At 39.2% G+C, this 61492-nt stretch overlaps 2 protein-coding genes and 2 non-coding genes across 7 annotated transcripts; 2 read left to right on the top strand and 2 right to left on the bottom strand.

The window, feature by feature from the left end:
• The first annotated feature begins 1710 nt into the window (after positions 1-1710).
• TRNAP-UGG (transfer RNA proline (anticodon UGG)) lies at positions 1711-1782 on the top strand. The gene has a single exon. It is a non-coding gene; the product is annotated as a tRNA-Pro (tRNA).
• Positions 1783-2023: 241 nt separating this feature from the next.
• On the bottom strand, positions 2024-2095 carry TRNAP-AGG (transfer RNA proline (anticodon AGG)). The gene has a single exon. It is a non-coding gene; the product is annotated as a tRNA-Pro (tRNA).
• A 93-nt stretch (positions 2096-2188) lies between these two features.
• LOC104588427 (uncharacterized) lies at positions 2189-11876 on the top strand. Its single transcript, XM_010246355.3, has 8 exons — positions 2189-2581; positions 2765-3160; positions 4546-7094; positions 7189-7458; positions 7620-7700; positions 10201-10312; positions 10390-10456; positions 11624-11876. The coding sequence occupies exons 1-8, from the start codon at positions 2467-2469 to the stop codon at positions 11718-11720; spliced, it is 3687 nt and encodes a 1228-aa protein (XP_010244657.1). The 5' UTR covers positions 2189-2466; the 3' UTR covers positions 11721-11876.
• A 3081-nt stretch (positions 11877-14957) lies between these two features.
• LOC104588426 (uncharacterized) lies at positions 14958-57725 on the bottom strand. Of its 4 annotated transcripts, none has more exons than XM_010246353.3 (8): positions 57514-57725; positions 53865-54275; positions 47472-47580; positions 44578-44893; positions 42195-42267; positions 27623-27713; positions 27179-27258; positions 14958-15342 (listed from the first exon to the last, which is right to left on the bottom strand). In XM_010246353.3, the coding sequence occupies exons 1-8, from the start codon at positions 57601-57603 to the stop codon at positions 15199-15201; spliced, it is 1314 nt and encodes a 437-aa protein (XP_010244655.1). In that variant the 5' UTR covers positions 57604-57725; the 3' UTR covers positions 14958-15198. The 4 variants fall into 4 exon arrangements, with proteins under 4 accessions (XP_010244655.1, XP_010244656.1, XP_088756694.1 ...); XM_010246354.3 differs by having other exon boundaries at positions 14958-15244; XM_088900568.1 differs by having other exon boundaries at positions 57388-57539.
• Between the last annotated feature and the right edge of the window lie 3767 nt (positions 57726-61492).

Genomic DNA, 61492 nt, shown 5'->3' with positions numbered 1-61492 from the left:
ACCTCGCGCGCGTTTCTCCTCGTTAGACCAATTTAATACCGGTTTGGTTTCGGTTCATTATAAATCCGCCGCGCTAGGTCTTAAAATGAATATAGGCGATTTTGACCTTTTTTTTTTCTTGTAGTGCCCGTTCGTTTATCTCGTGGAGGGATAAGAAGCACAATACTAATTAAACCTTTTTTTTTTCTGATACCACGGACCTATCTGAGAGGGTTGAGCTGAAGGTTCAGCTAAGCTGGTTTCGGCTACTTTGAAGTGTTCCCAATAAGTTATTGGGATTTGAGAAAAGCACTCTGCACCTCACTGCAAAATTCTGAATTAGAGCCCCCGTTATTACTGAATTCTGAGTTAGACTGATCATTCATTCTCCCTTAGTTATTTTGTGGGCAGTTCTTAAAATGATTGGCAAGCAGTCTTTAAGCCATGTTTGGTGAATAATGGAGAGTCCAAATTGACTGCCAATCAGTCATTTTTTGGGTTGTTCACTTCAACTTCTTTAAATAACTTGTCCTAAATCAACTGAGTGGTGGCTCAGTTGGCATGTTAGTTAGGTAGGCCCAACAGAGATGTGGATTTGAATCGTGCTATTACCACCTATTCTTGATAAATTAGTGGGTATCGTGTTAAGTACCCAAAAAATTAAAAGATAGCGTGTCTTATTTAAATAAGCTAAAGTGGGTAGCCCTTAAAATGATTGATGATCAACCTTTAAGCCATGTCTGGTAGACCTAGCAAAAAGTTGGCCCAACCCGAAAAATTCAGGGTCAGGGTCTCATATTTCAGCTGCCCGAACTTGAGAATGACCCGACCCGATCCAACCTGAAAAAAAAAAGAAAACTGGGTTGGGTTGGGTCATGGGTTAATTCGTTAACTCAATTGTCATGTCTAATTGGGACTATTTATGCATTATTAGAAGTTTCCACTCTTTAATCTTTACTATTTAGTCTTTACTCTTTGAATTGTTAAATGTTCAAGTTTTTTTATTTTATTTTTGGAATTTTAAGGTTAATTCCTTTAATTTTGACATTTTCATGTATTTTTCTTTATGTTTTAAAAATTCAGTTATTTTTTGAGATGACAAAAATTGACTCATGGATCAATCCTAAACCAAACATTTAACGTTAGGGTCTAACACTTGACAACCCAACCTGAAGTTCAACCTGAACCGAATCAGCCCAAAGTGTCCCGATCCACCCAACCCAATTGCCAGTTCTAAATTGCCTAGTGAAAATTTGGCGAACCCAAATTGGCTATCTATTCAATCTATTTTTAGGCTGTTCACTTCAACTTCTTTATATAAATTTATCTAGAGTGCCTCAATACAGCTAAACCAACTTAACTGAATATTTAGCTCATCCTTCCCAAAACAAGCTATACATCAGAAGGGATAGACAGGTGGCGATAGAAAAGGGTGCAGCTAGGTTTCCTGTGACTAGAGCCTATATTTACATGAGTTTGATCCTGCACTTCCATATACTCACAAGAGAGATGCCAAGCGACCATCTCAACCAGTTGGTAAACGGTCGGGCTAAACCATCTCTTGAGGTTGGATTCACTGATTTGTGAACTCCATATTCAATTATACCATGGGTTGGTATGATGTAAAAATACAGGAAAAAAAGGGCAAAAGGTCAGGCTCAAAACCGAGATAGTTCGGGGCAAATGAAAATTAACAACAAAATAGATTTTAATTCCCCTATCAAATGTCCTGGGCATTTGGTCTAGTGGTATGATTCTCGCTTTGGGTGCGAGAGGTCCCGAGTTCGATTCTCGGAATGCCCCAAAAGCCTAATAACATTTTATTACTTTTCAGTACCATATCAACGGGAGTCGGAATCTGCTCCTCATAGAGTGCATCTCACATGAACCTCACAACCCCATTCCCCACGGACTCAATCAACGGTATGATAAAAGTGAAGATGTGCGGTGTCGACGTTGGAAGGGTGTTACCGTGTTAAAACGTATATTGTTGATAGATTTAAAAAATCGCAACATAAATAAAAACTAAAAGGTTACATTTTTGGGGGCATTCCGAGAATTGAACTCGGGACCTCTCGCACCCTAAGCGAGAATCATACCACTAGACCAAATGCACTCTTGTGAAGTTGCTTGCTCTAGTTTCTATAAATTAACTCTCAAACATCAATTTTCCCTCCAAAAATGTAAAAAACTAACCTCGTCTTGCTCTTCTTTTTTCAAATCCCGCGAACCCTAAATCCGCATTTAACCGATTCAAGGATTTACGTTGAATCGCTCCCGTTCTCGTCCTCCTTCTACTGCATCTGCCTTCCCTTGACTGGGTAGGATAAGATCCTCATTGTTTATTGGAGTTATTTCCCTAACTCTGAACTTCTTTCCTTGTCAATACTGAGATCATAATTGAAGATTTCAATTCTTGTTTGTATCTGATCTTCCACGATGTGTTGAGTCTTCAGCTGGATTCGGTTTAGTTTCAGATGATTTGAAATGGGTTCCGATAGTGATAATGAAGTGAGTTCCAGGGGAGGGACTTCAGTTGCTGACGGTAGCGATACCGAAATTCAGGCCCTCGACACTCAGTCTCCTTCTTCGGTGTCCTCCGGTAGGCCGTGATATTCTTTTTTGTTTTGTTGGTTTCTGGTTTTCGCTTTCCTTTGCTTCCTTAACTTCAATGGATTTAATAAGAAAATTCTGAAGTTCAAGATTTCCTTCACACCTCTCAATCCATCAATGAAATGAGTGGAGTAATGTTGTGAAAAAGGTTTGTCGTTTGGTTGATATTCAGGTGAGAAACTCGAAGAGGACAATGCTGATGATTTGCACGCGTTTCAGAACACTGTGCCGTTAGATGATACCATTCCACTTGAAATCTTCGCTGAAACCCAGTTGGTGGATCTTGAAGGTGAAACCCAAGAAATAGAAGATTTAGATTTGATCGAAGATGTGAAAACCCAGTTGTTGGATGACTATGATAAAGAGCTATCATTTGACAGCGACGGTGAAGGGACAGATAGAACTGAAATACTGACTGATGTTGACGCGGTTTCTGATGATGACTCTAAAAGAGGAAGTGGTGATGATTCTGTTGGCTCAGAAAAGAGGCAGCACAGTCCTTGTAAACAGGGTGCGAAGGACATTATACTGGACTCTGATGCCTCGCATGACGAGGAAGAAAGATCAGGTTGGTTCTTTTTTCAGAATGGAATACGTATGTATTGCATTTTTCCATCTTTAATTCACTTGTGCTTTCTTACATGGTTTGTGTTGATGTACCCTGTCATCCTCTGTAATAAAAATTTACATTTGGTTTTAAAACTTAAAAGAAGGAAAACTGTTCTTGGTTTACTTGGCGATTGTGATTATTGAAGCCTGCTTGAGGGTTAGTTCTACATTGAGTGCCTATTGGAAAGCTTTTGTTTATTCTTTAACATTCTTTTGTTGTTTGAGAATTTGAATTTTGCTTTCTTTTGTTGGTTGTTATGAAACTGCACTTGCTTCCTAATTTAAATCTTATGATATTTTTATTTTGTTGAAGAATGTTTTGTGGCTTGTAACTGCTGCATTTAATAGCTACTTCAGTTTGATGTGCTTGAGAGCCAAAAGAGAAGTGCAGATGCAACTTCTAAAAAAGTAATTAAAAATGGTAGTATTTGTTTAGTTCCAATGAACTTTTTCCTTTCATGTCTCACTGAAATGTACTTTTTGTAACAGAGACAACGTGCCTTCCTTTCTGCCCGCTAAGTGCTCTATACTTTTATAGGAAATGGAAAAGAAATCGTTACAGAGTTAATTATCAAGAAAAGAAAAATATTTTTCAATGTTTGTATTAAGAAAGGAAAGGATTACTATTTGCAGTAATAAGTTCCTGCTAGTTTCTTGATCGAGATGAAACAACTAAGAGCTCTATTACATCTGGATACTGGGTATTGCCACAGATGAAGTTTATTTCTTCTCAAAGAAGAAACTACCAGGAAAAGAAATTAAAAAATGACCCTAGTCCAAGTGTCCAACATGTAATTTCCTTCTTAGTAGGTGTCATGTTATGGTTGGCAGTAAGGTATGATTTGTTCATACCTTGGGTATTTTTCCTTCCAATCAATGCACTTAAATTTGTTGAAAAAAGTCCTTAAGAAATTTTGAATACCACTTTTACTTATTACACCAAATAACTTTCCACCTTTATTTTGTTGGTCATTTTCCTGTTTCCAACCAAATAAAATCTTTATACATTTTTCTGTACATTTTGTCCATAAAAGGTATGAGGAGGTACCATCTCTACCTGGAAAAAGGTTGATGAATTTTGTGAAAACTGTGTGAAATATGAAGTTGACCTCTCTGATATCATTTTGATGAAACTAAATCTAAGAAATATTGGTTTCTGATTACACGCACATGCTTGCCTTATGGTATTTAAGCAACATAAACTCTCCCCTTTAAAAGAAATCCAACCTGAACTTTAGCTTTTGATAATTGCTTCATACACCAGTTAGTAAAATATCTTCTTTATTATGCAATGGTCTAATGGACATTAATCTCATTGTAAGGAGCTTTATGTTGATTTTTCAGTACCTGTACAAAGGATAGCATCGTCTTGGGCTTCAGGCATAGCTTCTCAAAGCAATAATCCTAAGAGAGTCTACACTGTGCCTTGTTCTAACCCCAGTAATAGTAAACCACAAAAAGGGCATGCTCACAGGAAAAATAATATGTCTAATACAATAGATGCAAACTTGCCTCTGGACAATGTAAGGAAGGTTGATCAGAACTGTGATACCAGGAGATGCAACGAGAATATGCCAGTTAGAAATGATACCAAGATCAGGGTGGGCAATTCAACAGCAAGAAAGCTCTTTTATGAGGATAAAGTTGCTGGGAATGAAAGATCTACGAGTAAAATTCATAGTATGGATGGAGAAACAGATATTCCTCGTTCTGTTGCTTGTGATCATGAGTTTGCCGGGTTGAGTTACATGGAGTCACAGGAACCTGGTGAGTTGTCACAAGCCAATGCACTGGATGTTGTGGATAAGTTTCTCTCAGTTAACAATGTAGAGTCATCTCAAGAAGTTTATCCTTATAGAACAACGAAAGGAAAGTCACCTCCTGTATCTAATGCAAAGGGACCTCAAAGCTTGGTCAAGAGACAAAATCTTAAAAGTCCAGTTAGAGAGACGGGAGTCTTTGACTGGGTTGACAGCCGTGAAGATGAAGGAGGGGGAGATTTCTTCTTGAAGAGGAAGGATGCATTCTTTGGAAGCACCGGACAGTGGAGATCTCTTACCCAACCTCGAGACCCCATGCGTCAGAACTTCAAAAGAGGCAGAGATGTAGTTAGGACTAGAGAGAAAGAAGGCTTGAATAACCTTCAGAAAATAATGGGTCTAAGTAATTCAGATTCCAGGCTAATGTTGCATACTTCTGAAGAGGTACAGAAACAATCTGATGAAAAAAAGGGCATAGAGATACATGAAACAAAGATCAAAAAGAATCTTACCAAGGAGTTGGATGAACAGCTAAATGCAGAATTTATAGGAGAAAAGCTGGGAACACCTGATACTAGTAGGATTTCCCCAGACACATATGATGTTGGCTTTGATACTCAAATGGCTGCTGAAGCTATGGAAGCCTTATTCTGTGGAACCCCTGCCAATCATGTTGCCAACGGTGCTTATCAAGCTGAACCAAAAACATTAGAAGGTCCTCCCATAGGTGTAAAAAGAAAGAAATCTTGTTCAGAAAACATTTCCCTTCAGAAGAGGACTTATCCTTCTGGTCACGAGCGAATTACAGGACAGTCCAAACAATCAAATCTGGCTAATACCAAATTAAATAAAAAAACATCCACTTCATGTCCAAAACCCTCTAGGAAATCAAGAGTGCGGGAATTGGATCAAGACTCAGCAGTAAAAACAAAGGTGAGAAGGGGCAATACAAAGGGTAAGCAGCATATAAATACTAGGAGTGCTGCCAATTGCATTGAAACGTCAGGAACATCATCTAAATTTGTCAAGCCAAGCAAGGCGGTGGAATCTATGGATAAGACCTGCGTTAAAGAGGTTAACAAATGTCATAGTTCATCCATTTCAAATGGGCATTTCTCATCTAGCAAAGCACAATTGAAAGAGGGTTATGGGACTTCCACACCCATTGCTCGTCGAACTAGGCAGTGCATGGCACTGAATCCATTGAAAAAGGCTGAAAAGTTATCTGATAATGTCCATCTAAATAAACTAGAAGGTAATGATATAGGTGTTAATGCAGTGAAGTCATTGACTTTAAAAGGAAAAGCATCTAAATTTGGTCCCAATCAAATTGATGAGGTTAACAAAAGCAAGCCAAGTGAACATAAGGTACCAGAACCAGACCTTGATAAACATCATGAAGAAATGACTGCTCCCACCAGCCATGTGAAGGAATGCATATTGAGCTGTCCCAGAAGGATGAGAACACGTCGGAGCATTTCATCTCACTTCAATGAAGTTGGTCTTCTAGATGGCCCATCCATAGTTGTTAAAGGGAAAGAACCTAAAGAACAATCCACAATATGGCGAAAAAGGTCAAACAGTGATACTGGCATTAATTTCAACTTAGATATGAGGAAGAGAACACGATCAGGTGTTTATCCCCATCCATTTTTGCCTTTTCCAGAAAAGAGTTCTAAGAGATTGATGGGGCACAAACCAGGTTCGGACAGTGCTGGCAGCCATTCTTTGGATGTTGTGAATCGAAAAGTAATTCCTGGAGTTGTTGATGCTAAAGTATCCCCAGACTCAGGGAGTAAGAATGAGTCTGTTGAAGGTGCAAAAGGAAATGCCAAGTTTGTAGAATCCCCAAATGAGAAAGCAAAGAGACCTTGTTCAGAATGTAGCACACCTGTTAATGCCACTACACCAATAAATGCTGCATCACCTGTTTGTATGGGTGATGAATATCACAAACAATCATGCAAAAACTTATCAAAATCATTCCTCATGAAAGAGCTTGTCAGATTAGATGCCAGCGAAGCAGTTCCTACTCCTGTATGGAAAGATATGAGAAGAAGGAGAGACTTAAGTAGTATTCGGGTGTTGTTTAGCCATCATTTGGATGAGGATATCATTAAGCAGCAGAAGAAGGTACTTATTTTCTCTGGTTCTGATAGCACAGTCTGCAGTTCTGCACCACAATGAGTTTATTTGCTAGATTTTGATATTTGGTTCTTTGTCACAGATATTGACCCGTCTAGGTATATCCATTGCATCCTGTTCTTCAGATGCAACACATTTTGTGGCAGATAAATTTGTCCGTACAAGGAATATGTTAGAAGCAATAGCTCTTGGTAAACCAGTAGTAACACATCTGTGGCTTGAGAGCTGTGGACAAGCTAGCTGTTTTATTGATGAGAAAAATTACATACTTAGAGATTCCAAAAAGGAAAAGGAGATTGGCTTTAGCATGCCAGTTTCTTTGGCCCGTGCATGCCAACATCCAATTTTGCAGGTACTTGTGAAGTCTTGTATTGGTTTTATGCAAGCAGACATGTTGTTGCATCCTGGTTGGAATTGTATGCATACCATGGTGGAAAACTTCTAGTGACCGATGGTTAAGTGCATTTCTATCTCTGTATTTGTTGTCACTGCTTCACAATGATCTCCATGCAGGGCAAACGAGTCTTCGTCACCCCAAATATAAAACCTAGTAAAGAAGTCGTTGCAAGCTTGGTTAGGGCAGTTCAAGGCCAGGTATGTTCTCTTACATATTCTCTTCTGCAGCTAAAAGTATGTATTGCCGTATTGGTGGCAATATGCACATTTTTGCTTAACATGATCTTTGTCTTGCTGCACAGGTAACTCAAACCATTCTAGATACACTAAAACCAAGCAAATAGATAAATTTTCACCTATGAAAAATAGTTATACGAAAATATTTCCAACTTAGGTTCGAGAAAATTTTGGTTCGGTGCTATCTTTACACCTGTATTGTTGCTTGTAAGATGCTCTTTTTTTAATGAAAATTTCTTTTTCTTATAAAAAAAGGTCCAAGAAAATTTTGTAGACCCCACATGCCACATCATCAATTCAAACTAAATCTTATAAACATCCTAAAATCATTTTTTTTTGTCCAGTAACTGAAATAGTTTCATTAAGAACACCAAATGTTGAAGCAGTGTTGACAAAGTGTGTTCAGACTCTTGCAAAAAATTATATTTTTGATTTTTTATAATTCTAAACATTGGGTGCTTAGAAGATGAAATATAATTCTTTGACCCCATGTTAGAAATTCCTAACTTATCCTAGGACTCCTGCAAAATTCATTCAGATCTGAAGAGATCCTCTTCCATGCCTGCTAAGAATTAAGATGAAAGATGGAATATATCTAGCTGGCTTGTATGGATCCTAAACAGATATTTACACAATAAGAAATTAGAAGCCAAAGATAATAAAAATAGAAAATTAGTTGTAACAACAAACTTGTAGAGAAGGAATAGAAGAAAAAGATGGAGGCTTCATTTTTTTTTTTCTCCTGGATAGGTAACCCTCAATTTTATTGATTGAGATGGGGAATTATCATATAGGAAAATTGAAAAGAAAAGGTTGGAATAAGTTCCTACAATACAATTTACTAAAGCATAGCTTTATTCTTCGGACCATTTATAAAATTTCCAATAACAAGGCGAGGCACATGCCTTTTTGAAGCAAGGCACAAAATGTAAAAATGCCAAAAAAATAAAAATTAAGCATAATATTAATTAAAAATGTAAACTTAAAATTTAAAATAAATATTTAAAAATACCATTATGTCAAATTAAAATACATAAACAAAACATGTAAAACACATTTAAAAATAAAATCAAACATAGCATATAGAACATATTCAAGCATGCACAACTCTCAATCTCTTTATTATTTTTCCAATCTCATTGCTTCAAATAGCTAATGTGATGTTAAACATTGTGCATTCTTGATTCTACAAGCTGCCTTTGCACCAAGCCCCTTGGGGCAAGCCCAAACAAGTTCATATTAGGGTCTTAAATTCTTAACAACTAAAAAAAAAGATTTTATTTTTTTAATTATCTTTTAAAAATATCTTTTATTAGGATGAATGAATGAGCAACATTAGCAAATAGGGGCTTCTTGGAGCTCTGGTGGTTTGGAGGCGAAGTCCCCAGCCCAGCCATAAGTAGAGGTGTAAACTTGGCCGTGTTGTGCTAGCCCACGGGCCGTCACGGGCCGTGCCGCCCTCGGTGAAAATTTTGGGGGTCAGCTCGGCACGACCCACAACCCAGGCCCGCGTGGGCCCATGCCATGCCATGCCACGGGTGGTCCAAGTCAGGCCATGGACCGGGCCAAAGCTATTTTTGCCTATTTATTTAAAAAATTTGAAAAAAGAAACTTAAAATTTTAATTTTATATGAATTTTGATGTATACAATAATTGCTTATATATACAATAATTAAATAAATTAGTATAATAAAATTGGAAATTTTGTTTATTTTATTAATATATTATATACTATATATTGTTATATAATTATAATTTATATAATAAATTATATATAAATATATAATATATATAAATAGTATATATGGGCCGGGCCGTGGGTGGCACGGCCTGTTTGATCGTGCCAGGCCGCGGGCAGCCCAACCCGATTTACACCTCTAGCCATAAGTAAAAAAAAAAAAAAAGAAAGAAAAATAGGCACAGATTTTCAAAAGGCGCACTGGCATGTGCCTTTTGAAAGTGCTGCATCTGGTAGGGGGTTGTACTTCTCTTTGAAATGTAAAATTCAAATCTAACCAAAGTATTCACTAAAAAGAACTAATTACCTTCAAAGCAAGGCAATTCATAGATTGTTAATCTGCTGGGAAGAAAATAGTAAACTAGAAAAAATTAAATTCAGAGTGGTACCCTACATCCATGGGAGAGCTGCAAAATTCCATTATGTTATTAAATAAAAGATACAATGAAACCTCTAATTTCTCTCTCTCTCTCTCTCTCTCTCTCCAAAAAAAACCTAGGAAACCATAAATTTTTTTTTTTGATGAATACCTAGGAAACCATAATTGTGAAACTACTGGAACAGTAAGAATTGGATGAAATTTGTTTTCTTTCTCAGAAGGTTTCTTTCCTTCTCTCCATGTGGGCTTCACTATAGGCTCTAGAAGTGCTTACAGAATGACAAGTGGTTGTTGTACTGCTCTCCTTATTTACATACCGAATTCTTTGGTTGGGTGCCTCTCAGGCAGTGGAGAGAATTGGGAGATCCGTAGTTAAGGATGATAAAATACCTGATGATTTGCTGGTTCTTTCTTGTGAAGAAGATTATGCAGTCTGTGTGCCTATCCTAGAAAAAGGTTAAGATCTCCCACCTATTGTTCAGTTAATGCACCAGAACTTTGTGACAGTTTCATAATGTGAATTGAATTTGCAGGAGCGGCAATTTATAGTTCAGAGCTTGTACTCAATGGGATAGTTATTCAAAAACTGGAATACGAGAGGTCAGTATACTATAGAAATAAAACCATATCAACAAATAGAAACACTTGCATCAGAGTATGATGTGATTTTCCATCCTCGCATCATTCATATTTGTAACTCACATATGGGATCTGTTTGGGGAGGGCTGAAGCTTTGGTTGAACTGCTTTGAAGAAGCTTCAACAGAAAGCCCCTTGTTTTGGCTGATGGACAGCAAATTTTGACTTAATGGTTTTTTCACCAAACATTGCTTATTTACTGTCCTGGAAGGGCCCACCTTGAAAATTGCAAACCCAAAGGCTGCCACGGGACAGCCCTCCCGAAGGACCTGAACAGGCACATAATGTGAAGTCTAGATCCTCCATCATAATGGTTATATGGCTTTGATAATGCTTCATAAAAAATTAGTGAGCATTAGAATCAAATCTGAGTTAACAAAAAATAAAAAAATAAAAAAAAATCGGGATTGAAATCATGGTGACCTGGCAAAAAATTGACCCAACCCAACCTGAAAAAACAGGGTTAGGGTCTCGTATTTGCTACCCGAATGTGAAAATAATCTTACCCGACCCAACCCGGAAAAAAAACTGGGTTGGGTTGGGTTGGGTTGGGTCATGGGTCAACCCCCTGACCCGATTGTCAAGTCTAATTGGAATTATTTATGTATTGTTAGAAGTTTCCACTTTTTAATTTTTTCTATTTACTCTTTATTTTTTATTGTTTACTCTTTAAATTGTTAAATGTTCAAGTTTTTTATTTTATATTTGGAATTTTATGGTTAATTATTTTAATTTTGACATTATTTATTTATTTATTTTTATTTCAATTATTTTTTGGGATGACCCAATTTGACCCATGGGTCAATCCTAATCTGAATATTTAGGGTTAGGGTCTAGCATTTGACAACTCAACCCGAAATCCAATTCGACCTGAAATCAACCCGAAGTACTTTGACCCAACCTGAACCCGACCCACCCAACCCAATTGCCAGATCTAGGGACTATGAAGGGCTTTGGCGGTGAGTCTTTTTCCCCTCAATATCCAAAAAGAGCCCTATGGATTATGGGTTGGATCTTTAAGCTAAAAAAATTGAATCAGTTACTGGTACAAATTATATTTCCTTGCAAATTTCAAGCTTGAAGTGCTGCTTTTTCTGATACTAAGTAATAAGTATTCTCACTTTGACAGGCATCGTCTCTTCGTTGACCATGTTAAGAGGACTCGCTCCACAATATGGTTGAGAAAAGACGGTAATCAATTTCTTCCTGTAACTAAACGTAAATAGTAACCCCCCCCCCCCCCCCAAGCCTGTCTCTGTATAAATTGCAATGTATAAAGTTGGTTTCTCAGGATAACATAGATTATCAAGCTTTATTACAAAACATCTCTTGTAATATTTAATATTTATTTCTACATTTCTTTCTTTTGTGTTGGTGAAGTTTGTCTATCTTGTGTGCATGCAATATCCACTTGTTTAAGTTTCTCTATCTTGTGTACTTGCAATATCCACATGTCTATCATATGAACTGGATGGTTCACAGAAAACCATTCCTGTTCTTACAACAATATAAAAATGAACAAAAATGAACAAAAAAAAGAAAAAGAAAACAAATGCAATTTGACACCTTCAATGACAGAAATCTTCAATTTGGGTTCACTGCTCAGTTTAGTTACCCTTAAAATGAAAGAAATCTTGGAGGTTTAATGTTTATCAATATAAATTAGGTAAATGTTATGGAGCACAGCAGAAGATAAAACCATGAAGTAAAAATGTAAACCAATGAAAAGGTGAGGTGTCGCATTTGACATCTTCAATGTCTTCTGCGTTTTTAATGTAAATCAATGAAAAGTAGTGTTTTAATGTGATGGTTTCGTATTTTTCTTTCACACCTCTACTGAAGGATAACCATTTTTCTCGGATGGTTTTATGCTCTAATATTCTTATTTGCCCTTGCCCAAAAGTTGAAAAGTACTAGTTTATATCCCATGACACTGATTGAATTTGGAAGAATTCAACCACCAATATAGACGGGCAAGGATCACTTTTGTAGCGAGCATCATTGTTTAGTTGTATGAGAGTTAAAACTGGGGCTGTGTCAGTGGCCTGAGCTTTGGGGTTTGTTGATGCCCAACTTGCTAACCCCTTATCATAAATCTCGTCAAGCCAAATTAAGCCTAAGTACAGTTTGTTTTCGTACGAAAGAGCCCGTGTATGCACACATGACAAAACCAATATCCACTGGCCACGATAAGCCTGCAGTTACACACGGGTTTGATTTGATCGCTGGAAAAACTTTTGCAGTTGGGGGTCAATAGCCTTTCCTGTTGATAGAGTTTCTGGGTTGGGCACCCAAATTAGTAATTATTTTCTGATTTATTTTGAATAAAAATAAAAGTATGCCCATGAATTGGTGAACTGCCGTGAATGTACTTAATCCAGAAACTTGGCCCCCAGCAGCTAAAGTCAACCCTTAATCCCTTGCCTCCCCAATTAGAGTAATGTCTTTGTGCTCAACGCAATTTGTTTACAACCCAAATGAAAACTGCTGACATGTTAATTGTGATAGAAAACTTAATTCAACACTTCAACTACAGTAAATTTATTAATATTAGTTGCACGTTAAATTCAAAATTCAATCAATTACCTAAAATTTTACTTTTCACAAAATATAACACACTAAACATACAAGTACTTAAAGCCATATTTAACTGGATTCACGATGGGTTTTGCCTAAAAACTTTTGGCATGTACAAAAGTACAAGGACTTTCGCAGTTTACCAAAAAAAGGAAAAAATGACACCAAGATGTAAGTTAATACTGTTAAGGGGACGGGGACAGCGTTAAGTCAGGCTCCAATTCAAGAATTGACAAGCAAATGGCACCTTTAATGCATGGATTGAAGGACAGCCTAATCGGTCCTTTTGGATGACATAAATTGCGGTAGAGAGATGCCAAATCTCAGTTCTCAAATAGCTGGTGGGAAAATGTCTCCTATTTAGTTGACGATGACAATTAATTGCAATTAGACCTGTTTATGGGCCGGGCTGGGCTTTTATTCTTCATAAACATGATTTTGTTAGGCTTGAGCCCGAGCCCGACCCTAATAAAAAGCCCGAAGTCTGACCTAACAAAAGAAAGAACTCACCGCCAGTGTTGATTTCGCGTTTGTGTGTGTGTGAGAGAGAAAGAGAGGACTCACCGTCAATCTACCGGAGTTGTTGCACCGGTGAATGTTCGCCGGTTCTACGGCTGTTTGAGAGTGTGAGAAAGATGTGAAGAGAACAGAAGTTCGGCACTAAACAATTTGACTAACAAGAAATGTGGAAAGAGATAAATGAGAAAGGTTAGGATATTAGGGTTTTTGGGTTTAGTCTATAGGTTAGGCCGGGCTATTTTGACAAATCCTGAGCCCGACTCATATTTATTGCTGGCCGGGCATTTTGGCCAGAAGTCAAGCCCGCAGGCTCATTTGCGTGTTCAAGCCCATCCGGGGGCCGGGCCAGGCCGGCCTGTGGCCCATGAACAGGTCTAATGGCAATCATCACTATAAAATTATCTAAAATTTGCTTTCCTCCAGCTCACTCAATGCATATTGCATGCAGGCATGTTCCCTCCCAAAGGTTTAGCCATAATAAGACATTTGGGAGGCGGTGGAGGGGCAGCTGAGGTTGTCCAAAGATGAACCTGGAAGATTGGGCGACTCATTCGATATTGTTGGATTTCAATAGAAGAATCCTTTATATCTATCAAAATAAATAAACAACAGATTCCTAAGCTCCTAGCCCATTTCTTTCACTAAGACTGCATTTGAAAATGATGCAAATAGAGTATAAATCCCGGTTCAGGGTAAATTTGCACTCTCATTCACTTTTGACTGTGTTCGGCAACATTACATGTATGCATTGATAAATGACAGAAAACACATTTTGCAATGCATATTTAGATTGATAATAAGATGTAAACGTACATCAATAAAAAAAAAAAAGTAAATTTGCATTCAAGTAGTCTTTTGATTAAAAAACAGGCATATACTTTGTTGGAATTTGTGTTTGCATCTATTACAACTAATCTATTTGATAAGAACTAAAAAGTTAAATTTGCCAGTGCAAAACTAACCCAACTTTGCAATTTATATGAACTGTTTTACACTCTACATATTTGCACCATTTCCAAACGCAGCCTAAAGAATTCTAACCCAATTTTAAAAAGTGATGTTAGAGTAATTTAACACCAGCAAAGCAACAAGCATATTTGCATCGTTTCCAAACGTAGCGTAAAGAATTGTAGCCCAACTTTAAAAAGTGATGTTGGAGTAAGTTAACACCAGCAAAGCAACAAGTCCACCCCCCCCCCCCCAACAAAACGCATAAAAGACACTAAAAAAAATCTTAGATTTTCAAAACAGCAAGGCATAAACAAGAGCACAGATGCAAGAAAATATAGCAGAAGAGCTTGTGAGGGATAAGTTAGTGGATGATGAAGATCTAGTCCTAATCAGGACTTAACTGCCACAGTACCACTGCTATATACAATATATGATCTATGTATAACAAACATAAGATGCTAAAATCCAATTCTATTATCAGAAGGCATAAACAAGAGCACAGATGCAAGAAAATATAGCAAAAGAGCTTGTGAGGGATAAGTTGGTGGATGATGAAGATCAAGTCCTAATCAGGACTTAACTGCCACAGTACCACTGCTATATACAATATATGATCTATGTATAACAAACATAAGATGCTACAATCCAATTCTATTATCAGACTGGATTAGAGTTGACTTCAGTCTGTGTAACCTGAACTTGCCTAGCAAATAAATGAAGATACAATGTGTTAAGGCTCATGGCAATCCCAAAACCACAAAATGATGAAAGCATTAGTGCATAAACCGCTTTGAAGTGAAGCTGCAAAGAAAGATTCTTTAGTAAGGAGGGAAATAGAAGCTGAAAGCCAATAAACCAGGATAGAACATCCTCAATTCAATAGTAAGACAAGTAAAATATTTATTAATGGGAAACCATGTTGACGCTGGTAAAGTACATTGCCTAATTTAGGAGGGGGTTTAGAATTTCTCTTCCGTAACTTGGCATCAGTTCTACTAAACCGTCCTCCACTTCCAAGTCTAGTATATAATGATTTTAACTATTTCTAATTGGTTGGAAGTGGGTGATCAGCTCACAACCTCAAAATCGTAACATGAACACCTTCTAAGTAGGCTATGAGTTCAATCCAATTTGATGGACTTCTTTGTTTGATAGAAAAAAGAATAGAAGAAAGGGAAAAAATGACAGAACAAGTTTTGTTCAACCTTTTGCACCTGTTAAAGCAGATAACAAAATGTTGACAGCAAGGCTAGAACCTATATGTTCTAGAATAAATGCATGATTATTAAGGCTAGATATCCTATTGCTAGCATCAATGGCCATTTTGATTTGATCAAAGTCAATAAGAGACATAAATGGTGACTCAGTCATCTATACATAAACAATTTCTCATGAATAATGAAATCATGCAAGAAAATTTGGATGGTTCCTTTTCCTTACCCAAACCTTTTCCTTGCTTATATCAGCTTTCTTTCCTTTTCTTTTTCCCCTGATGCTTGAACAAGGTATTGGAGCCTTGAATTTCCAAACCATTTTATCCTTCTATGACAATATGATATTGTAATATCAAGGTTCAAAGTATTGATACACCCCGATACTCCGGAAGGGGTGTATCGACACTTTGAACCTTGTGCTTGTCCTTTTTTTAGTTTTTTTTCAAAAAATTGCCCTTGGGGTTGGTTTTAATGATGTTTAAAGTTTAAAAACATTCATTATGTGAAAAGCCTTAAAAAAGGCGTTTCAAGGACCTGCTGATACTATACAATACACCCAATGTGGGGCATTTTGTATCATTACTTTGAACCTTGTGTACTATGCTACAGAGGTCCAGTGCAGTTGTTGGGAGCAGATTTGTGCCCAGTTGTTGGATCCATCTGTCCCAAAATAGAAAAATGTATAATTCCCAGGTAAGCAATAAAGCTATATAAAATACTTACAGAAAAAACTAAGCTATGTATAATAATTCATGTCTTCCATTACTGATAATGAAGGATAAGAAAAGATAGGGATGCTAGGCGTGTTGTAGTTAACAATATTTTATTGATATAAGTGAAGTTCCACAGTTAACAATCAATGAATCAAATACTTACAAAAAACCGATGAATCAAAAAAAATAAAAGATAGGCTGACATGTGTGGTGGTACAATGGAGGGTTCAAGTACATTTAATTTAAACAAAGGTGCATGAGAATGGTGAATTTATACAAGGTATACAGAGAGAAATTCATGTGTGTGGTGGATAAGTGATCGAGTCACATATTAACAAGCAAAAGTGAACTTGTCTGACCTACGCCTCTTTATAGGTTCTGTTCTTTGAAAAAAAAATTAAAAATGAAGAATCTAAAAAAGGTACAACTAAACTACAAACCCAAGAATTTGTTCAAAGAATTTCATAGTCTATTATCTATAAGACAATATCATCTACACACGTAGGAACTTACCATTTCTCATGATGAACAAAGTATGATCTGCATACATCTGGCCAAACACAATTCTATGAATCACACTCCTAATCCTATCAAATCAACCCTAGGTTGTTAGACAGCGTAATGCCCTTAGCTCCAATCAGATTGATGTATGTTATGTCATTTATTGTAAATGAATAAAGAACATAATTGATTCATGTGATTTGGTGTGTTTCTGTGTAATACCCTTAAACTGAACACTTATGAGACTCGTGTTAGTGTAGAATATTCACAGCCATTGGATAGATCTAAGGAGATTTATCCTGCCAAGGCTGACACTAATGTGCTGCAAAGTTGGTTGGGGTGGTTTGTCTCAACTACCAAGGTGAGACCTGAGGTACATGCAGTGTGGGTTTTCTTGAAACCCTGAACCAGACCAAATTCTAGTATTGCCCTGAACCTTGGAGATAGATGGGCAAAACTGGAATGTTACACCTAACCCCTAGACTCGATTATGGTACTGCACTAGGTGTCGGATTGAGCCATCTTTGATGTGCCAATCAGTGAGATCCTTAGAGGGGGTCAAAACCTGGGTATGTTGGGACAGTCCGAGAATTCACCTAAGTGAGTGATCATAGTGACAGGATCAACCCCTTTGTTAGACAAAGTGAATGATCGGGGAATGCACTCTCTCTGATGGAAACTTAAACTACCAGCAGTGGATTTCAAATGTGTTTGAAATTTGGTTTTGCAAAATATATTTATATAGAGATATACTTATATATTATGGTTTCAAATTGTTTGCAAAAAGGTTTTAATTCCCGGGATCCATGTGAGTAGAGAGTCCAACACTGTACCTTGCAGTCGAGGGAGAGGTCATCTCTTGTCGGGCAGTGTTTGATCATTATGGGCTGAGAGGTTAAGTGTAAGACCATTGAGGGTAATACCTGATGGGCTAATTTTGCATCTGCCCACAGTCCTTGGGTTTTCATAAGGTGGTTAGACCCAATGACCATTTAGTGTAAATGTTGGGCCCATTAAGAGCCCATGGTGATGGACTCAGGGGTTCACTGTGTCCTACAGTGAATTCGGCCAGGACTTGTAACAGAGGCTGGGCTGAACCCATGTGGCTGATGTGTAGATCAATGTTAGGGTCCCACGCCATACAAAGAGAGCCAAGTTAGCCGGCAGATTAAAGGGTAAGTGAGCTATGTGACTTAATGGGCCTAAAGCCCATTTCAAACTGGGCTTAAGTCAGTTGATTAAAAGGGGGAAAATCTGATTTATAACCTAATTAGGATTAGCTAAAGGATAAGATAAGTCTTATCCATTTAAGAGTCCAGATCCAAATATCAGATTTGGATCAAGAAACTCTCTCCTAATTGGATTAGGAGGCTGATTCAAAGAAGGCTATAAATAGGGGGCGAATTCTTCAGTTCACATACACTCAGCAACCTGCAAAATTCTCCCCAGTTCTTGCCGCCCCTACCCAGTTCGATTTCCGCCTGTGGAACTGATCAAGAAAGGTTCTTGATATTGTTTCTTGCTAGAAGAAACAATCTGAAGTCGTGCTCACCAGCCCTTGTTCAATTCTTACTGAAGAATTCAGGTTCTTGTTGAAGAACCATCCTATCGATCCTGCTTCACCGCACACTGTGTCATCTTCAGTGGAGGCTGGTTTTGGTTTTCTCCTTGGGCGTGAACACCTATGTTGGAAGTTATTGTTACTTCGTATCAGGTATATCCCTCACTTCTCTTTTGGTTTCAAATCTGGTCCAGTTTTAGTTCAAGAATGAACCTTGAAAGTGCAGTTTTCTAAATTAGGGAATATGATTCCCAGATGGGAGAAAAGTTGTGGGATGTTGGAATTCTGGCAAGAACTACAAGAGCTTCACCATGGAAGGCCATCCAAGCTATTTTTCCTATTTTCCTGCCTTGGATCAGGTATAATTTGCATTCCATTGACCTTATTAGATTATGGGAACAAGTCTGGGTTGGGGAATTCTCTTTGAAAGACTAGTTTCTTCTTTGTTTTCCTTGTCTAAATTGAAGAGTGAGCCTATCTCCCCCTTTCTGGTTCCCTCAAACTCGGATTCAGGCTTTGGCTGGAATCTAGGGCTGAGAAGGGCTATTAGGGACACATAGTTAAATAGTATATTGTCATTTTTGGGTATTCTTGATGGGGTTTACTTGGATCCTACAAAACCGATAGTAGGGTTTGGACTCTATTAGCCTCTGGGTTGTTCACTTGTGCCTCTTTTTTCAAAGCCTTAACTCAACCAATTAATCATCTTGGGTTGTCTTTCCTTGTTGAGGAAGTTTTGTGTAATCCTATTCCACCTAGGGTTGGGGGGTTTTGTTGGGAAGAATTCCTGGAAAGAATTAACACTTGTGCCTTACTTTAGAGAGAAAAAAAATCCTAAGTTTATCCCCTCATCAGTGTGTTTTGTGAAAAGCTGATGGTGAGAATGGTTATCACTTACTAATCTCCTACCATTTTGTTAAATGTATTTGGGAATGATTCTTTTCTTGGTTTGGGTGTAGGTGGACTCCCTTGCCAGATGTGCAAAATTTGTTTACCCCTACTTTTTTCAGATGGCCAATGAAAAGAGGGAAAATCATGTGGAGAAATGTAAGGGCTGTGTTAGTAGTGTTAGTGAAGGGGTATTTCAGTCTTTGTACTTGTTGAGAATGCTGATGTTTACTGTTATGTTAGTTCGAGTGCCTCTTACTTAAAGAAGGGCACTCAAGTCTTTTCCAATAAGTTAATAATATAATAACAGGTCTGGCCGAATCAAGGGATTAACTTTTTTCCCTAATTCGAACTAGCCTTTCTCTCTTTTCTCTCTTCTCTCTTTTCTTCTTTCCTCTCCTACTTCTTGCTGTCTACTTTACTCTACAGTCAACGAACAAGACAGAATTCTATGGCAGGTCAAACTTCGACATGGTATCAGAGCTAGGTTCACCAAATCAGACTTGCTAGAATTCTGCCTTCTGCGCATTCGAATTAGGGTTTCACTTGGGGTTCTCAGTTATGAGTTGGAGACTGGGAAAAGGGCTGAAAAGGAGTGATCGCCCTCTTCCCTAGGAGGTCTCTATGCCTCCGATTGTGTCGTTGGTGATTGGTTGCTGTGGTTTCTAAGCCCTAGTTAGGGCTGGTATGTGTGGTGCAGTGGTGTCTCAGCCCTTCGTATGGTTGGCCTTCAGGCGATGAGGTAACGTTTTTTTTATATATTTTTTTTTTGTTATGGAATACATGAGAGGTGTAGTACAGTTCGCATGATGGGTTTTCAGATTGCAGTATGCTAGGGTTTATGCTGGTTTGTGTGTGATTCGAATGGCAATAGTGTCTACTTAATGGTGAAGCTTCCTATAGTTGTGGATTAATGTTGGTGGTGTTACAAGTGTGGTTTTCAGCTTTTGATATCGCTGAAATCAGTGTGTAGACCTCGGTGAGTAGGGGTTGTGGTGTTGTAGTTTTCAGCATTTAATACTGCTGAAATCAGTGTACAGATTTCGGTGAGTAGGGTTTGTGGTGTTGCAGTTCTCAGCTGTTGAAATCAGTGTGCAGATTTCGGTGAAGTGTCTGTGTGTAGTGTGCAGTGTGTAGTGCTCCTAATTCAGTGCTCAGAATTAAGGGAGTTTGGCAATGGCAAATAACAGTGATAGTAAACCTAGTGTCATGATATCTACTGACTACCTGAATGTCCAAATGACCTCCATTAAACTGAATGGAGAGAATTATGTCCCTTGGGCCAAGTCTGTAGAGGTTTTTCTGAAGGCGAAGAAGAAAGTGAAGCATATAAGAGAGGAGAAACCCCCCGCTAATTCTCAGGAGTATGAAGACTGGGAACAGGAAGATGCACAGATCATTACATGGTTGTGGAACAGTATGGAACCCAAAATCAGTGTGAACTTCATGTTTCTTGACACAGCCAAAGAGGTGTGGGATCATGCTAAGAAACTGTATTCAGGTCAGGATAATACCACTAGGGTATATCAACTGTATCAGGAATACTTCAATCTGCAACAGGGAAATCAGAGCCTTGAGGAGTACTATGCCAATGTGAGGAATATCCGTAATGAGTTAAATGTCTATCATCCTCTCACTTCAGATGTCAAAGTTCAACAGCAACAGCGAGAGCAGCTTGATGTGACACGGTTTCTGGTGGAGCTGAAGTCTGAGTATGAACCAGTACGAGCCCAGATACTAGGGGGATCTGCTCTTCCATATTTAGAGGAGGTGTTTGCTCGTCTTCGGAGGGCTTCCATTGGATCTATGGACTCTAATGTCTCCGATAAATCAGCATTTGCAGTTCAAGAGGCCGAGGTGGCAGTAGTGGGACTCGAGGAACCCAGCCTGGCAAGAGTGGTAGTGGTGGATCTACACATATCCGTGGTGGTGGTCGTACTGGAGGCAGAGATTCAGGGGGAGCTCGTGGTAGAGGATGTGGCTCGGGTCCACGGAAGTGTACTCACTGTGGTTTGGATGGACATACCATTAACTACTGCTATGACTTACATGGTCCTCCCTCGACGTGGGCCAACCATGCCATGACTAGTGACACCAGTTTCAGCTCTACACAGGAGAAACGGTCAGCTGACCCGATGCCTTCTACTCCCTCAGATGGTCCAGGCAAGGAGATGGTGAGTGTTCCTCGTGATGAGTATGAGAGGTTTGTTCAATCCAAGTCGCAGCAGAACACAGCTTCCTTTGCACACTCAGGTATGGCTTGTTTGGCATCCACACCCCACCCCTGGATTATTGACTCTGGAGCCTCCGATCACATGACGGGAACTCCAGGTGTGTTTTCATCTCTCTCATTGCTCAACATCACAATCTGTTACCCTTGCTAATGGCACCACGTCATCTATCTGTGGTGTTGGTAATGTTGACCTAGACCCTGTATCCCTATCCTCTGTTTTATATGTACCTAAGCTTCCATTTAATCTTATGTCTGTTAGTAAGCTGACCAAGTCCCTTAAGTGCTCCATCACTTTTTACCCTTCTATGTGTGTTTTTCAGGATCTCAAGACGGGGATGAAGATTGGTGGAGGGCATGAAGCCGGTGGACTGTATTATCTTGATGGTGGTGGACGAACGTCAACGGCTCTTCAGTCATCCATTTCTCCTCTCCAGTGGCACTGTAGATTTGGTCATCCTTCGCTGAAAGTGTTGCAGTCCTTAGTCCCTTCATTGAGTCAACTTTCTGTTTTAGATTGTGAGTCTTGTCAATTTGGGAAACACCATCGTGTTCCCTTTCGTTCTAGGGTCGATAACCGTGTGTCGAGTCTTTTTTCTTTAATTCATTCAGATGTTTGGGGTCCTTATAAAGTGATGTCATATAATGGATACCGATATTTTGTTATTTTTGTTGATGACTGTTCAAGAATGACATGGCTCTATTTAATGAAAGAAAGAAGTGAATTATTTTCCATCTTCCAGAAATTTTATGCTGAGATCCGCAATCAATTTGGTGTTCACATCAAAATTTTCCGTTCTGATAATGGTCGTGAATACTTGTCTTCATCTTTTCGAGAATACTTGGACCAACATGGCATTATACACCAAACTTCATGTACCTATACTCCGCAACAAAATGGGGTTGCTGAGAGAAAGAACCGCCATCTTGTAGAAACGGCACGCTCCCTCATGCACCACATGAATGTTCCCAAAACTTTTTGGAGCGATGCAATGCTCACCTCTTGTTTCTTAATTAATCGGATGCCCACGTCTATCCTTGATGGTCGTTCTCCTTTTAGTGTCTTATTCCCCAACATGTCTCCGTTTCCGCTTTCTCCTCGGGTATTTGGGTGTGTCTGCTTCGTTCATAATCCGAGTCCTGGGACTGACAAGTTAGATGCACGTTCCGTGAAGTGTATCTTCCTTGGTTATTCCCAAACTCAGAAAGGGTACAAGTGTTATCATCCTAGTTCTCGTCGTTCCTTGGTATGTGCTGATGTTACATTCTTCGAGTCTACTCCGTTCTTCGTGGGGTCCGGTGCTGCTGCTTCCCCCACATCACCACCTCCTCTTCCTCTTCCTGTGGCTGATCCACCTCCTTTGGTTCCAGTCATGCCTACGTCCTTGCCTCCGGTGCCACCACTGGTTGACCGTCCACCCATCCGTCACGTGTATACACATCGCCCACGTGTACCGGCTGCAGCTCCTCCAGCTTCACCGTCGACAGATCCAGCTCCAGCTCCGACACCAGCCTCCGACCTAGATCTTCCTATTGCCTTACGGAAAGGTAAGCGTACTTGCACCCTTCACCCTATTTCCAATTTTGTTTCACTTACCCACCTCTCCGCTTCCCATCGCCAGTTCATATCTTTGTTATCCTCCGTGGTTGTTCCTAAGGATGTCCAGGAAGCCCTTACCTCTCCAGAGTGGTGCCGTGCTATGGAAGAAGAGCTCTCTGCTTTGCATCATAATCACACTTGGGATCTCACCGCTCTTCCTCCTGGGAAGCAGGCTGTCGGTTGTAAGTGGGTGTATAGTGTTAAGTACTTGCCAGATGGTCGTGTTGAGCGCCTGAAGGCGCGGCTGGTTGCCAAAGGGTACTCCCAAACCTATGGCATTGACTACACGGAGACGTTCTCCCCGGTTGCTAAGATAGGGTCAGTTCGTGTCGTCATCTCTCTTGCAGCTATGTCTGATTGGCCTCTCCATCAGCTCGATATCAAAAATGCCTTTTTGCATGGTGATTTGCGGAGGTCTACATGGAGCAACCACCCGGGTTTGTTGCTCAGGGGGAGGATGGTAAGGTATGCAGACTTAAGAAGGCTATTTATGGACTTAAACAGTCCCCTCGAGCATGGTTTGGTAGGTTCAGTGAGGTGGTCAAGAAGTTTGGTATGAAACAGTGCCAAGTTGATCACTCTGTCTTCAGTCTTGACTCTTCGGCAGGTAAAATAATATTGGTGGTGTATGTGGATGATATCGTTGTGACTGGGAATGATAAAATGGGCATTGACAGATTGAAGGCATTCCTACAGGAACACTTTTAGACAAAGGACCTTGGCAAGTTGAAATACTTTTTGGGCATAGAGGTAGCAAGATCTAAGCATGGCATTAATTTGTGCCAGAGGAAATATGTGCTTGATTTACTGGAAGAAACAGGATTGTTGGGTACTAAACCGGCTGAGACACCTATGGAAACAAATACGAGGCTGAGCAGTGATATAGGTGAAGTGTTTGAAGAGCCTGGCAGATACCAACGACTTGTAGGCAAACTAAACTATCTAACCATTACTCGGCCAGATATTTCATTTGCGGTTAGTGTGGTGAGTCAGTTCATGCAGAAACCTTTGGTCCCACATTGGAATGCAGTGCTAAGGATTGTGAGGTATCTGAAAGGAGCTCCTGGTCGTGGTTTGCTGTACAGAAGTGGTGGAAAACTGGTAGTAGAAGGATACACCGATGCTGATTGGGCAGGTTCTATGTCTGATAGACGATCTACCACAGGCTATTGCACCTTTCTGGGGGGTAACCTGGTAACATGGAAAAGTAAGAAGCAAACAGTTGTGGCAAGAAGCAGTGCAGAAGCAGAATATAGGGCCATGGCACATACTGCTTGTGAACTAGTGTGGCTGAGGAACCTTCTACAGGAGATAGGATATGACATCAGTACTCCAATGAAGCTCTATTGTGACAATCAGGCAGCGGTTCATATCTCTTCCAATCCAGTGTTTCATGAAAGAACCAAGCACATCGAAGTTGACTGTCATTTTGTGAGAGAGAAGGTGCTGAATGGGGTGATAGAAACTGCATATGTTAGTATGGGAAACCAGTGGGCAGACTTGTTTACAAAAGGCTTGAGTCGGGGGAGAGTGGACTACATATGTAACAAGCTGGGATTATATGATATATACTCACCAGCTTGAGGGGGAGTGTTAGTAGTGTTAGTGAAGGGGTATTTCAGTCTTTGTACTTGTTGAGAATGCTGATGTGTACTGTTATGTTAGTTCGAGTGCCTCTTACTTAAAGAAGGGCACTCAAGTCTTTTCCAATAAGTTAATAATATAATAACAGGTCTGGCCGAATCAAGGGATTAACTTTTTTCCCTAATTCGAACCAGCCTTTCTCTCTTTTCTCTCTTCTCTCTTTTCTTCTTTCCTCTCCTACTTCTTGCTGTCTACTTTACACTACAGTCAACGAACAAGACAGAATTCTATGGCAGGTCAAACTTCAACAGGCTGCAATATGCTATACTATATGGGAAGAAAGGAATTTAAGGATCTTTTCAGATAAGGAAAGAGGTCTACAATCTGTCTTGGAGGTGATTCACATTAGAGTGGTGGGCTGGCTGAAGTCTTTGAAGCTGTTTAATGACTTCTCATCTGATGATCTGCTAAGAAATTGGAAGGAGGTTGCAAGGTCAGCTCCAATTGTGGTGCCTTCATTACATGTTTGGGCCCCTCCTCCCAGTGGCTTTATTAATTTGAATTTTGATGGGAGTAGTGCTGGGAACCTAGGGCCTTCTGGCACTGGGGGAGTTTTAAGGAATGAGGAAGGAAAGATAATCGCCCTTTATTCTGGTCCAATAGGAGAGGGTGATTCTCTTTGGACTGAGACTATGGCAGCTTTGGAAGGTATACAAAGAGCCAAGGGTACTTAACTACTATGTTTTTAATAAAAGTTATTTGTTTGATAAAAAAAAAAATAACGAGCAAGAGATGACATTACTTGGAGTTCATTTTGACCATCAGAACAAAAGTCTCCCGGTAATCTATCCCATAGGTTTTTCCAACCAATCAGGCCTTGTACCTTTGTATTCACTTGTCAACATTGTACTTTACCCACTTAGAACCTATTAGCACTTTTCCTTGGAGGGAGATTGACCAGCTCCCAAGTGTTATCTATGATAATGGATTCCATTTCTTGACTCATTGCTTCATTCTTAGGGATGAGAGAACCTCTACAATGCAATTAGAACTAGGAACAAAAGAAAAGGAAAACACAAAAGCTCAATAGGAAGGAAATAGTGCTTATAAGAAATAAAGTTAGAAGGAAAATTAATTACACTGCCTTTTGCCCTTGCACAAGGCAATAAGTAAATATCAGAAGGAAAATAATAGATATAGTAAAAGAAGGATTTACTTGAATACCTAAAGCCAAGTTATCTAATTGATGGAGCAAATAATAAGACCACATCAAGGGCAAAATGCAGTAAGTAAATAATTATGTAGGACTGCCTATTTTGCTACCAATTAATGTGGTCTTATAATGACCCAAGGATGTATATAGGAGGCTAATAATGGGTCAGAAAAGGTTTAGTGATGATTTTAGGATTAACAGTAGAGATCAGTTAGGTTAGAAAGGACCTTAGGAATTAAATGCAAAAAGTACAGATTTTGTCTCAAAGTTATGAGAAGTTCTGAATTGAGAGAAATATGTCTAAGCTTAGAATTTTTCAATGAAATTTTGTAGGTAGCATTTGAATAAATAGTTGTAGAAGGTGATCAAATTTGATCAGGTTAAGAGTTCATCCTGCACAAAAGGATGAAAACACTGGTTTGTGGAGGGAAAAACAAAAATGAAGGAAGCTGGAGTTCTACGTGAAGTTTTGAGATGGGACTTGGTGGATGAAAGAAAAATGTGTTTGTGTGCATGTGTGTGTCCAAATATAAGAGCAATCAGAAATTGTTTTACACAAAAAGATGAAAATATCTGAACTCAGTGCTCTGCTACCTGGAGTATTCAATAGACGATTCTGGTTACTAATCTCTGCACTCTAGTACTGGGATTCTGAAAAGTCTGAACTATGCAGCCTGCCTCTGTAACCATTGCCTGTTGGTATAAGTTAAGGTGACCATGAGAGGCACTTTGATCTGAATGGTCCAATTAACCGTTTTTATTATGATTAATAAAATTAGATAAACCAGCAAAACCTTTTCGGAGTACTGCTGCTGAGAGTGCTAAACCTATTCTACTTTAAAAGACAATTTGCATTCTCCATTTGAGGTTCTCTGGCTTCAAATATTAGGGTTCACTTGCTTCTCTATGACATTCCATGTGCATTTGGCCATTAAGGTTCAACTTTCATGCAGTGGTTTTATGGTTTAGTCTCCTTCATAACTTCTTTTAGATGATTTTCCCCTTGAATGAAAGCAGAAAGTTTCAAATTAAAGTAAATAAAGAACAAAAAGGAAGAAAAGTCACTTAGAAAATCTTCCAGCCATAAAAATAAGGAAAAGATAAGTTTTTATGTAGAGATAATGATTACTCACCACAGAATAAAATAGGTGGAGAGATACAGCTATAAGGACAAACTCAAGAGCAGCATATGTCCATATATACTCCTTAATTGCTGCATGTAAAAAAGTAATTACTAATCATTATTAACATTTAATTTTCTGCAACCTTAAAAGTAAAGTAATTCATCTAGTCTTGCACCTATAGCCCCAGGCCTGTTTAGGAATACTACATCAGGTCAACGGCCAACATATAACCTATGCACCCTCATCAGACATGAATCATCATTATCATCTAAGCCTTGTCCCAACTATATGGGTTCAGATACGTAAATCCTGTTTTTCCATTCTGTTCTGTCCAGTATAATCAGATATGGATCCTAACTCCTAATTTCAATGATAGAGCAGGATTCACATAGCTGAGCCTCCAATAGCTGGTGAAAAGCATGGTTTTAGAGTTGATTCCTATAACAAACATACCTAGGATGACTGCAAAAATCGATGCCAGAAGGCTTAGGGTGAAAGAAAATGGACCCGCGATCACCACTGCTTGGGTTTTCATGTCATGAACCTATTGAAGGGACAACAGTAGTTAATCAATTATATCTGCAATATCATGATAAGAGAAAGTATACATAAACAAGACGATGTCTACAAAATCTCTTCTTCCTCCTATACAGTTGCATGGTCTTCTATGGTTAGTGTCGTCAAGCAAGATCAACCTCAATTATGAGGGCTATATCTAAAAGTATAACACAAATGCCCCACATCTTGAGATACCTTACATTAATACCTTGCAATTCATATAGTAATCGAAGTAGGACTCTCCATGGAAGACCAACTTAAACTTTAAAGGTGAATCCTAACACATATGTACATGCATACACATTATGATTAACCTATTTAGAGTATCTAAAGCACTTGTGAGGTATCATTTTACAGTAAAATATTTCAAATAGAGATTGATGCATTTGCAAGAATGTAATGAGGCTCTCTACAGCTCCTAACACTTTATCCTTAATATACAGCTCATTTTGTGCATACTTTATATTTATCCTCATTTTAATTCATGTTTCTTTCTCTCTAGTATGTCTCTTCCATTAAAACATTGGTCCATACTAGGTGCTTGGAATTAGTTAATATTTCATGCATACAATTGAAAAAGAAAAAATCTCCTGCATAAGAGAAACAAATTAGGAATCCATTAAAAAGTTAGAATAAATCAGTTAATTAGAAAATTTTCATGGAATCTAGTTAAAGCCCAACTACTTGCAGTTTTTGATTGCTAGTAGACAAAAGTATCAACTTTAGAGCCTCTTACAGCCTAGTGATTCAAGTATTCACCTGTGAATATGGTCAATTTTTCAATATAGAACAACTCATGAATTCTTTCTATGGTCGTGTTGTATGATGCCTAATATGGTGAATCAGGAGAGTTCAGCTTCGGTCAGGGTAAATCCCGTTAGAGCAGCCTTTACAGCCTTGCATTGAGAATATCTCCGTACTAATGTGCTTTATTTCATGGGGAGATATTCCCAATGCAAGGTTGCAAATGGCGGTTGGAACGGTGTGGGTACGGGCTTGCCCTGATGGAAACCGACCTCGAATCAGGATGACATGATGGTACCAAGCAGCTGTCCGAGATGGGTATTCAAACAACCAAAAGAAAGGCAGTAACAGTAATACAATAGAAAGTAGAAGTAATTTTGGGCAAAGGAGTTTAGACATATGTAGAACATATTGTTCATTTTATTTTTGATAAAATATATTGTTCATTTTGTCTCTTAAAAAAACCCCTAGTACCAACAAAAACCTGAAAACTGCTCCAAGTCACATGATAAAAACATTTTAAGAATCTGGATTCTAGTTAGAATACAATTCTGACAGGACAATTGAGTGTTTAGTTCAGTTTTCATATACTTGATTATAGAAACAACCCTGAGAAAATGGCTTGATCCTAGAAACTAAAAGGCCATTTCTCAGATTTTCCATCTTTTTATAAAATCTGGAAAGTCAAATTCTGAGTTTTTATCTTTATATATATATATATAATACAGAAACTCAGGTTCTAGGCATTTTTTATCTTTTTTACAGAACCCAGAAACTCACAGATTCTGGGTGTATTTACATTGGTTACAAATTTCAGAGGGAAAACCACAGGTGGTTTCCGTGGTTTATAGAATAGGCACTCAAGCCATCTTCCTTATTCTTTCTTTCCTGTTTTAACTGGTTCAGGGGTACCACCCCTCTTCTTCCTTCTACTTCTTCCTCAGTGGCAGGGAATCGGCCAGTCCATCATCTTCTAATTCTTCTTCTCTACTTCTCTAATCAAATAAAACAGGAGTTTTCCCCTTTATCATCTTCTTCTTATCTTACTTATTCTCAATTCCTTAAAACAGGCTCCACACCATTTCCTGATATTTTACATATTTCCACAAGTACACGATATTTTTATTGATCAAATCTGTTTTTTGGCATCTGCCCCACTATTCAGTGAAGCCAGCAATACATGGTATGCTTTAGTTATGTCAATGAAATTTGAGATTCCTCCCAAAAAGTTACTAATAATCACAGCCTATTCAGAGTCTGGAAATACACCATTCAAAATCTGAGGTCAAATAGTCAGAGTGTAACATTTGACCTGGATTTAACCAGTTAGCTAGATTTTCAAAACCAACTGGCAAACTTCCTTAAATGCCACTCCCAATCACCTAGAAATTTAAGATCTACCAGTAGGTTCTCTGATCATTATGTAAATAGAGTTTGACCCCAATCAGGCAACCAAAAGCATAAAGTCAATTAAACATTTAGCAGTTTGAGTCTTAAATGTATTATCTCCAGAATTCAAGACTCTAGTATTAAATGTTCTCATCTTTCATTGCCTCTTCTTTAGGATGTGTGTATAGATTTGCATTGTCTGACATGCTAATTCTTGTTCCAAGTTAAATTACACAAATCACTTTGATCTTGAACAAGATCTCCAGCTTGTTGAACTTGTAACTGTTAGAAATTTAGTTATAGGCCATTTGTGTAAGTTATTTTCTTCTTCCAATTATATTTTCTTACTCGAGCAATCCATCTACATTTTGCCTCTCAAAACCCTCAAACAGCTCAACAGATTTTCATTTTGGGGGATATTCATCTTTTTGAATGGAGTTATAGTAGACTTGCAATAAATTGATTTTGAATGACAAATACATACCAATACGTTCTCCAGACAATGAAAACATGTCTCTTGATAGAGCAAAATCATAGGACAGGACTTGTCTAGCCAACCCCAAATAGTTGGGATTAAAATTGGGATGAGTTGGGTTGTTTTCTTGTTAGAAATTCATGTCAAACTTGTAATGGATCAAAAAGTCAACTTTTAGAAGTTTTTTAGGAATTCAACTCAATTTTGAAGTTAGCCCAACAATATATATGGGTTAGAAAGTTATAGAAATCCTTATATTAGGAAAATAAATCTATACTATAAGGTGAGCCCAGTGCACGAGGCTCCGACCAATGCAAAGTCTGGGGAGGGACAGATGTACACAGCCTTACCCCTGAAGATACACAGAGAGGCTCTTTCCAAAATTTGAACTCTTAGCTTTTTTTTTGCCAATTCTTTCAAGAAATTATTATATATTGATTATTTGATTCCTAATAGTTCCTCTAGGTGCTGATTCCATGATTAAGTAATCTTCTTTTTCTTATTTTGTGTAGGAAACTGTGGATCCCACATTGAGAGTATTCGTGTGACACCCTGAGATGTACTTAGATTTAATTGATTAGGATCAGCTTTCCTAGTAGGATGAGGATAAGTTTTATTCTATGTGAAGGAACCAACCAAGGAGGATCCTACTTATGCTAAGTGAATTCAGGAAAATTATTTGGTGATGACATGGCTGTGCAACTCTATGCAGCCACACATCAGCCAAAATTACTTATGGGCAAAAACACCTAAAGAAATTTGGGATGTTGTGAAAGAAACCTACTCTCAGCCCTGTTAGAGTTGGTTGTACAAGGGTACTAAAGTCCTTTTATGTTTAGTTATATATGTATTGCTCTGCTGATGTGGCCCTCACTTAAGTGAGAGCACAATGGTAATCCTTGTATATCTTAGAAGAGTATAAATAAAAGAAGGGCCGACTAGAGGTTTTGAGATTTTTCTCTCTAGTTCGGCTGTGACTTTTCTCGCTCTTTTTCTTCTCTTTCTCCTTCTCCTTCTCTCTCTCTTTTCCTTCTCTTTCTTCTGATCTGAACATATACGAACATCTAATATGAGTTTTATCATGGTATCAAAGCCATGATAATCAGTTCAGATCAGTTGTCTCCTTTTCTCTCTGTTCTGCGCATTCTTCTCTAGGGTTTTGCAGAATTCTCATTGATATTTAGAGAGTTTTCCAGAAAGGAAGAAAAGGACTGGTCGTTTTCTCCTTTTGGGGGTTTCCATGCCTCCAATGAATGTAGTCGTTGTGGTTTTGTGTGGTTGGTAGAAAACCCTCTACTCGCAATTCGAAGATGGCTGATTTTGTGATGGTGACAGTGCAGACTTGGTACCCTCTACTCGACAGGTACATGATCTTCGAACTAAGTTGTGGTATGTAGCAAGTTTCTTTTATATGTTGCAGAACTGAAAATATTATTCGTTAGGTGTGTTGTGAGGGTTTCTAGTGCTGACAGTAAATGGCAACAGTAGTGCTGTTGCTAAAAGTGGTGAACAGTTGTGAATATTATTGCTGAAACAGTGGTGAATAGTTGTGAGTGTTTCTGCTGAAACCTGGTACTAGGAACCCTAGTGGTGTTCAATCATTCATGTGGAGTGTGGTGATTTATTAGGGAAGTAGAGTAACAATTTAGTGGTACAACCTCCCACTGTTTTTTTGTGCAATCATGGGAGACAGCAGTGAATACAAATCAAGTGTGATGGTGCCTTTTGATTATCTGAATGTGCAGATGACCTCTATAAAACTGAATGGTGAGAATTATGTCCCTTGGGCTAAGTCTGTTGAAGTTTTCCTGAAAGCCAAAAAGAAAGTGAAACATGTGAGAGAAGACAAACCCTCAATTGATTCTCCGGGATATGATGAATGAGAGCAGGAGGATGCTCAAATTATGACTTGGCTATGGAACAGCATGGAGTCCAAAATTAGTGTGAACTTCATGTTTTTAGATACAACCAAGGAAGTCTGGGATCATGCAAGGAAACTATATTCTGGACAAGATAACACTACTAGGGTTTACCAACTGTACCAAGAGTACTTCAACCTGCAACAAGGGAATCAGAGTCTTGAGGACTATTATGCCAGTATGAGAAATTTACGAAATGAGTTGAATGTTTATCATCCTCTTACACCTGATGTCAAAATTTAGCAACAACAAAGAGAGTAGTTGGATGTGACCAAATTTTTAGTAGGGCTGAAATCTGAGTATGAACTCGTAAGAGCACAAATATTAGGTGGATCTGCTCTTCCCTCTCTTGAGGAAGTGTTTGCTCGTCTTCGGAGGATTTCAGTTGGACCCATAGAGACTTCCACTATGTCAGATAGGTCTGCATTTGCAGTGGACTTATGTATGGTCGTGGTGGTGGTGGTGGAATGTATAATCGTGGTGGTGGTCGTGTTGGAGGACGAGACTCAGGGGGAGCCCGTGGTAGGGGACGTGGTAATACTCAAAGAAGGCGTACTCATTGTGGTATGGAGGGATATACTATCAACTTTTGCTACGATCTCCATGGCCCACCTTCAACCTGGGCGAATCATGCAGCTGTAAATGGTGGTAGCTCAAGACAAGAATCTCGAGTCATTGATCAGATCCCCACTACATCTACAGATACTTCCAGAAAGGAGATGGTGAGTGTTTCACGGGATGAGTATGAGCGGTTCATTCAGGGTACATCTCAACAGAACACAGCTACCCTTGCACACACAGGTACGGCTTGTCTGCATCCACATCTTCCCGCTGGATTATAGATTCTGGAGCTTCCGATCATATGACTGGAACTCCAAGTGTGTTTTCATCCATTTCTCCGTCCTCCATTTCCCAATATGTTACTCTTGCCAATGGCTCTACATCAGCCATATGTGGTGTTGGTAATGTTGACACTGACTCATTATCCCTCTCCTCAGTTTTATATGTTCCCAAGTTTCCCTTTAACCTGATGTTTGATAGTAAATTGACTTAGTATCTTAATTGCTCAATAACTTTTTACCCTTCCTCTTGTGTGTTTCAGGATCTCAAGACGGGGATGAAGATTGGTGGAGGGAATGAAGCTGGTGGACTGTATTATCTTGATGGAGGTGGTTCGGCAACAGCTCTTCAATCATCTCTCTCCCCTCATTAGTGGCACTACAGACTTGGTCATTCGTCTCTTAGAGCTCTTCAGTTACTTGTTCCGTCGTTGCGTCGTCTTTCTAATTTAAATTGTGAGTCGTGTCAGTCTAGGAAACATCATCATGTCTCCTTTAGTCCTAGAGTTGATAGTCGTACATCGAGTCCTTTTTCTTTAGTCCATTCGGACATCTGAGGTCCAAACAGAGTAGTGTCTTATAATGGTTACAGGTACTTTGTAATTTTTTTTTATGATTATTCAAGGATGACATGGCTTTACCTTATGAAAGAAAAGAGTGAATTGTTTTCTATCTTCCAGAAATTTCATGCTGAAATTCGCAATCAATTTGGTATAAATATTAAAATTCTTCGTTCTAATAATGGCCGCAAGTATTTTTCCACACACTTTCAAAAATATTTGGAACAACATGGCATTATCCATCAAACCTCATATACCTACACCCCTCAACAAAATGGGGTGGCTGAAAGAAAAAACCGTCACCTTTTGGAAACTACTCGATCCCTCTTACATCAGATGAATATCCCCAAACCCTTTTGGAGTGATGTTGTACTCACATCTTGCTTTCTTATTAACCACATGCCCATGTCTATCCTTGAAGGTCAGTCCCCTTTCTCTGCTATGTTTTCCACGTTGTCTCCTTTTCCCCTTACTCCCAGAGTTTTTGGATGTGTGTGTTTCGTTCATAATCTTGGGCCTGGAATGGACAAGTTAGATGCTAGATCCACTAAGTGTGTCTTTCTTGGCTATTCCAGGACTCAAAAAGGGTATAAGTGTTATAACCCTCGTTCTCGGCGTTCTTTTGTGTGTTCTGATGTTACATTTTTTGAGTTTGTTCCTGTTGAGGGTCCCATTCCTCTTGTTCCAGTCATGACCCAGTCTTTGCCTCCAGTGTAGCTACCTGAGAGAGGACCACCTATCCGGCAAGTGTATACACATCGTCAGGCATTGGCTCCTCCCCTAGCTTCGTCACCGTCGGCAAATCTGGCAGTTGATCCCACCCCAGCCCCAACTCCAAGTTCTGACCTTGATCTTCCTATTGCTTTGCGGAAAGGTAAACGCTCCATCCCATTTCCAATTTTGTTTCTGTATCTCACATTTCGGCTTCCCATCAACAGTTTGTTTCTATGTTATCCTCTGCCTCTGTTCCCAAGGATGTCTAGGAAGCCCTCAATTCTCCAAGGTGGCACCAAGCAATGGAAGAACTCTCGGCCCTGACTCGTACTCATACGTGGGACCTCACTACTCTTCCTCCCGGTAAGCATGTGGTCGGCTGTAAGTGGGTGTACATGGTTAAATATTTACCTGATGGAAGTGTTGAACGGTTGACAGCTCGGTTTGTTGCCAAAGGTTATTCACAGCAGTATGGTATTGATTACACAGACACCTTCTCTCCGATTAACAAAATTGGGTCAGTTCGTGTTCTAATTTCTCTTGTTGCTATGTTTGATTGGCCCTTGTTTCAACTTGACATCAAGAATGCCTTTTTACATGGTGATCTTCTTGAGGAGGTGTACATGGGGCAACCACCAGGGTTTGTTGCTCAAGGGAAGGGTGAGAAGGTTTGTAGACTTAAGAAGGCTATTTATGGACTTAAACAATCTCCCCGTGCATGGTTTGGGAGATTTAGTGAAGTGGTGAAGAAGTTTGGAATGAAACAGTGTCAGGTTGATCATTCCGTATTCAGCTATGAATCAAATGTTGGGAAGATTCTCTTGGTGGTATATGTAGATGACATTGTTATCACAGGCAGTGACAGACCAGAAATTGACAGGTTGAACACTTACTTGCATGATCACTTCCAGACAAAGGATCTTGGCAAATTAAGATACTTCCTAGGGATAGAGGTTGCAAGGTCCAAGAATGGTATTAATCTGTGACAGAGGAAATATGTTCTTGATTTGCTAGAGGAAACAAGGTTGTTGGGTGGCAGACCAGCTGAAACACCTACGGAACTGAATGCTAGATTGGGTAGTGATATAGGTGAGGAGTTTGAGGATTCGGGAAGGTACAGAAGGCTGGCGGGTAAGCTTAATTACCTAACCATCACTCGACCTGATATCTCATTTGCGGTTAGTGTAGTGAGTCAATTTATGCAGAATCCGAGAATCCCACACTGGAAGGCAATCCTAAGGATTGTGAGGTATTTGAAGGGTGCTCTAGGTCGTGGTTTGTTGTATAAGAGTGGAGGAAGTCTTGAGATAGAGGGATACACGGATGCTGATTGGGTCGGGTCCATATCTGATAGAAGGTCCACTACAGAGCATTGCACTTTTCTTGGTGGGAACTTAGTGACATGGAAGAGTAATAAGCAGACAGTGGTAGCAAGAAGTAGTGCAGAGGCTGAATATAGGGCTATGGCTCATACAACATTCGAACTGGTGTGGTTGAAGCATCTACTAGAGGAGATGGGATACTCGATTAACACTCCTATGAAGCTATATTGTGATAACCAAGCTGCAGTTCATATCTCCTCTAATCCAGTGCTTCACGAAAGGACGAAGCACATAGAAGTGGATTGTCACTTTGTACGTGATAAGGTGCTTAGTGGAGTGATAAGTACAGCATATGTGAACACAGGAAATCAATGGGTAGATCTGTTTACCAAAGGGTTGAATCGGGGAAGAGTGGACTACATATGTAACAAGCTGGGACTATATGACATATACTCACCAACTTGAGGGGGAGTGTTAAAGTCGGTTGTACAAGGGTAGTACAGTCCTTTTATGTTTAGTTATATATGTATTGCTCTGCTGATGTACAATGGTAATCCTTGTATATCTTAGAAGAGTATAAATAAAAGACGGGCTGACTAGAGGTTTTGAGATTTTTCTCTCTAGTTCGGCTGTGACTTTTCTCCTTTTTCTTCTCTTTCTCCTTCTCCTTCTCTCTCTCTTTTCTTTCTCTTTCTTCTGATCTGAACATATACGAACATCTATGAGTTTTATCAAGCCCCTTAATGTTGCTAGGGCTTATTAGCTGAAATGTGAGGTCAAAAATCTCAGACAAGGGGAGAAACAGGTCTCTGTTTATTTCTCAACCCTAAAATCCCTGTGGCATGAGATTGACCACCTTGAGACGATTGAATGGGAGAGTCAGAAAGATGCACAGACTTACAGAAGGCAGATTGAAACTAACAGAGTATTTGAGTTCTTGGCTGGTCTAAATTCTGAATATGATATTGTAAGACAAAAACTATTGACAAGAGAAAGTGTGACTCTATCTCAAGCCTATTCCCTAGTGCACAATGAAGAGACTAGGAGAAAGGTCATGTTACAACAACAGCTTTTCGAATCTGCCTTGACAACAGTTAAACCCAAGCCAGGGGGAGATAAGGAAAGGGATATGAAGAAAGAGGCTAAAAAGGACCTAGTTTGTGAACATTGCAAGAAACCTAAACACACCAAAGACACCTGTTGGAAGTTGCATCCACATCTAGTTCCAGCAAAACTCATAAACAAAAAGGGTAATGCCAATATGGCCATCAACACTGATAGTGCAGCCTCAACGGCTTCAAGAGGTATCCCTCTTGATACCCTAGCTGATGTCTGAACTGCTCTGACACAATTAGAAAGTGAAGTCAGTAATTCAGTATCATCTCCTCAGCCATCACCAGCACCTTCAACCTCATCTTTTGTTCAATCAGGTAATCGAGCCTCAGCTTATCATGCTTCAGCTCTAGGTAATACAAAACATTCTTGGATAATAGATTCAGGAGCATCTAATCATATGACTAGCTTGCCTTCACTATTCTCTACCTATCATTTATCTTCTGGTAAAGACAAAGTGTCCATTGCTGATGGATCTCTTGTTCCTATTTCTGGAAAAGGAGACATCAAGTTGTCTTATACAATTTCCCTATCCTCTGTCCTGCATGTTCCTAAGCTTAATACTAACTTGCTCTCAGTTAGTAGCATTACAAAAGGGCAGAATTATTCAATAACATTTTTTCCTGATCGATGTGTTTTTCAGGATCTGTAAACAATGAAGGTGATTGGGACTGGCCGTGAGACAAATGGAATCTACCAATTTGGAGGAAGTGCTCATCAGGAAGATAGTGAAACTAAGAAATCCTTTGTTTCTCAGTCTGTTAATCAGGTGATGCTTTGGCATAATAGATTGGGCCATTTATCCTTTCAGGCTTTGAAAAGTTTGCTTCCTAGTATATTTGAATATGTCCAAATCACTGGTTTGAAATGTGAAAATTGTGAGCTTGCAAAACATTGTAAGACTACCTATTCATTAAGTAATAACATAAGCAATATTCCTTTTGAAATTGTGCATACTGATATTTAGGGACCCTATCATACCACTGCCATGGGGAGGGTACAGATATTTCCTATTATTGGTTGATGATTAAACTCGCTTTTCTTGGGTTTACCTTATGCGTTCTCGAGATGAGGTTCCAGCATTAATCCGGATCTTTCATCAAATGATTTTAACCCAATCTGGGGTCAAAATTAAAATTTTTAGATCAGATAATGCAAAAGAATATTTTGCAAACCCATTAGCCTCCTACATGCTTAATCATGGGATTATCCATCAAAGTACCTACCTACATACACCACAGCAGAATAGGGTTGCTGAAAGAAAGAATAAACACATATTGGAGGTAGTTAGAGACATTATGTTTACCTCAAATGTGCCTATATGTTTCTGAGGGGATGTTGTTGTTCTTACAGTTGTTTATCTCATCAATCGGATTCCCTCACGGGTTGTTAACATGAAAACTCCATTTACCCTTTTATACCCTGATAAAGAATAATTTACCATTCCCCTCAAAACCTATGGTTGCACTTGTTTCGTTCAAATCCTAGGCCCTCATCGTTCCAAATTTGATCCCAAGGCCTCCAAATATATTTTCCTTGGTTATGCCCAAACTCAAAAGGGATATTGCTGTTATGAACCGACTTCTGGAAAAAGATGTCTCAATGGATGTCACCTTCTTTGAGGATAAACCCTATTATCCAAGGGTTTCTCCTCAGAGGGAGAATAGTGAAGCCGGGAGTAGCTCATCGGAAGTTCCTTTTCCAATCTCATTAAGTGAAGAAGGATGTAACGGGGAAGGATGTCAAAGGTGCAAGGATGTTGAGAGTCTATCACAGACAATGGAGACAGGTCGATTTTGGACATCAGCAGTGCAGGCCAGTCCCAGTCCCCACTACAGGTCCAGATCCCGGTACCACAGTAGCCCCAGTTCCTTCTGCAAATCCAGATCCAGATCCAGACCCCGGTACCAAGTGGCCCCAGTTCCTTCTGCAGATCCAGATCCAGATACTACAGATGAGAGACATTCAACCATGGAGCCTTCACCTTCATTCAGTGACCTTGATCTCCCCATAGCAGTCTGTAAAGGCAAACGTCGTTGCACCACAGCTCACTGCATTTCTCAGTTCCTATCCTATGATCATTTGTCTCCCTCCTACAAGTCTTTTCTTGCATCCATTGCTGATATTCCCATTCCCAGAACAATACAGAAAGCATTGGAAGTACTAGAATGGAAAGAAACCTAAAGGAAATGGATGCCCTCATCAGAAACAATACCTGGGAGATAGTTGATCAACCTAAAGGAAAGAAACCGGTTGGATGTAGATGGGTATTCACTGTGAAACATAATGTTGATGGTTTTGTTGAAAGGTATAAGGCCCGATTAGTTGCAAAAGGATTTACTCAGACATATGGTATTGACTACTAAGAAAATTTTGCACCAGTAGCAAAGATGACCACTATCAAAGTACTATTATCTCTTGCAGCTAGTTACTCTTGGACGTTGTATCAAATGGATGTTAAAAATGCTTTTCTCAATGGAGACTTGTAGGAAGAAGTTTACATGCAGTTGCCTCCAGGATTTTATGGTATGGAGACAGGAAAGGTTTGTCGGTTGAACAAAGCTCTATATGGACTAAAACAATCCCCTAGAGCATGGTTTGACAGATTCAGACGAGCCCTTGATAGATTCGGATATGTGCAGGCTCAGTCAGACCACACCTTGCTTATTAAGAGAGTGGGTTCCTCCATAACCTTGCTTGTCATGTATGTGGACGATATTGTAGTAACCGGGAGTGATACTAGTGAAATTGAGTCTCTTAAGCAACTCCATCAAGAGTTTGAGGTAAAAGATCTGGGGGAACTACGATACTTCTTGGGCATTGAGGTAGCTAGATCCAAGCATGGGATTTTTGTCTCTCAACGAAAGTATGTTCTTGATCTGCTAGAAGAAACAAGAAAGTTGGGAGTTAAGCCTGCGGACACACCTATTGAACAGAACCACAGGATTAGTGCAGAAGGTGGAGAGCCTATTGAAGATAAAGCTATGTTTCAACGGTTAGTTGGAAAGCTTCTCTATCTTTACCTCACAAGACCTGACATTAGTTATGCAACTAGTGTAGTTAGTCAGTATATGCACTCTCCTAGAACTACTCACCTCTCTGCGGTTGAAAGGATATTAGCATATTTGAAGAGGTCCCCAGGCAAAGGCATTTTGTTCAAGAAAAATGACCACATGAAGATAGAAGTCTACACAGATGTTGATTGGGCTGGGTGTGTTGATGACCAAAGATCTACCTCTAGATATTGTGCATTTGTTAGAGGTAATTTGGTCTCCTGGAAGAGTAAGAAACAAAGTGTCATTTCTCGTTCAAGTGCTGAAGTTGAATATAGGTCCATGGAAAATGGTGTGGCTGAGATTCTATGGTTGAGGTCATTACTAGAAGAATTGGGTATTGTTTATGAGAAACCCCTAATGTTGTACTGTGATAATCAGGCTGCAATCAATATAGCCCATAATCCAGTACAGCAAGGCAAAACTAAGCATATCAAAGTGGACCAGCATTTTATCAGAGAAAGGGTTACATCTCAAGAAGTATGCCTTCCCTACATCACCTCCGACATGCAGCTTGCAGACCTTCTCACCAAGGCTGTTTCAAGAAAGAAGTTAGAAGATCTATGCAAGTTGGGAATGACAAATATCTATTACCCAACTTGAGGGGGAGTGTAGGAAACTGTGGACCCCACATTGAGAGTATTCGTGTGACACCCTGAGATGTACTTAGATTTAATTGATTAGAATCAGCTTTCCTAGTAGGATAAGGATAAGTTTTATTCTATCTTATCTAGGATTAGTTATTCTATCTTATCTAGGATTAGTTTTATTTTAATCTTATCTTTTATTGCCATGTAAGCATTAAAGTTCTTTTGCAATTAGGAAACCATGTATATAAATTAAGGAGTGGGGCGGCTGTTTTAAGCACTCCAACCATTCTCTTCTTTCAAAGCTTCTCCCACGAGTGCTTCTTCTCTATCTCTTCTTCTCTTCTTCTCCTTTTCTCCTCTTTTATTTTCTGTTCAAAACCTAAAGATTCTCTGTAATCTTGTACGACTACTTTTTGCATATCTATCCTATATAAGTATAAAGTTTAGGTAAAAAACACTACATAGATATAACATTATAAATTCATTTGTTCTTTTGTCTGGTACAATTCCTAGCTTTTTTGACCCATTGTAAATCTGATAATGTAAACAATAATATCTTCTATTTTGTCTAAACACTGCCAAGTCTATGAATCATATTTTTTAGTGCCCACCAACTAGGACGCTATATCAGTGCAGCATAGATCAAGAGATATTCTGATTATATTTAACAAGGGAATGGAATTGCTAGTAAGGTCATCTAGAGATTCATTTAAAAAAAAAAGGTAATCTTCCACATGGTATAAAAATGGCATTAAAAGGGCTCCAAAAGTCCCCTCTTTACCATCTACTCATGGGGAGAGTGTTATCCTAGAAGCCCTTGCCACATGCTCCAACTCCAGCATAAACCCTTTTGTGAGTATTAAATCAAAAGATTGGAACTTTGTATAGCTAACCGTACCTTGTGTAAGCTCCAATATAAGGTGCATTTTTCTTTTTTTTTATAAAGTTTAAATTGTGTGAGTCCCAAGTACAAGGCTTACTTTGTTTGTATAGCATGAAATTATCTATAGATTGGTATATAGAGGGAGACTCTCTGAGGGCTGAGATTTTTGCGGCCTTGGAAGGAGTCCAAAGAGCAAGAGATTTTGAACATTAGGAGGCTGGTAATTGAAGGTGACTCGGACGTGGGGGTAAGATGGTTAAAGGAAGACAAGACTGGAATGTGGAACTACAGCAATGAAAGGAAAAAATTCAAATGGCTAGCTAAGGATATTGAGATAAAATGCAGCTGGGTGAAGAGAACTGCTAACTCATTTGCTGATGGGCTAGCTAAGCAAGGGATGAATAGGGATTCTTTGTCTTGGGCTCATTTCTAATCTTGTTTTTTGTTTGTTTGTGAGGGAGTTAAGATAGTTTACCTCCCTCTGCTTGTATGTAATTTTTCCTAAATTTTAATGAAGTTACATGTTATTGATGAAAAATTATCAATAAATTGGTATATAATATCTTATTACGTCAATAGTTATAACAGAGCCTAAAAGATAGACCCTCAAAACCCACTAAAATGGAGCACCAGACAAACAAAAACTGCCCAGTCTTCTCAATAGTCAATACAAGGTGGGTTCTAACCTGCAGTGCAGAACTAAACACGAGGCCTATCAAAAGAATATCCTATCTGATGGTTTTGGATTGGCCATGTAAGATCTTCTAAAGGTCACATTTATTTTGAGATGAGACTAGTCCAAGTTTCAGTAGATATTTAAAGAACTTATATCATTTTAGATTTGTTTTAAGAAATGGAAGGCATACCAGTAGTTGCTCAAGGAAGAAGAAGTAACAAACTGTGCTAATCAAGATAAGCACCACCAAGTCCTTCCAGGCACTGCAGAAACCAAGTAAAACTGATACATTAGATGAAGGAAATGAAACTAAAAGAGTGCATCCATGTTGAACTGTTAGATCCCGTTATTTCTCAAAATTCTCATCTACATGCTTACCATGCTTGTGACTGCCTTACATGGCCCTTCAATATCACAAACAAGGATTAAAAACTAAAATTTGCAATATTATGATCTCAACATAATATGAAATTTGAAATTCTTATGCATGTTTGTAACCACTTGGTGATGCAGGAATCAGAGTCAAATTTGAAATTTTTTTGTATTTTGTAATTTTAGACAGCATGTTTTTTGTCACTTTACATGCTTTCTGTGGGGTCCGGCCTAGTAGTCCGATTTGTCTAATTATAGTTAGTTTGTATCTAAAATTTCAATTATTGGTTGAGTCCTCTATGAGTTATTGTGTTTTCTTATGATAATGACAATTCTTAATTTCTGTTTTTTTTTAACAGAACATATATCATTTCATTAATATAAACAAGGGTGTATAATGAGAATCAAAAAGGGTATGAATACCCCTAAAAAGCAGCCAATACAAACAAGCCCAAAATAATTACTCCCTAAAAACCCCTTGCCTTGCCAAGGAATCTGCCAACCCATTAGCATCCCTTGGAACCCACTGAAAACTTACTGTCATTCCCCTTAAAAACCACTTGATCGTGTTCACCACTTCTCGATAAGTCCAGCCTGCCTTCTTTTCGTTCTTTATCCAGCTTACCACCACTTGAGAATCCCCTTCAACACGTAACCTTCTTATATTTGTGCCCCCACAAAGTACAGCGAGCAACTCAGCTCTAGTGGAATCTCTGAGACCAATAGGACCTGAGAACGAAGCTGAAATAATTCCATCTTTATCCCTAAAATCCCCTCCTGTACCTGAAAGGGCTGGGTTACTAAGACAGCTCCCATCAAAATTAAGTTTTATAAGATTCCACGATGGTGGTTCCCAAATCTTAAGTGTTCTAGACTTTCTTGTAGACGAAGAAGCCACTTCCCTCCAATTTCTTCTTATGTCATCAAAGGAATAGGGTGAGAACACATCCAAAGATTTGACCCAATGAATCACCCTTATGAGAATATATTCCAAAATTGCTTCCACAGTTTTCTCCTCTTGAAGAGTCCCGCATTTCTTTCTTCCCAAACTTTCCATAAAACAGCAGCCCTAGTGCATCTCCACAAGAGTCTTCCTCTTTTCCTTGGCCACCTGAAGGTTCCACCTGCAAACAAACTAGCCAAGCTTGTAGGTAGGGTCCACCTGCACCCAAAAAGGTCAAAGAACCACTCCTTTTAATTTATTTTTTTTTCCGTATGTGTTTAGGCATGTTTTGAGTCAAAAATGTCAAGATTGATATAGGAATTATATTTGAGTGATTTTTCTGCAAACTATGCATATGGTGAGTGGTCTCCAAAAACCCTATACTGATTCTAGGTGGCCATTGAGTAGTTCAAGGTTTTCTCTCTCTACACCCTACAGTAGTTACAGCCACCAATGGGTCACAAGTTACAAGGGTTCAAACAACACCTCTAAAGGATTAAAATTGGTTCAAGTACAGTTATTCTTCAATTTAAGTATATGCCAAAACTCAAAATTTTCCCCTTTTTACCATTTTCATCCTTTTGTGCCAAATCATATTTAATTGCTTTCATAGTTGGACACCCCTTGAAAAAACTTATAAATATGATATCAAATTCCATCCCAAAATTTCACCTTGAACCCTGGATTTCACATTTTTTGTATTTTCTTGATTTCTTCATAGTCCAGAATTCCCGTTGTTGTGTACAAGATGTGCTCTGAACCATACCAAACTTGATTGACCTTTACATCTATCTAGGAATATATATATATATATATGTATATTCATTAAAAAGTTCCAACCATAGATCTATGTTTCCCAATTCAAAACTTTTCACAGTTTAGGCAAATCTGCAATTATTGCAGTTAAGCCTCGAGACTTTTCCAAACCTAACAAATATTTACTCTTAGTCTTAAAATAACCCTAAGCCAGTCATAACCGTCCTGTACTCCATGATTCGTTCAAGCCCTACAATTTGGAGTCAAAGCAGGTGCCCCTACATAATTTGGTGAATTGAGAAAATAGGAATAGGTGTCACTCAACAGATATAATGGTCCAGTAGGAGATTTATAGTACATAGTGAGTCATATGATCATCAGGAAAGATCCAATTCACATGGGTTCTAACAGTTCCCATCAAACTCCAGTCTCTTAAGCTGAAATTTGGGTTTTAAGAAACAAGAAAACAAGATACATGATAATAATCTTCAAATTTTATTACCCTGTAGATTGTGTATTTGAGTTCCTTCTGTTGCGCCTTTCTCTATTGTCCCTCTGAGCAGAGCTTGGTACCCTAAATAAAGTTACTGGTAAGTTGAGAACCTCTTGCCCACAGACATCACAGTTCTTGTTTCCTTTCATGCAGAACCACTTCAATGCACATTCCTCATGTGTAAGCCTGAGAGCACCTTTACAACTGCATTCCATCTTGAGTGTATTTCCTCCTTCACACAATTCAATTAAACAGATCCTGCAAACAGCTTCCTCTTCAAGAATCTCTTCGTCATTGTTTTCTGTATGAACTGGAGTTATTTCACCTGAATTGACAAGAAACAAAGATGAAGAAAATAGAATATGAATAGAAAATGATAATTTCATGATACCAGAATTAAAATTTTGAACAGCATTGGCACATTGTCAGCAAAATTTTATATTGTGTTTCAATTCTGAGTGCTTCCTTTTATGGTTCAACAGAATTAGTTTCATGCTGGAACAAAACTTCTGAGTGGTAGCTGAGAATCAATCTGGAGAACCTTTAACTCTTCAGCCCCACAAATCAACCTAATGACCAAAAAATAAAACAATGTCCATTTTGGGTATTTGATAAGTGTACAAATTGATTTTTGTTTTGCATATATCATGCAGGATGGTTTTGTTAGAGAAAGAAACACCCTTGGATGGGACTGACTGCTGATCTTCTTTTGCAGCCACTGTACTTTTGGTATATCATTACACCTTCAATATTTAATAAAGAATGGTAACACTTCAGAAAAAAGAAAAGGACTCGCCACCATCTAGAAACTTTGAAATAAAATAGACAAAAGATTATTTATCTTTCATTTCTTTTTACTTTTTTTTGGCACTAACTTGAAGCAATAGGCTTATTCTCATTCTCCAAGTGTTATATAAATAAAGTTTAACTTTGATGAGAACTAGTGCTCTTGGCAACCCAGGACCCTCCAGGGTGGAAGGGGCATTCTGAAATGATGGACATGAACATAATCAATTGAGCTTTTCAGGTCTAAATATAAAATAGATCATTAACAACCTTTTCTTTTCTAACAAATTGAAACCCTAGTTGGTTCATTTTATTCTTTGCCCTTCAGTTTTAACATAGAGAAGTAGGGGAAAAGAGTGTTCACCAACAGCATGGTTGGAGGTTTTTTAAACCACTTTGTTTCAATATAGGTAAGGAGAAGAGGGCAATTGTCAGTGGCATCATTGGTTGTTCTTCAAATGGAAAGCCTCCAAGATACATTTCTCCTTTGGCAACCAACAACAGCATGGTGTACCACACACACACTTGAAAAGTTTGTTAGGTGTTACTGGAATAATTAGGTCTGTTTGATCTTTCAATTTCCTAGGGCTCTATTTAAGGGTTTCCTAGGCCACGATAGTTATGGATTTGAAGACCAAAGCTACTTTGTGTTTTCATCAAATGGGGAAAAGTTTGTTGTTTGTCATGGACGTTTTGATGGTTCTAGAGGTTTGACTCCTAAACAGTTATTTTTTTACAAAGATTAAATTGTTTTTAGTCTTAGCAATCCTAGTGCAGATCTACCATTACATTATTTGTATTTTAAGAGGAGTTATCAGCAACATCTTTTTCAATATCTCCAGGTGGCCTCTTTTTGAAATATTATAGGTTTATCTCAGTGAAGAGTAGTGTTAAAGGGAATTCATGGCCTCCTGTTGTTCTCTTCCTGAGAATCTTCAAATGGTTTTCTAGCTCCAGAACAATTAGATTTGTTTAACCAACTGATGTCTTGCAGTTCTACCACTACAAGCTTGAAGCTCCAATGAAGTATTATAGAGAGAAAGGAGGGAGTTCAACTGTGTACTGCTCCTATGTTCCACAGGCTTAGTTCAAATTTGGTGAGAAGCCATTAAACTGTTTCCAGTATCAGTTATTGGTTCCATATAGCATTTTTTTCAAAAAAAAAATATATATTGTAATTGTTTTGAATCTCATGTCAATCAATTTGAATTGGATATAATTTCGGATATATGATAATGTTCTCAAATTGAATTTGAATCTGAATTTTGTAGATCCGTCAGATATGGGATTGAATCAGATATTCAATATAACTTGTCAAATCAAATTCAGATATACCCCAACCCAAATTAGAGTCAATTTATCTGCAGCCCTATGATTATATACCATCTACCTCTCATATGCTGTCCATATCTTCTCAATAGTTAATCAGTTATCAAACCAGACCCAAATAGCTTCTCTAGATATGCATAAAAGTGAAACCAGAATCAAGTATAAAATGTTCGACTATGATACCCTTCCAGTATCATTTCTTTCCAGCAGCATAGATTTTTCCCTCTTTTGGCATGTCATGTCAGCATATTTAATATAAAACATTTTGGTATCTATAATCCAACATATGATTGCCAGATCTCATAAGTTACACAGAATGTTGGAAAACTCAGAATGGGTTCTCAGTGACTAATGAATACATGGTAGCTGCAGTGACCAATCTGATTTCAGAATGGGTTCTCAGACTTCCAGATTTTGATCAAGTCTCCAAGGCCGATTTGTTGGAAAATTTCTGGAATACCCTTGAATTACAGTGTAATGTAGAATCCTTTTCGATTTGAAACTTTGAGAATGTTTGTGGTGTGTCATCTAGACAACCAAGGATAAGGATGTAAGTATTTTTCCTTTTAATGAATTTTTTTCTTGATTCTTCAAAAAAAAGAATGTTGAAAAACTCAGTTGCATACTTGCATCCTGGCACTTTTAGGCCCAGTGAACTACATCCAGTTTTTTTCATTCAATAGTTCTGAAAATAAATGAACTTGATCAAATGCCATATCAACTAAGGGAATCTTCCAATAACTATTAAGAAAATTTGAAACCAAACTAGAATGAGTATAAATAAATACCATTGTCTGCATTTTCTTGTACATGTTCTTTACAAGTTGCAAAGGATAAAGATCTAACAATAACAACATTCCGCACTGGTACAGACAAGGACCTTGAGATCTCCCCTTTCTGCATGGATTGAACATACCTTACATGTATCTTCTTACTTGTCATAAAAAATGTAAAATTGACAGTGTAAATGTTACAAGAAAAATAACGGCATGAAATACATTCCACAAATTTAACCGCCATTGAATTACCTAAAACTTAACTTGATAGGTGCAGCATGAGTAATCCAGGATTGTCCAGAGTGGAGTGAATATTAAGCAATCATGCAGGAGAAATATTGTGTTATGGACGCATTCCTTGGGAAGACGTACCATCGCCGCCGGCAGCAACAGGCACCTGACCCACCGCCAGCAGCAGCAGTGATTCAATGATTTTCATCCTACCCAGTTCGGCAACAGCAGCCTTATCTAGTTTAGATTAGATCATCTTGCTTGTTCTTATCTTATCCTATTGCTCTTATCTTATCTTGTTAGTAGCTTATCAGATTAGGATTAGCTTATCTTATCCTTAGCAAGATAGAACTGGAAGTTTCCCTATTCAGCAAGGAGACTCCCTTTGATTAGGACTCTTGTAATCTCCTATTTAAGGAGACCCCATTATTGAATGAGGATATCGAATATTCAGTTTAAGAAGTGAATTAGGAGAGTTGGTGATCTCTTGGACAAATCACCAGAGGCGCCAAGATAGGTTCATCAAGAGCAGGAAGGAACAAGGGAAAACAGGAGGTTTTCCCCGTGGACCGACCCGTGACGAGATCCTATTCCCAGGCCCTCAACAACTTGGTATCAGAGCAAGGCGTCATGGGAGATCTGGAGTAGTTACCATCCAGGGTCCACGACCTCGAGCACCAACTCGTGGAGACCAGCTCCGAAGTCCGTGAAATCAAAGACGAAGTGAGGGAGCTGGGACGCCTGATGGAGCTATTCCTTTCTAGCAGGGAAGGGAACTCTGAAGGAGGGACAGCCGCTAACGGCCGCCGACCAGATCTGCCAGAGTCTTCCGGCGAACAGCAGTCCGTTAGCCAAAGAACCGCAGTCATCCCCAAGTACAGCAGGCTAGAATTCCCGTCGTACAACGGCAACGGAGACCCCTTAGGCTGGTTGTATAGCTACGAGCAGTTTTTTCGGAATCAACGGACAGATGACCGGGATAAGGTAAGTCTAGCCGCCTTTCACTTAACAGAGGAAACACAACTTTGGTTTTATCGGTTAGAGCAAGAAGAACCTGGGCTCAGTTGGCCCCAGTTTAAGTCCTATTGCCTTCTTAGGTTCGGACCCCCACTGACCAGCAACCCTCTGAGCGAGCTGATTAACCTTAAACAGACCGGCACAGTGGCTGAATACCAGCAACAGTTCCAAACCCTCCTCGCAAGGGCATCCTCCGTGCGACCCGACCAGCAAGTGGATATGTTCACGGCAGAACTATCAGAATCCCTGCGGGTGGATGTCGAGATGCAGAATCCCCCAAATTTGGTCACAGCCATGAACTTAGCCTGCGCGTTCGAGCGCAAGCTGCAGCTCAGCCGCGGAATTTTTAATGTGGATCGTCCACCAAACTCATGGGTACCCCCAAGATCAGCAGCAACGACCTCCTCTTTTGCTACCAGCCGGGAACTGAAATCTCCCACAACCACCGCCTCTAGACCAGTGACAAGTACTGGTAGTAACATGGCCGCTCCACCCATTAAGCGTCTGACCAGGGCAGAAATGGCAGAACGCCGAGCGAGAGGCCAATGTTTCAACAGTGATGACCTCTACTCGGCAGGACATAGATGCAAGAGGCTTTTTTGCCTCCTCATCGATGAACAAGAGGAGGAGGAAGAAGAACCCGTCATATTCGAGCCAGAGATCTCTCTCCATGCGATCACCGGTATTAAAACCTCTCAGACCATGCAGTTACAGGCACAGATAGCAGGTCAACCGGTTCGCATTCTCGTCGATTCAGGGAGCACACACAACTTCATAAGTGAACATGCCGCCATTCAGTTAAAACTGCCAATGGAACTCCGACCGCGACTACAGGTAGCCGTCGCAAATGGTGAAAGAGTTCACAGTCCAGGAATTTGTAAGGACGTGCCGATACAGGTCAATTCTGAACTGTTTCTTGCTAATTTGTTTGTACTCTCATTGGATGGGTTCGATATTGTTCTTGGGGTCAAGTGGTTAATCACACTAGGACCGATTTTGTGGGACTTCAGCGCACTCACAATGACCCTCCACCTAAATGGAAGGCAAGTTTCATGGCACGGTTGCAGGGTTAAAGAAAAGACACCACAGGTCCATGCACTTCAGACAGAACCGGCAGCCATGGAAAAACTTCTCGCCGAGTTTTCAGATCTGTTCCAGGAACCCAAGGGACTCCCTCCTCCCCGAGCTTGCGACCATCGTATTCCTTTGGTGGCAGGTTCAGCACCAGTCATTGTCCGGCCTTATCGCTACCCTCACTTACAAAAGGACGAGATAGAAAAACAGTGTATAGAGATGCTGAACCAAGGAATCATACGCAAAAGTCACTCCCCCTTCTCTTTGCCGGTTCTGTTGGTGGCAAAGCAGGATGGAACGTGGAGGTTCTGTGTTGACTATAGAGAACTCAATGACCGCACGATCAAAGATAAGTTCCCTATTCCCGTTGTGGACGAACTGCTGAACGAGTTGCATGGTGCTCAATATTTCTCTAAGTTGGACCTCAGGTCCGGGTATTTCCAGGTTCGCATGGCTCCCGATGACGTGAAGAAGACTGCCTTTCGCACTCACCATGGCCACTTCGAATTTTTAGTCATGCCATTCGGACTCTCCAACGCCCCATCCACATTTCAGTCATTAATGAACGAGGTATTTCAGCCCCATCTACGCAAATTTGTTTTAGTTTTCTTTGATGATATCCTCGTTTACAGCAAATCATGGGTAGAGCATGTCCACCATCTGCGGACCGTTTTCGAGCTCCTACACCAACACAAATTATTCCTCAAACGGTCCAAGTGCTCCTTCGGAGAGCGACAGGTTCTTTATCTCGGTCACGTCATCCATGGGCAGGGTGTGACAGTTGATAGTTCCAAAATTCATGCTATAAAAGAATGGCCCAAGCTTCAATCAGCCAAGGCCTTACGCGGGTTCCTCGGATTAACGGGTTACTACCGCAAATTTGTACAGAACTATGGATTGTTGGCAGCCCCGTTAACTAACCTGTTAAAGAAAAATTCCTTCCAGTGGGACGACGCAGCCAATGAAGCTTTCCTGACACTGAGAAATGCCCTATCTTCCACCCCTGTCTTGCAATTACCAAATTTCGCCCTCGAATTTACAGTCAAGTGTGATGCCTCCAGAGTAGGTATCGGGGCCGTATTACAACAGCAAGGGCACCCGATTGCTTTCTTCAGCTACAGACTGGCCGATCGGCATCTGAAGCTTCCAGCCTATGAGCGCGAACTAATTGGCCTAGCCCGAACCGTCCAGCACTAGAGGCCATATTTGTGGGGGCGGTCGTTCGTCATCAAAACTGATCATTACAGCCTCAAATACCTATTAGAGCAACGTCTCACCACTTCCCCTCAGCAGCATTGGGTTAGCAAACTGCTCGGGTTTGACTTCCAGGTGAAATATAAGGCGGGATCCTCAAATCGCGCAGCTGATGCCTTGTCTAGGCGAGATGAAGACGTGATGGCTCTGTGTAGCATTTCCCAACCCAGGATCTCTCTGTTTGACGACATTAAGAAGGCAGCACCACAGTCCCCAGAATGGTCGCTCTTGGTCCAGAAGATCCAGTCCGGCACTGCCGACCCCAATTGGTCACTTCAAGACGGGTTGGGACGAGTTCATCTTCCACCAGACTCCCCGTTGATTCCCACCATCATCACCAGCTTCCATAACTCCACCCATGAAGGCGTTCAAAAAACGCTACACCGCGTCCGGGCTGATTTCCATTGGCGAGGTATGAAGACTTCTATTCGAGATTTTGTCCATAATTGCTCCACGTGCCAACAACACAAATGGGAAAACCTACACCCGGCAGGCCTCCTTCAGCCCCTTTCCATCCCGACACAGATCTGAGCCAACATCTCCATGGACTTCATTGAGGGACTACCCAAGGTAGGTGGCAAATCAGTTCTCTTCGTGGTAGTCAATCACTTCTCTAAATACGCCCACTTCATTCCTCTATCACACCCGTACAGTGCCACTTCAGTTGCCCTCGCCTTCTTTACACATGTTTTTCGCTTACACGGGTTACCAGAATCCATCGTCAGCGATAGGGACCCGATTTTCACTAGTGCCTTCTAGAAAGAGTTATTCCGGCTACACGACACCACCCTGGCCTACTCATCAGCTTACCGGCCACAAACCGACGGTCAGACGGAAGTGGTCAACCGCACAATCGAGATGTATCTCCGATGTTTCGTAGGCGATCAACCACGACGGTGGGTGGATTGGCTCCCTTGGGCCGAGTACTGCTACAACACAGCCTACCATTCCTCCCTCAGCATGACTCCCTTTCGCGTTGTTTATGGCCGGGATCCCCCCCGCTTGCTGTCCTACGAGCCCGGTTCTACTCGTTTGGAAGCAATTGATCACTCCTTACAAGAACATGACGCCCTCCTAGCCGATGTCCGCCTCCGCTTACAGCAGGCCCAGCTCTACATGAAGCTCCACTATGACAAGCACCACCGGGAACTGTCGTTTGATCCAGGACAATTTGTTTGGTTGAAACTCCAGCCCTACCGGCAACACTCCTTGCGCCACAGGGCTGCCCCGAAGCTGGCCCCTAAGTTCTATGGGCCCTACAAGGTTCTACGACGGATTGGCAGTGTGGCCTAGCAACTGGAATTGCCAGAGACCAGCCAGATTCATAATGTCTTCCACATCTCCTTGCTGAAGCCATTTACGGGTGTTCCCCCCGACCGAGTTCCCTCACTGCCACCCTTGAAAGATGGCAAGCTGGTTCCCCAACCTAAAGCTGGCAGTGTGGCCTAGCAGCTGGAATTGCCAGAGACCAGCCAGATTCATAATGTCTTCCACATCTCCTTGTTGAAGCCATTTACGGGTGTTCCCCCCGACCGAGTTCCCTCACTGCCACCCTTGAAAGATGGCAAGTTGGTTCCCCAACCTAAAGTTGTCACCCGCTCTCGTTTCAATCGTGGAATCCTTGAAGTCTTGGTGGAATGGTGTAATTTACCATCGGCCGAAGCCACATGGATCCCATTGGCAGAATTCCACGCCACATATCCAGAGTTCGAGCTTGAGGACAAGCTCATTGTCCAGGAGGGGAGTAATGTTATGGACGCATTCCTCGGGAAGATGTACCATCGCCGCCGGCAGGAACAGGCACCTGACCCACCGCCAGCAGCAGCAGTGATTCAATGATTCTCATCCTACCCAGTTCAGCAACAGCAGCCTTATCTAGTTTAGATTAGATTATCTTGCTTGTTCTTATCTTATTCTATTGCTCTTATCTTATCTTGTTAGTAGCTTATCAGATTAGGATTTGCTTATCTTATCCTTAGCAAGATAGAACTAGAAGTCTCCCTATTCAGCAAGGAGACTCCCTTTGATTAGGACTCTTGTAATCTCCTATTTAAGGAGACCCCATTATTAAATGAGGATATCGAATATTCAGTTTAAGAAGTGAGTTAGGAGAGTTGGTGATCTCTTGGACAAATCACCAGAGGCGCCAAGATAGGTTCATCAAGAGTAGGAAGGAACAAGGGAAAACAGGAGGTTTTCCCCGTGGACCGACCCGTGACGAGATCCTATTCCCGGGCCCTCAACATATTGGTCATTTACTCTGGATCTATTGGCCAAGGGAACTCAATAAAGGCCAAGTTAATGGCAAAACTACATGGACTTAAGTTAGGGAAGGTTCTCAATTATGCAAGCATCATTGTAGGAGAATCAAGGACCATGATTGGATCATTGGATGGATTAAATATAACAGGCCACGGATCATGGAGATGCAGGCATAACTAAAGGGAGAAAAAGTTTAGCAAGAGAGCCGAGAGCAACATTCACATGGATCCAGAGATCAGCAAACAAGATCGCAGATGCATTAGCAAGACAAGGAATCTCTATGACTAAAAAGTATTGGGGAACCATGAAAACCAAAGAATAAGTACTAGTTTAATTGAGAAAAGGGATTGAGGTGTGCTATAAAAGATAGCATGAGGGGTGCTAGGAACAATCCTTTTTTTATAGATACTAGGCACAATCCATTTGTAAATAATCATTCTTTTACCACAAATTAATAAAATCATTGAAAGTTACCAATTAAAAAATTCCACAATTTTAGCCTGAAGAGAAAGGTTGACAAAAAGACTTATAAATGATAATACCATAAAAACTATAAAGTTAACTCACACAAGAACTTTGCTGTCCCCCAGATGACTTTGTCGTACCAAATGTTGAAACTGAAGGACCCAAATTGGATGTTGGTTTAACAGGAAGAGAAGTACATCTTTTCCAAGAGAATTCTGCATTGGAATTGACAAGTATAGGGCCCTCAGGAGCAATCTTGGGTTCTGAGTTGAGGAGAGATCTTCTCTCACCATCAGGTACAGTTGCTTTCTTGAAGCTTAGCCCTCGCAAGAAGCCTGCTGGGGATGAACTACCTTTTGGCAAACTTTGGGACTGTATTAGACCCTTTCCACTACAGCTATTCCCAAAACTTACTGGTATAGAGGGTACTTGAATTAAGAGATCTGTGTGTTTCCCACTGTATCCTGAACATGTAACTTCTTCCTTCTTGGGATCCATGATTTGGTGACCTTCCTGCACATAATGAGTGACTTTGGGATTACCTCTAACCATATGGTCCTTGAAATTAATAGAAAGATGTCATATGAACTGGTCAAGAGTCAAGATAGAACATGAATTCAAAAACCAAACTTATATGCATGATTACCAGGAGTAGACCTAGTTCTATTTCCAACAAATGGAATAATACTAGAGACCTAAAGAGAGAAAGCCACAAGTTCATAAAATAGACACCAAGAGCCAAGAAGAGATTCATACACACAGACACATGTGCATGTGCATAGTTGCACACACATAGGGAGACTATATACCTTATAAAAGAGATTATTCCCAAACTAAAGTTAGATAGCCACCTATTTCACATTTGTTACCAATAAGTTTAGCAGACACCAAAAAGTATGATCCAGTGTTTTAAAAGCACAAGGGCCATTTTGCGCCTTAGGCGCAAGGCAAGGTGCGTGCCTTTTTGAAGCAAAGCGCAAAAATGCAAAATATGCTACAAATCCAAAAAAACAAATAATGCCAAAAAAACAAGAAATGAAAGATATTAAAAATATTAAACACGTTATTAATTAAAAATATAAACCTAAATTTTAAAATAAATGTTTTAAAAAAACTATTATCTCAAAGTAAAATACATAAACATAACACGTAAAACATATTTGAAGTGAAAATTTAAAAATAAAATCAAGCATATCATTATGCATTCCTGAGACCAAGGCGAGGTGCATACCCTAAAATGTGCATCGCTTAAAGACATGTTCTCACACTTGTCAGCCTGAGATTTTAATCATAAACCAAAAAGTTCTAGCAAAAGCATATTAACAGGTAGGGGTGAGCAAGATAAACCAAACCGAACCGATGAGACCAAACCGAAAATTCCGGTTAACCAAACCAGTCAGTTTGGTTTTGGTTCGGTATTTTTAAAAAAACGAAGGTACTGGTTCGGTTTCGGTTAACCAATATATAAAACCAGTGGTTAACCACTTATCAGTATACATATATTTCTATATATTATATGTATATTTATGTATATTATATTTATATATTTGTTATATGTATTTTATATTTTCTATGTATTATAAATTAATAAATATGCATTATATCTATAATTATATGTTATATATTATATTATTTATTATTTAAAATATAATATTTTATATATATTTCTAGTTTTTTATTATATATTTATTTATAATATATACTATAAATATAAAAAACCAACAGTTAACCAAAACAGTCAATCATTTAATCGATTGGCTTCAGTTTGATTTCGGTTACTAGTTTTCCAGAAACCGATAGTACCGGTTCGGTTTCAAAAATAGGCCCACAGTTCAATTGATCGAACCGTGAGCACCCCTATTAACAGGAAAACATCAAATGAAGGAGTTGGTGGAATCTTCAAAGCATAATCTAAAACAATGTATAACAAGAAGCTAACTGAATTGACAGTCCTCATTTTACTCATAAAGAACAATCTCCATCATTTTAGCTCGAAGAATGATTAACATCAATTAATATGAGATCGAACTGAATTCTACCAGCGACAAGATCAAAAGAACTATTGCTAAATATGTAAAATAGTACAAGCATTCTTCATATAGTGTGGGTAGAAAAACCAACATAATTAATAGATAATCAGCACATACAAAGTTACACCAGAAATCCTAAATCCCCAGTATACAGCTTCCCCGCTCTACTCCAATTGCTAGACTATTGGTGAGGAGGATGTTGGCTGACCTCCAAACCTAAACACATATTATACGCTTCTATATTTAAAATCTGTTTATTTATTTATATTACTATCACTGCTTTTTTCGTGGGATGCTTTGTGAACTTTCCTGGAGCTTAGGTAGTTAGGTTATAGATAGATTGGAAATGCTTTTGTCAGGTTGCTATGCTGTGAATCGAACAAAATTATGCATTGGCATTTTAGCTTAGAGAGGAAGCATCCAAATAACCCATTTTCATCTCTCTCTCTCCCTCTCTATCTATCTATCTCTATATATATATATATAGATATATATATATATAAGCTGCAGCACTGCATTTGTGTCCTGGACCTCTCATAGGCAGAAATATGTGGTTAAGCATGTTTTGGTGAATTCTTAGTTTTTGTAATAGTTTAGACTTGCGCCCATGGAATTGGCTTTCAGAAGAAAATTTGTCTGCGTTATTGACATTCAGTACCTGATTAGAATGTCTGTGTTGCAAGAACTTTCTCAAAACTGTGTGTTTGAGTGCTGATTGATATTTTGTCGTTTCAGACTTCCCATTGAAACAATAAAAAGCTGAAGGTGGGTACTTTTTTCACTCCTAGTTATCCTTTCGAGGTGTAATTACTTTTAAGTACTTGTGAGGCATCTTTTCTTTTCTCTTTTCCTTTTTTTAAGAAATGAAATTCATATAGTGTTGACAAGTCTGACCTGGTGGAGGGGTATTTTCTTATTATGTACCTGTATATTCAACTAGTAGGCATAGGTTTCTCTTTGGATCTTGAAAAAACCTGAAATGAAAGGGGACTCTATGGTATTGATAGTGGATGAGGCTCCATTCTGATTTCTTTGGATTCTAAGAGACTACATAAGGGAGAGAAAAACATTGTCTCGCATGCATACAATATACATTTAAGTTTTGAATGAAAGGCTTATCCTAATTGTTATGAGCTTTCTTTTTTTTTTTTAGTAAAGATTTGGCATGCGATTCAAACATTTCAAACAACCCATCTAAATCTCTCAAACACCGATGGAATACAACTCCACTAGAAACATTTCCATCAAGTGATAACTGATAAGGGCGACATTCTAAAATGTAAGACAAGTAGACAACTCTATGTTTTCCTTGTTTCTTTCAAGCGGAAGCCCACTGATTTCAACTTAATTGTAAAGTTCAACCCACCCATCCACCCACTCCCACCAAACAGGCATAGTCGCATAGACGTCAACATAAGGAACAAAAAAGGAAAAACAAATTAAAAGAAAAAGGTCTCGATTAAGCATAGAATCAACTAAAATGGCGCTCTCCAGGAGGTGCATTCTTTCGAAAGCAGAAAATGAGCTTCAATCATACGCTACAACCTTAAAAACAAACACCGAAAATTAAAAAAAGAAAAGGTTGAGCGGCTTACCAATACAACTCCCAGCAATCAGAACTAAGAAATTTAATCTTGGAATATTGAAACCCGTAGAGCATTAAGACAATGGATTAAACATGCGGAACCGATCAAAAAGACAGATTGAACATACGGAAATACCTTTTGAGAGCTTTCTTCTCCTCCATTAGAGGCCACCTCGTTCTGCATTCTCACTCCCAAAGCACAATGAGTAGAGTCTACTACTACCATCTGTCAGTGAAAGACTGAACTCTTCTAATTGTCTAATACGAAAGAAGAATTGAAGAAAGCTGTAGGAAGGAAATTGACGAATGGTCTTCGCTGGGTCGTGTTGCAATGCAACCGGGTCATCATAAAAGCTGCCGCGTTTTCTGAGACTTTTTGTACTCTCTCGGTGAGTGGGACCCCTCTCCCTTTGTAGGAAGAAAGCTGTAGGAAGGAAATCTAACTGCAGCCGCATATTAGGAACATCTCCCTTTGTCATTGATGATAAGATGCTCCTAATGTGCGGCTGCAGTAGCAAGTTACGACGAATATTGTTCAAATAGAGGAGATCAAATCAGCCCCACCAAATTGCCCCCATAACGTCCCACAGTACATCCCGCTGTGTATTGTGAACATCCCCGCATGGAGGGTGACCCAGAATTAGAAATCAAGACTCGCCCAAGAGTGGGGCCCGTCTTTCAGAGAGTAGCCAAAATCAGATGGCTGGCATGGCAGATGTTACCGCTGGAGTCCATCTAACGGTGGGCCCTTGATCCCTGAATTACGGTAAACGTGTAAAGTGATGAGGGGCCCAGACCCATCTACCATCCTACCTGTTTGTGTCCCCAGAGAGAGGCCCAGATCCAAGTACTCCTCGAGTTCGAGAGACCTGTGAGGAGCAGATTCCGTTCCCGAGTTCGAATCTATTCGTCACAGAGCGCGCGCCTCACACCGATTTCAGCCGTACCATAAATAAAAATTTACAAGCACGGAGATGTTTCAGATGTACGGTTAAAACTTGCTGTGGTCTGTGAGGTCGGTGTGAACGGGCTCAGTGAGGAGCAGATCCGAACTCATTCCAAAGTCCAAACAAAACTCCAGTTGGAGTGTCTCATGAGACATGATTGCCTGTCGTGTTTGTTCCCTACGCCACCCCGTATCGATATGCTACGTATATCTTTTCTGTTGATGGCGATGGTCAAAGTTTGACCCACTTTCCGATCAAAATACTTCCAGTCGGTTGATTCAAACGACTACATAATAACAGTAGGTCCTACCAACCAAAATGGAAGTACGTCTCTATTTTTTTTAAATTGCAGTCTCCCTCTACTTACTAGGTCATAACACCGACCTTGAGCCACATCCCAATATCTCATCGTGTATTGAGAATATCTCTCATAATAATATCATAATTACGGGGATCCGACAGTATGCGGCTGGAACATGCCGAAGGAATTGGGATCTGCACTTCACACAGGCGGAGATATTCTCAATGTACAATAGAATGTGGAGACCGGATCTGCTGTTCACACCTGGCGCCTCACGCACATGGGAACATCTCCCATAATGATTAGTTATTATTTACGGGAGATGCTCCCAATGCGCGGTAGATGTGCCTATGAGGCGCCCATTTGCGATGAACAGATCCCGGCTCTGGGATGTGCCTATGAGCTCAGTGTGAGGCACCATGTGTAAGGAGCAGATGCGGTCTTGCTAGAAAGTCGGTGTAATGAACGCTCTATGAGAGCAATCGAAGATAACCCAACTTACTTCCAATATGATATGTGATTATGATACATGTATTATACATGTGTTAGGCGGTTAGCCCATTTTATATTCTTGGAAATAAGGTGGCGTTTGATTGCACTTTTCAGACGTTTGAATTTGAAAATGTTGTTTTTCAAATGTCACATTCGTTTGGTATGCCCTCTTATTACTGATCTGGAATCCAATTTCAGATCTTAATTCGTAAGAAGTGGGGTGGGTCCTTAATGCGCTTAGATATAATTTATATGTGCATAAAAGACATTAGTATCCTTACAAAAACTTTAATGACATGGTTTGTCCCTCATATAACTCGAAATTTTAGGTCATTTGAATCCTCTCAACGACCTGAATAATATCCACCGTTGTCAAGCTCTCTTCGAACCCTCTTAGCAACCTGAACAAGCTGCGGCGGCTCTCTCTCTCTTATCTTCCCGCCACCGTTATTGCAAGTTGTAGCGACGGTTCTCTCTCTCTCTCTCTCTCTTTCTAATTACTATTGTTATTATTAATTATAAATTATTTTTACTAATTAATAATTATTTTAATATTTTTATTAAACATTAATTATTTTTTATTATTTTTACTTGTGTTCTTTATTAATTATTAATTATTTGTATTAACTAGTAATTTTTAATTATTTCATTATTTTTTTAAAATTATTTTAATTTTTACTTATGTAAATTACTAATTAGTAATTATTAATTATTTTAATATTTTTATAGTCATTCATTATTTTTTAAAATTTAGTTGTTTCATTTATTAATTAGTAATTTTTAATTATTAATTATTCATTTATTATTATTTTTTGGATTGTTTCAATGTTATTTTGAGGTTGAAAATTATTTTTTATGACATAATGTAAATTGAACTCAACATTTCCAAATAATATGTTATAGGGGTAAAATAATAAAATCACTAAATTTCAGATGGTAAAGGGTTGATCAGAGCCTCCAAAAAGTATAAAAGCATATATGCTTATTTTCATATTTCAAACAAAGAAAATATCTTTTTAACTTTTCATATCTGAAATTTTAGATTTATCAAATGCCACCAAAATCTTTGTTCAATGAATTAGGGTTGTACACAGGTCGGGTTAGGGCGGTTTCGGTCAGTTTCGGTTTTGCTCCTGTAGTCAAACCTTATTTCTGAAACTTGTCTCACCTTTGGTCCAGTGTCAACCTTGCTAACCCCTATTCCACTCAAAAAGCTTTTGTATTCAATAAGACAAAAGACATAACTGTTTTATAGAGGACAAAAGTTATCAATATTCAATAAGACAATAAAATAGAAAGTCAAACTGTTTTATATAAAGAAGGCTGAAACATTTATATTTAGATAAACTTTCTAAGTTCTAATCTAGGTAAAAGAGGACACCTAATTCTAATTGTAATTGCCTAATGTGTTGTCTATTTGGTGTAAAAGACTATAGAAACTATGATAGATATAATTTAGTTAAGTAGGAACTATAATATAGGGTTGTTCTAGTTCTAGTAGAAGATTAGTTAAGTAGGAAACTATGAACTACCGAACTAATAGAAGACTAGTTAAGTAGGAAGACTAGTTCGGGTCGGTTTCGGTTTTTACACAAAAAAAATGAAACCGACCCGATATTCCGATTTATAAATTTGCCCAACTCGAAACCGACCGGTGTTGATGAAAACCCGGCCGACTCGGGTTGGGTCGGTCCGGATTGGTCAGTTTGGTCGGGTTGGGCCTTCTTATGAACAACCCTACAATGAATAAATGAAATATGCACAATGGTTTAGATCTGGCCTGGGACAGGGTGGACCAGGTCCTAACTGAAAGAAAACTATGTAAACCCAATCTCAAACCAAACCCTCCAAGGTCCACAATACTAAACCTAGGACTGAACCCCTTATCAATTAGGTTAATTGAGTATTGATCATCAAACCTAATTATATTTAATTTACTATAATATAATAAATTTAAATTTCATTTTGTTTACATGTTAACTAGTGGGGACCCATGCGATGCACAGGAAATCTAAAATATTTAATAATTTGATTTACTATTAATTAATAATCAATTTTTTTTGTTAATTATCTAAAAGTATTCAAAGTTATTGTTAATAATTAAAACTTTAAAAATTGTACTTTTCATTTGATGTTTATTTACAGAAAATAATTATTATTAATTTAATATGAATAAATACTTTTTAATAAATTTAGTTTTATTAATAATTTGTAGTAATTTTAATAATTGTTATTATTTTTAAATGAATTTTTTATTAACTTTAAGTAAATAAAAATAATTACAAAAGATAACATTTTTATTAATTTCACTAATAATTAACAATTAAATAGGAATGACAATGGGGTGGGTTTAGGGCAGGGCACCCCACCCCTAT

This window comes from Nelumbo nucifera, chromosome 3 (genome assembly GCF_055504915.1).
Source record: "Nelumbo nucifera cultivar China Antique chromosome 3, China Antique-T2T, whole genome shotgun sequence".
Lineage (NCBI taxonomy): Eukaryota > Viridiplantae > Streptophyta > Magnoliopsida > Proteales > Nelumbonaceae > Nelumbo > Nelumbo nucifera.
This window is presented reverse-complemented; position numbering and strand designations above follow the sequence as displayed.

Excerpts from the sequence above, each read along its gene's own strand:
- LOC104588427 (XM_010246355.3), top strand. The coding sequence starts at position 2,467 with ATGGGTTCCGATAGTGATAATGAAGTGAGTTCCAGGGGAGGGACTTCA. Across the intron at positions 3,161-4,545 it reads TGACGAGGAAGAAAGATCAG|TACCTGTACAAAGGATAGCA; the intron begins GTTGGTTCTTTT and ends TTGATTTTTCAG. Across the intron at positions 10,457-11,623 it reads CAAAAACTGGAATACGAGAG|GCATCGTCTCTTCGTTGACC; the intron begins GTCAGTATACTA and ends TCACTTTGACAG.
- LOC104588426 (XM_010246353.3), bottom strand. The coding sequence starts at position 57,603 with ATGGTAGTAGTAGACTCTACTCATTGTGCTTTGGGAGTGAGAATGCAG. Across the intron at positions 44,894-47,471 it reads ACAAGAAAATGCAGACAATG|GTGAAATAACTCCAGTTCAT; the intron begins GTATTTATTTAT and ends TTGTCAATTCAG. Across the intron at positions 15,343-27,178 it reads TCCACCTATTTTATTCTGTG|CTTCACTTCAAAGCGGTTTA; the intron begins GTGAGTAATCAT and ends CTTTCTTTGCAG.